Here is a 72089-nt window from a genome sequence, read left to right on the forward strand (position 1 = left end):
TTACAATCTATGAGGAAAAAAGGTAGACACGATGTCATGATCTGACAGTTTTAAATTGGACAAAGTGAATTTTTTTTACTTTGTCAAGTGCAATGTGTGACGTGATTGCCCCCGGTGGCCATTGGAATTATCACACGTGGTGTCTTTCCTTCTAAGTTGCCCGGTGGTGGGGAGTGGTATCGCACCTTAGTGGTAGGTTTAATTTGTAATTATAAATCAGGTGTGAGGCTCTATAAATGAGTCTCAGGGTATTCAATCATTGTTGGTGATAGTTGTTCATTTGCAACCAACCTTGGTGGTGGAAGGAGCTGGAGAGATTACTCAGCTCAATCCTGAGTCCTAATGTGGAAGGAGTCACCAAAGGGAGTTCTTTGCAGCGCTTACTGAACTTGGTGGCAGCTATTCAGGAGGAAGGCTGCAGTCGGTTGCTGGACTCTGTGCTGGAGCATTTGCACAGAGAGAGCTAAGTTTTCTATTTCCCCTGTTTTTGACTTTCCTTATGTGTGATCTAGTGCAGTGGTGGGATTAGTTTCCGCACCGGCCAATGCCCTAGCGAGAGACTAGGTTCAGGGCGATTCAGGGCATAAGGTTCGCGTGTGGCGACAGGTGCGGAGCCTGTATAGGGAACGTAAGGATTGCAGGGACGCTTCCTCAGGGGAGCTTAGGAGGTCTCCACATCCCTATTTCCTATTACATGGCCCACCACTGTAATTGTTCCTGTGTTTCCCCTTATTATTTAAATTCGCCAGCTGGAGGCGGAGTATCCAGTTTTACGTGTACTTTTTAAATTCGCCAGCTGGAGGCGGTGTATCCGGCTGCACGTCCCGGTATTATTTAAATTCGCCCCGCTGGAGGCGCTGTATCCAGGGTCACGTGTATCATAAATTCGCCCTGCTGGAGGCGCTGTGTCCAGTCATACGTTGACCATTACACACGAAAGGTGGGTGGTAACAGTTGCCTTCATTGTTTGGACCAGCCATAATGTTAAGTGTGTAACAGTACAGACACAGAGGGCTAATAGATGCATAAAGCATGTGGGAACATGATGTGGGGAACTTGGTTATGGTAAAACTTTTGACTGTGCCACACAGGGATAGTTAGGTTAATGCTTTGAGGCGGTAGGCTAGTTTGAATATGTGCGTTTTTAGGGCACGCTTAAATTGTAGGGATTGGCAACTAATCGTGTTGACCTGGGAAGTGCATTCCAAAGAATTGACGCAGCACGTGTATAGTCTTGGAGACGGAAGTGAGAGGTTCTGATTATTGAGGATGCTAACCTCATGTCATCAGCAGAACGGAGGGCACGGGTAGGGTGGTAGACTGAGATGAGGGAGGAGATGTAGGGTGGTGCTGAGCCTTGGAGTGCTTTGTGGATGAGGGTAATAATGTTGTACTGGATTCTGGAGTGGATGGGTAGCCAGTGTAATAACTGGCACAAGGTATAGGCATCGGTGTAACGAATGGCAAGGAATATGATCCTGGCTGCAGCATTCAATAAAGATTGGTGGGGGGAGAATTTGGTAAGAGTTACAATAGTCCAGACAAGAATGAATAAGAGAAACAGTAAGAGATTTTGCGGAGGCAAAAGTAAGAAAAGGTTAAATTCTAGAAATGTTTATGAGGTGCAGATAACGAGAGCGAGCCAGTGATCGGATGTGGGGGCGAATGAAAGCTCGGAGTCAAGTATGACCCCAAGGCAGCGGGCATGTTGCTGGGGAGTAATAGTGGAACCACACACAGAAATGGCAATGTCGGGCCATTTATGAGCAGCACCTTCACATTGAATTTCTAGGACTGGTAGTTCTGGCTAGTGAGGCTTGGCACTGAGAACTTGACAGGATTGCTGCTAGTGGACATCTTCTCTCTTGCTCTATGCTGCTTTTGCTCTGGGGTTCTGTGTCACTCTGGGAACATAACCTGTAGGCAGCAGATTATTCAGGATACTCTCCAAGTGTGTGACAACAGAGGTTCTTTATTCAGGGACAATATATGATAAGCTTAATAGATCGGGAATAAATCAATTGTGTGTCTCTATCTGTACAGCATCTACAGCAGGCTGCTTCTCTCATACACAGACACAGGAAAAACAGGAAATACATTCACATGCTCTCCCTGTGTGAGCCTCTGGGAGTTTTTTTTTAACTTTATAAACAGCATACAAATCTAGCAAGTAAATACTCATAGACAGGAATGGAGTTGTTGCACCAAACATATTCCAACACAGTGCTAGGCAGGCAGTGTATTTCACAGACTTCATTGCATATATCAAGAGGGTCCATTAAAGTATTGTCTGCTGCTGCCTACTACAGATATTTATATACATAGTCTAAGGTATCAGGGGCCAGGATTTTTTTTTATCTTAATCCAGATTACTTTCTTTAAAAGCAATCGAGCTCCATTTGCTTGTTGGCACTGCGTTGAAAATTCTGCCATTTCTGGCCTACTGTTAAGTTTTATTGAAGTGTCTTAAATAAGACACCAGTTTGCTGAAAATAAAAATTGTTACCTACAAGCCACCTATTTTAGACAGGGGTTTGACCGTCACACGGATCACATCTCAGTTCGCTGAAAATTCTGCCATTTGTGGCCTACTGTTAAATTTTGTTGTAGTGTCTTAGATAAGACACCAGTTTGCTAAAAAAAATAGTTACCTACGGGCCATATATTTTACACTGGGGTTTGTCCGCCATATGGATCACTTATCAGTGCGCACAAAATTGTACCATTTCAGGCCTCAATTTAAGTTTTGTTGCAGTGTCCCAGGCAAGTAATTGACACCAGTTTGCTTAAAAAAAAATTTACTTACAGGCCAGATATTTTACACTAGAGTTTGTCTGCCACATAGATGACATAACAGTGCGGTCAAAATTGTGCCATTTCAGGGCTCAATTTAAATTTTGTTGCAGTGTCTTAGGCAATTTATTGACACCAGTGTGCTTAAAAAAAAGTTACCTACAGGACACATATTTTACACTGGGGTTTGTCTGCCACACAGATCGCATATCAGTGCGGTCAAAATTGTGCCATTTCAGGCCTCAATTTAAATTTTGTTGCAGTTTCTTAGGCAAGTTATTGACACCAGTTTGCTGAAAAAAATAGTTACCTACAGGCTAACTGTTTTAAACAGAGGTTTGGCCGTCACATAAAAGATTGGTACGTAAGATGAGAAAGCTTGGGCTAGGGGAAAATGTGTGTAGATGGGTAGGTAGCTGGCTTAGTGATAGAAAACAAAGAGTTGTTATTAATGGTGCATACTCAGATTGGGCCAGGGTTACTAGTGGGGTACCACAGGGTTCTGTATTGGGCCCCTACTATTTAATATATTTATTAATGATCTAGTGGATGGCTTACACAGTAAAATATGAGTATTTGCAGATGATACAAAACTATGTAAGGTAGTTAAGACAAAGGAGGACAGTTTGCAACTACAGACAGATTTGAGTAAATTGGAGAATTGGGATGAAAAATGGCAAATGAGGTTTAGCACAGATAAGTGTAAGGTTATGCACATGGGAATGAGAAACAGATGCTACAATTGCTTACTAAATGGGAAACTGCTGGGGAAATCGGACATGGAAAAAGACTTAGGCATCTTAGTCATTTAGAAGCTAAATTGGAGTGCCCAGTGTCAGGCAGCTGCCTCCAAAGCAAATAGGGTCATGGGATGCATTAGAAGAGGTCTGGGGACATGAGATGAAAACATAATTCTCCCTCTGTACAAATCACTCGTCAGACCACACTTGGAGTATTGTGTGCAATTTTGGACGCCGGTGCTCAAGAAAGACATTACTGAACTTGAAAGGGTTCAAAGGCGGGCTACTAAAATGATAAATGGAGTTGGTTCACTACAATACCCAGAAAGGTTATCAAAATTAGGTCTATTTACTCTAGAAAAGAGAAGACATAGGGGAGACTTAATATATATGTACAAGTATATCAGAGGGAAATAAAGTGATCTCTCCAATGAACTGTTTGTACCAAGGACTGTGACAAGAACAAGGGGGCATTCTCTTCGTTTGGAGGAAAGACAATTTCTGCACCAGCATAGAAGAGGGTTCTTCACGGTAAGAGCAGTGAGGCTCTTGAATTCTCTTCCTGAGGAAGTGGTGATGGCCAACTCACTGAATGAATTTGAGAAAGGAATGGATGCTTTTCTTGTAACAGTATAGAAGGTTACGAATAACAGAATATTATAGGTAGATGGTTGACCCAGCTTAGGGGAAGGAATTTTTTTCCCTATGGAGAAAATTGGCTTCTACTCTGTGGGATTTTTGCCTTCCCCAGGATCAACAATGCAGAACAGCTGCACTAAAAGGCTGAACTAGATGGGCATAAGGTCTTCCTTCAGCCTTCAAAACTATGTTACTATGTTACTATGTTACATGGATCACATCTCAGTACATTGAAAATTCGTCCATTTCTGGCCTACTGTTAAATATTGTAGTGTCTTATATAAGACACCAGTTTGCTAAAAAAAAAATATTTACCTACAGGTCATATATTTTACACTGGGGTTTGTCCACTACATGGATTGCATATCATTGTGGTCAAAATTGTGCCATTTCAGGCCTCAATTTAAATTTTGTTGCAGTGTCTTAGGCAAGTTATTGACAGACACCAGTTTCCTGAAAAAAAATTTGTTACCTACAGGCGAGGTATTTTGAACTGGGGTTTTCCCTCACACGAGTCACATATAAGTTTGCTCCAACTTCAGCCACATGTAGTGAATGTTGAAAATATTGCACTCCATTTAAAATGGGCAAGGCACATGATAAGGGATAGGGAAGTGGATATGATGGTGATGGTGCATGCAGAGGCCGAGGCCAAGCTGAAATTGTGCCAAAACAAAGACACATCTTCTCGCCCGACCTTCCTGTTCTAATTACTAGGGGACCACAGCAGCACACCACTATTGAACTCAGAGCAGTGTCAGTGGTTGTTGGTTGGATAGCAGATAATGTTTCCATTCTCTTTGCTGCCACCACCACCACCACCCTGTCTTCCACACGGTCAAGTTTGGGTAGCCGTGAGTCTGGACTGCATATTCCTCACCCTGATCCTCGTTCCTCACATCATGTCACGTGCCCAGAGACAACTGATCCCAAACTTGGACACTCTAAAGAGCTGTTCACTTTTCCATTTATAGATTCAGGCCTCTCGCCCAGTCCACTTGAAGTGGGGCAAGAAGAGATCGCATGTAGCAATTGCCAGAAAGTCAGGAGGAGGACTAGGGTACGGAAGTGGAGGACGAGGTGGTGGATGATACAGTAACTGACCCAAGCCGGCAGGAGGACATGCAGAGCACCCGACTTTGTGGGCCAAACCCCAGGGTCAAGGAACAGTATCTGTGGGTGACACCACTGCTTCTTTTGCTGTTGTGCGTGCAAGCCAATCCCCTGTCCATGGTGCATGCAAAGATGCCTCCTGCCCTGCACCTGTCATTGCACACACTCAACTAGCACGATAAGCAAGCACGTCCACATCCTTGTCCCAACGCAGCTTCAGTTGTCCATACCCCAGTCCTTGGAATGCAAGTGCATATATGCCGACAACGCCCCACAGGCCACACTACAAAATTTGCACATATCTCTACTGTTTGCGCTCAAAATGTTGCCTTTTAGGCTCGTGGAGATGGAAGCTTTCTGCAACCTGATGGCGGCGGACATCCCTCGGTACTCGGTCCTCAGCTGCCACAATTTCTCCCGGAGTGTCGTCCCTGCAGTACACAAGCATATATCCCACAACATTAGCCGTGCCTTCAACAATACAGTTACTAGGAAAGTCCACCTAACCATGGACACGTGGACAAGTGCTTGTGGGCAAGGACGGTACATCTCGTTAATGGCACACTGGGTTAACATAGTGAAAGCCGGGACCCAGTCGGATCTTGGAACAACGCCGAGGATTACGAGACCTATGTTAATCAGGGTTGCCCCCACAGTCTAGAGCTCCTGCATCTCCTCCTCCTCTTCAGCCTCTATCTCCAAAATGACCACATCAGTCACAAGCTGGAAGCACTGCAGTACTGCCTCAGTCAACCGGCAACAAGCTGTGCTGAAGCTAATATGCTTACGTGACAAACCACACAATGCTGAAGAGTTTTGGACAGCTCTGAAAGTGCAGGCAGATCTGTGGCTGACACTGCTGAACCTACAGCCAGGCATAGTCATGTGTTACAATGGCCGGAACCTGGTGGCGGCTAAGAGGTGAGGAGACGTGACACACGTACCATGCCTGGCCCATGTGCTTAACCTCATGGTTCAGCGGTTTCTCAAAACCTACCCGGAGCTGCCGGAACTGCTTGTGAAAGTACGCCGCCTGTGTGCCCATTTTAGAAAGTCAGCTACAGCTTCCACCGCCCTTGCCGTGCTTCAGCAGCATTTGCAGTTTCCGGCTCACTGACTGTTGTGTGATGTCCCCACGTGTTGGAATTCTACACTGCAGATGTTGGAAAGGATTTGTGAGCAGAAGAGGGCATTTGTTGACTACCAGCATCAACAAGGCTGTTGTTCACTTCAGACTCCACACATAAGACCTCAGGAGTGGACATGGATGTCAGACATATGCACCATCCTCCAAAACTTTGAGGACTCCACCAAGATAGTGAGCGGTGATGACACCATAATTAGCCTCACCATCCCGCTTCTCTGTGTTCTGAAATGCTCTCTGCTTACAATCAAAGAAGATGCATTGCAGGCAGAGCATGATGAGATGGAGCAAGCAACCATACAGGGTGATTACACACAGCCCAACCTCATCTCATCCCAATGTGGTTTGGGTGACAATGAGGAAGAGGAGGAGGAGGAAGAACAGAAGCTACTTTCATGCACTCTAGATGGTGCTACAAGAACAACTGTCATACAGTCTGTTCAGTGTGGATGGCCTGAGGACAGGGAGGAGGAGGAGCAGAGCATGGTCAGTCGTCATCTTGGTGAGGACATGGAAGTCTTGCCTGTTAGCAGTCTGGCATGCATGGCTGAGTTTATGTTACGCTGCCTTTCCCGTGACCCTCGCGTTCTCAAAATTTTGGGTGACAGTCATTACTGGCTGGTAACACTTCTAGACCCACGCTACAAGGAGAACTTTCTATCTCTTATTCCAGAGGCAGACAGGTCTACTAAAATGGGGCAGTACCAGAGGGCCCTTGTTGCAGAATTATTAAAAAAATTCCCATCTGAAAATGCTGGCGGCAGAGGTCACAGTTCATTGGACAACCAAGGAGTACAGGCAAGAGAGAGACAATTCCAATCCAGCAGAGGCAGGGGAACACTGCCAAAGTTCTGGGACAGTTTTCTCAGACCCTCCCATCGCACTGGCATGAGGCGTGGGGTACTCTCACAAGGAGTGCAAAGTTTTAGAAGATACTGAGGGAGTACCTTGCTGACTGTACAAACGTACTCTGTGATTCCTCTGTGCCTTATAATTATTGGGTATCCAAGCTGGACACGTGGCATAAAATGGCTTTCTATGCCTTGGAGGTCCTGGCCTGCCCTGATGCTAGTATTTTGTCAGAGTGGGTTTTTAGTGCCGCTGGTGAAATTATAACTGATAAGCGCATCAGCCTGACAACTGAAAATGCAGACAAGCTGACTCTTATAAAAACGAACAAGGGCTGGATTGGGCCAGACTTCTCTACACCACTGAATGATAGCAGTGTAACATAAACTTGAATCCAGTGTCTTTTTTTGGGTGGTCTATTCCCATGCACCTCTTCATACCCACACATGGCTATGCACTTACTGATTTTGACTATTTGCTGTTGTTCTCCTCCTTCTCTTAATCCTCATCCTACACCACCAGACTACCAGGGTGACAGTGGTCTGTGATGCAACACCCACATAATTTTTTTAAAGGGTGTTTATAATGCCCATACCAAAAAAAGTGGTTATACAGTATGCTCATGTATACCCCCCATGCTTAAATGTTTGTCAGCTGTAATGTTCCACACTCTCTGTGGATGAGGATTACTCACTTTGCTCGTCTTGGAGGTAAACACTGGCATGCTTAGGGTTAAAACGAGTCCATTCTGTTTATTATTCACCAGTATGCAGCAACCATTACACTGTCTGTTACACATTCAGCTTTACCAAAATGAACACAGTCACTGACCCCGATCAGCATAACATGGACTCTGTTCCCTTACCTGTTGGCCACACAGGTTCTCGGATCCCTCTTATCTGCAGAGGTATCCCATAAATATCTCTCACTGACCCCAGTCAGCATAACTCACGGGTTTCAAGACCGTCTACTCCTCTGGCTCAGACTCGCCAGCACAGCTTCCCCAGGCTGACAGACTCCCAACACATTCTCTCACATGTGCAAAACACATTCCTTAGATAGCTGTAACCACTCCCAGTTACCTATCACATGGCTAGTCACATGATCATGACCTCATCACAGGTACTCAAAATTCACAACCACACACATACCTTCAGGCAAAATGGGGTACAGTGAGCCCCCCTTACCATGGAGCGAGGTAAATGGGTAGCATGGCCCTCACAACTCTTAGAGCTACCTGTAGCCTGGACCCAAATGTGAACAAAAACTACTTAGATCTTACGTACACTTAAGAAAAACACTCCGGGCTAAATCACAGGGAGCTGCCATCCCTGTGATACACACATCCCATTAACTATACAGTCATTAGTATCGCTACACAGCCCATATGTGGCGCCCCCAGGAGTATGGTCGCCACAGTGTCTTTGCCTTCCTCCAGGGGACGGTAATGCCAGGCTTGGAGGCAATGATGGGTCTCTCTCGCAGTCAATCTATGCATGCAACACAGTTCCACTCCAGGCCAGCAGGGGGAACTCTGAACTGGGATTAAGGGGAGGAGTGCTCTCTGAGGGCCAAGAGGAAGGGGTGGTTAGTTAGTTAGTCTGCAGAGGGTGAAGTGTGCAGATGTGTGGAAGGAGCGCTGAGATAGAGCTGAGAGGAAGAGCTCATCTCTGAAGAGAGCGCATGAACTGGAGCCTGGTCTCCACGGTTGTACGGATACTAACGGTCCTGCAACAGACACCAGAGGAATAGGAGGCTGTACTGTAAATGCCTACTCCCATCTAAGACTTGAGGGCACAACAGCAGCTTGGATAGTGAGCCGGGACTCAGGAGAGAGGAGTCCCCGAGAGAGGCTACAGCTGTCTGCCGTGCAAGTGAGGTTCTCGGAAACATCTGACAAGAGGAACTTCAGTGTAACTCGGTACTGGAGATCCCGCAAATAAGCGCTAGTAAGGAGACTGCACAACCCATCTGCTGAGAGAGAATCCCTGAATTGCTTCCAGACTAGCCTGCTCCAATACCATCTGTAATCAGGACCTGGACTGCAGTTATCAAGTAAAGGTACAGAAATTGCACCCCGCTGTGTCTTGTCTGCTTCCTACCTTTCCGGCACCACTACATCCCCGTGCCAACCACATCTACACTGCCCTGGGACTATAGCTTCACCTAGGGGGAGCTTTTACATCTTTGCTGCACCATACCATCAGTCCCAGCGGATCTGCATGCAGCGTCGGCTTAACACCTCCCTTGCCGAGCACCACAGGTGGCGTCACGAACTATTCATCTAACTTCATTCCACCATTCACATCTTCCTATTACTTGGGCGCCCAGGGTCACGGTCCGGGTCACCGCTGCTTTGACACATCCCACTGACACCGGCCCGGTACTGAGTACCCCACAGCCCTGGGAGGGCGACCCACATACACTTCCTAATAATGGGAAAATTGTTTTATGAGGCCCTCCTCCACGACTCTTCCAAGGGGTATTGGGGTGCGTCCAAGTTTGGGCCAGCTCAAGCAGTCACTGCATAGGCAAACAGTATGGGAGACCCACATCCTTTTGGGCCTCCGCCCCTTGCTGGGACCCCCAGGATAGAAATGGGCTGGTTTCCCATGGAACCTTCCATCTCCTGGTATCTCTCAACCCATCCGACCAGTTCATCAGCATTCCAGGAATTACCCTGGGCAACCCAAGTCTGTACGGGCCTCTGCAGGGACTACACAAACCGGTCCATCACCACCCGTTCTACCATATGCACAGGCATAGAGGAATCTGGCTGCAGCCACTTCTGGACCAGGTGAAACAGGTCAAACGTTTGGAAGCATGGTGGTTTGTTCCGGTTGTACACCCAACGGTGAACCCACTAGGCCCTGAGAGTCATTGTTACCCCTAAGCGTGCAAGAATCTCCATTTTTAGCTTGTCATACTCTTTAGTGTCATAGAAAGCTAAATCATTGAATGCTTTCTGAGGTTCCCCCCGTCAAGTATGGCGCCACTACCTGTGCCCACTTCTCTGACAGGATTTTCTCCTTCCCGGTGACCCTTTCAAGCACCGTCAGGAAAGCATCAACATTGCAATTCTCCATTATAGATTATTCAGCCTCAACAATGCTGTCCTCCACTGCATGTTATTCAGCTTCAAAAATGCAATTCTCCACTGTAATTTCTTCAGTTTCAACATTGAAATTTTCCACTGCAGGTTCTTCAGCCTCAACAGTGCAATTGACTGCAGGTTCTTCAGCTTCAATACTGCAATTCTCCACTGCCTGGTCTTCAGCCTCAACACTGCAATTGACTGCAGGTTCTTCAGCTTCAATTTGCAATTCTCCATTGCCGGGTCTTCAGCATCAACACTGCAATTGACTGCAGGTTCTTCAGCTTCAGTATTGCAATTCTCCACTGCTGGGTCTTGAGCCTTTACACTGCAATTGACTGCAGGTTCTTCAGCTTTAATATTGCAATTCTCCACTGCCGATTCTTCAGCCTCAACACTGCAATTGACTGCAGGTTCTTCAGCTTCAATATTTCAATTCTCCACTGCAGGTTATTCAGCTTCAACATTGAAATTGACTGCATAGGCACACATTATGTGAATACCAACTTCCTACTAATGGGAACATTGCTTTCAGGTGGCCCTTCTGTACTTCTCTTTAAAGGGTTATTGGGGTGCATCCAAATTTAGGGCAGGTAATAAGTTACAAAATAAAGTCAATACATTATTGCAGCAGGTTATCAAAAGCCTTGACAGGCTGCAACCCACATCATGACCACTGGGGCGTATATAGAGACATATAGCATACATGTCATGATCCGGACCGGGGTTGGAGTTCTGTTCCTGCAGGCTATGTTGGTTATAGTTTTGCCTAGGGCTGCTGTAGCTGACTGATTGCTCTGATTTGTCCTCCTGCATTTGCTGCCTGAACCCGTGTCTCTGTTTTCCCCCATTCCTGTTTTTTACTCAGTGTTCCCCTTTAGTGTATTGACCTCCTGGTTCTGACTTGGCTTGTATCCTGACCTGTTTCTGTCTTTGTCTTTTGGCTTATCCTCTCCTGACCACTACTGACCTTCCCGGCTTTCCTCTGACCCTGAGTTTATTTTGCTTTGTACTGTGCTTCAGTGTGTTTCTTGACTCGGCCTGTCTGACTAATCTGCTGCTACCTGTGGTGGCCTGGCTTCTGCATTGCAAGTCTGCTCTGTTTGGGTGCAGTTCTGCGACCACTCTACTGCCATCTAGTGGAGCCTGCACCTATATGTATTGCAGCAGCCCTGACAATACACATCTCCAGATTTAAAATCCTAAAATTGTGTTGTTGGTTTTTTGTGGGTATGTTGACCTGAGAGTAAAGGTAAGAAAGGACATATCTGTACTTTGTAAATGCAGTTCCTTTGCATCCAGTCTGCCCTTGTATTAAATGTATGGCCATTCATTCATAAGACCATGTAATTATACATTTGCAAGCCTTGGTTCTGCAGTCAAAATGTCTGTCCAGAAGTAGATATCGGATGGTTAGAAAATGATTGTCTTCATTAGCTGGCCCTTTTAACTGGTCTTTTGGCAACCGCATTGCCACATGCCACTTGTCCACTATTTATACTTCTCCATACATACTATAGTATATAGGCAGTATTAGTTAGGTATTACAAAACCAACTGTGGTTGGCCTATTGGAAAAACTCCTTCAACACTTTTACCTTCTAAGCTATATATGTAAGGCTTTACTCTGTCTGACACATCTCTGATAGACAGATATACATTTTTGCGCTTTTTCATGATCATGTCTTAGATTTAGCTCATAATAGGGCTTTCACAGACAGGTTTTGCACAAGCTGCTCCATCTAGGAGGTCACAGAGGACCTTATATAAGGATTTTTGGACTTATTCAGGGCCCACTGGTTTGTGTCCAAGGAGTGGCTCTGGGATCATTGAGTGAGTCGGCAGAGAATTGGAGGAATGTTGGATCTGAAACTGAAGGTCAAAGTCAGTAACAAAATCAAGAGACTGTCCGGTAGTCAAAAAACAAGTAGAGATCAGGGATGGGAATCAACAGACTGAATCGGAGGATAGAAGCAGGAAGGAGCCAATGTAAGTATAATCTATTACTGGCATTTAGAAACAAACCACTGGGGGGAATAAATAGGGAGGAGCTCTGACCATGGATCCCAGCAGATAGCTACAGTATTTATATTCATAACCAGCTCACTCACAACTGTAAAATGCAGATGAACTGGAAGAGGGACAACAAGTCTTAGCTATCTGAAAACTAATAGAAAACTTGCTATTGTTTCCCAATACTACTAGTAGTATTAGTGGCCGGAGCGTTTTCAGATATGGGTGTTACATAGTCAAGCTTGTCTTCACATAGTAGAAGGGTGGTGCTGATGTCTCCCATTTAGTAACTGTCAGGGAGAATGAAGAGAGAAGGGGTGGATCCTCTGTGTGACCTGGTGACCAACAGGAATAAGCCAGAGAAGAGTCAATGTGGCCGAAAATGGTGGAAGTTATATGGCGACAAGCCAGCATCCCAACTAGGAATGTGAATAAATAAAATCTATCTAAAGTAATGCTAATAACTCTCTATATATAGTGTGTATGATTGTAAGGCATTCAAATGTCTGACATTAATTTGCTAGCGTGTATAACTGGCCCAACAATCCGTCCTTCTTACTGATTTGCATGTGGATATTACATACTTTAACACCCCCTTGCAAACTGTTTTCTCTTCCTCCTCCACACCCACCTGCCACATTGTTCACTATATTGTCAACGAGCATCTAGAACATAATATCAAAGAAGTACGTAGGGAAAAATCTGTCCTCTTATTTGATCCAGGAACATTGATATCTGTATAAACAAGGGATTTATAGCCAGGCATCTTGTTATTGGGAGATTGGGAGGGGGACTTATGGCTAGGACTGGTAGAGAGCAAGACTGGGATGGAACGTGGTAAACAGGAGTGATGCTTTACTTACCGAGAGCAGAAATTCCCCCATAATTTCCGAGCCCTGTTAATAATTGCAAGTAAGAAGACGTCTTTTTCCTTCTGTCTGTGCTTTTTTATTACAATGACTGGACAGCTAATAACAGGATGTCATGCTAGAAGACAAGAACGCAGGAATGCAAACAACAGATTCTCAGAATGTTAACAGCTTTGCAGATTATATGTATGGGAATATAAATGTATTTAGGTCTGGGAGCCTACACCAATAATGTGTGCATAGAGTAAATGTCCTCATATTTACAACCTACACACTGCCACGCATCATCATCTCCTTCCAGACAGTCTGTGTTACATCTACCATAATATTCGATGAGTTCTTGCATTTTTTGAAACCCGACAGACTTAATCTAAAGGCCCCAGTTTGGACACCAAATTTTTATTATAATAACTTCAAAATCCTGAATTGTATTTTTCTTACAATATTTTCTTTCTAGCAATTGGAGTTCAAGTTTTCTCATACAAAGCTCTCAGTCTCCTACATAGGCATGGAGTAAAAGGAAAATACAGTCTAATCTGCAGGTAGCCTGTTATAGAGCAGGAGGAGCTGTGCAGATTGACATATAGTTTTAGAGGAAACTATTTGGTATAACTTGTAATTTATTCATTTAAACATTTTCTTCTTCTGGATCTAGGAGTCCAGTGGGCGGTCACTTATAGAGGGAAGGCTGTCCCTTACTGTGTAGGACTGCCCACTGGACTCTTTAGCTCAGAAAAGAAGACATTTACTACTTATACTGAAACTTTTCTCACAAACGTGCATATCAATCTGTTCACTTCTTTCTGCTCTGTATTTTGATCACATATTGGACTGCATTTTTCTACTCTTTCCCATAAACGCCATGCATATGCAGGGGATTGTGAGCTCCAAAGGGTTCTCTTTAAAATTCTAAATCCTAGGTGCCTCTCCTTACCACTAGAATGGCTTACTCTATACGTGGGATGCACAACCTGTGGCCCAGGGGTCAGGGTTTGGGCCACAAGGCCACTCTGTGCAGATCTCAACCATATGGACAGAAAAATGCTTGACTAACAGGTCTGAGCAGCCATACATAAGAGTAGTGTCAAACAACAGAGGAGCATGGATTAGAAAGTACTAATGGTGCACTATGTAGGCAACTCTGGATGCCCCATACTTCTGGAGAATGTGGTTACTTAACCTGTTTGGCACTCCAGAAACTAGTATGCGAATTTGACAGGTGGCCTTCTGTGTCTGTGGCTCGCTCCACTGTTTGTGGGACTTCTGAATTATTAGGAGGTAAGAAAAAAACCCATGACTTATTGATTGTAGTGAGCCAAATGCATGCCTGACCTCTTCCTTTATAAGGTCCATTGACACAGTTTTTTTTACAAGGAACTAGTGGATTGCACTGAAAATCTACACAAAAATGCGTATCTGATAATAGTTTTCCAAGGCAAATGACCTAAAATCAGAGGGTAATATGTTTCATCAGGCTGGTTGTAGCCTAACTAGAAATAAACAGATTATTTTGATACCAGACATCCAGAGTTCCTCTCTGGTCTGGACACAGGTTCCTGATCTGTTTACATGAGATCAGAGGAAATTTTCCCTTGAGTTATCTCCTGATTAATCCTAGAATGATATTCAGTACATTATCAAAATGAATAAACTCACAAAATAAATCCAAATATCTTACATCAGCAAGATGGTACCCACAATTACAAAGCATTTATATGTGAGCACTAGAGTTGAGCGATACCATCCGATACTTCAAAGTATCGGATCGGAATGGATCGGCCGATCTTAAAAAAAAGTATCGGTATCGCCGATTCCGATACCGGAAGTCCCATTCAAGTCTATGGGACTTCCGGTATCGGAATAAGAAAAATCCTGTTTTTCCCTTGTACAGCCTCTCTGGGGTCTGTACGGGCCTTTCGGGGGGCTGTGCCGGCCTGCCAGGGGGTCTGTGCAGGCTCCGGTGGTCTGTGCCGGCCTGCCGGGGGGCTGTGCAGGCTCCGGTGGGCTGTGCCGGCCTGCCGGGGGGCTGTGCCGGCCTGCCGGGGGGCTGTGCCGGCCTGCCGGGGGGCTGTGCAGGCTCCGGGGGGCTGTGCCGGCCTGCCGGGGGGCTGTGCCGGCCTGCCGGGGGGCTGTGCAGGCTTCGGGGGTCTGTGCAGGCATCGTCCGATGGGACTACAAGTCCCATCGGGCGATGCCTGCTACCATGACAGTGATTGACACATTAGCCAATGATGGGACAGTAGTAGTCCCATCATCCGGCTAATGTGTTGAATGTAAAAAAAAAAAAAAAATTACATGCTACATACATGCTACATACATACAACATGCATACTACATACATGCTACATTCATACTACATACTACATACATGCTACATTCATACTACATATATACTACATGCAACATACATACTACATATATACTACATGCATGCAACATGCATACTACATATATACTACATGCAACATACATACTACATATATACTACATGCATGCAACATGCATACTACATATATACTACATGCAACATACATACTACATATATACTACATGCATGCAACATGCATACTACATATATACTACATGCTACATACATACTACATATATACTACATACATACTGCATGCTACATACATACTACATGCTACATACATACCACATACATACTACATACATACTACATGCTACATATATACTACATATATACTACATGCTACATACATACTACATATATACTACATGCAACATACATACTACATATATACTACATGCATGCAACATGCATACTACATATATACTACATGCTACATACATACTACATATATGCTACATACATACTACATACATACTACATGCTACATACATACTACATATATACTACATACATACTACATACATACTACATGCATGCTACATACATACTACATGCTACATACATACCACATACATACTACATACATACTACATGCTACATACATACTACATATATACTACATGCATGCTACATACATACTGCATGCTACATGCATGCTACATGCATGCTACATACATACTACATGCTACATACATACCACATATATACTACATACATACTACATACAATACATTCATACAATACATACATAGACATACAGTACATATAACATAGAGTAACATACTTACCAATACTTGTCACATTGTTCCCCGAAGCCATTGTCTTTTACAGAATAAATATTAACATAACAAACCACAAAAATACTCACCCACGATCCGAAGCAGTCCACGCAGCAATGGCATAAAGTGAGACTAGGGACTTTTTTTTTTTAAGTGGCGGAGGAATACAGTGCGGAAGGATACCTACCTTCCGTCATTGGATTCCTGCAGCCCGTAGAGAACGGCAGCAACAGCTGATGCTGCAGTTCTCTACCCAAGATCGTCGTGGGACACACTCGTGGACTGCTTCGGATCGTGGGTGAGTATTTTTGTGGTTTGTTATGTTAATATTTATTCCGTAAAAGACAATGGCTTTGGGGAACAATGTGACAAGTATTGGTAAGTATGTTACTCTATGTTATATGTACTGTATGTCTATGTATGTATTGTATGAATGTATTGTATGTAGTATGTATGTAGTATATATGTGGTATGTATGTAGCATGTAGTATGTATGTAGTATGTATGTAGCATGTAGTATGTATGTAGTATGTATGTAGCATGCATGTAGCATGCAGTATGTATGTAGCATGCATGTAGTATATATGTAGTATGTATGTAGCATGTAGTATGTATGTAGTATGTATGTGGTATGTATGTAGCATGTAGTATGTATGTAGCATGCATGTAGTATGTATGTAGCATGCATGTAGTATGTATGTAGTATGTATGTAGTATATATGTAGTATGTATGTAGCATGTAGTATGTATGTAGCATGCATGTAGTATATATGTAGTATGTATGTAGCATGTAGTATGTATGTAGCATGCATGTAGTATATATGTAGTATGTATGTAGCATGTAGTATGTATGTAGCATGCATGTAGTATATATGTAGTATGTATGTAGCATGTAGTATGTATGTAGCATGCATGTAGTATGTATGTAGTATGTATGTAGTATGTATGTGGTATGTATGTAGCATGTAGTATGTATGTAGCATGCATGTAGTATGTATGTAGTATGTATGTAGTATATATGTAGTATGTATGTAGCATGTAGTATGTATGTAGCATGCATGTAGTATATATGTAGTATGTATGTATGTAGTATGTATGTAGTATATATGTAGCATGTAGTATGTATGTAGCATGCATGTAGTATATATGTGTTATGTATGTAGTATGTATGTATATATGTGGCATGTATGTAGTATGTATGTAGTATGTATGTAGTATGTATGTGGTATGTATGTAGTATGTATGTAGCATGTAGTATGTATGTAGCATGCATGTAGTATGTATGTAGTATTTTTTTTTTTTTTTTTTTTTTTTTAACATTTAACACATTAGCCGGATGATGGGACTACTACTGTCCCATCATTGGCTAATGTGTCAATCACTGTCATGGTAGCAGGCATCGCCAGATGGGACTTGCAGTCCCATCGGACGATGCTTGCACAGACCCCCGGACATCAGCACAGCCCCCCGGCAGGCCGGCACAGCCCCCCGGCAGGCCGGTACAGACCCCCACAGGGTGCACAGACCACCGGCAGGCCGGCACAGCCCCCCGGCAGGCCGGTACAGACCCCGGGCAGTCCACACAGCCCCCCGGCAGGCCGGCAGAGACCCCCGGAAGGCCCGAAATGACGGCGCATCATGATGCGCACACACCGCGCATCATGATGACGTCAGGCTGTCAATCAACTTTGAACTTCCGATTCCGATGCCGACTTCCGATATTGAAAAAATATCGGAAGTCGGTATCGGAATTCCGATACAGCAAGTATCGGCCGATACCCGATACTTGCGGTATCGGAATGCTCAACACTAGTGAGCACCAACTACAGATAATTGAGCATTTTTTGCTCTAGAACATTTATGTACCATTTGCTATATTTATTAATAGATGCTTAGTTTTGCCAGGGTTAGCTTTCCAGTTGGAAAACTTTTGAGGTGCAGTTTAAAAGCACAAAGCGTAATTACTGTACCTCCAAAACTAAGTGGAAAAAACGTAAACAAATGAACTAGAATATAAGTTGGTATGGCTACTAAACAGACAAAACCCAAAATAAAAACATAATAAGCAAATATCCTGCAGTAAATACTGTAAATAAACAGTAATAGTGCATAAAATAATATAGAGTACTTAGTTAACATAATTTTTATCAAAAAAATGCAAAAGCCATCCCACCACGTCACAGTGACCCTATGCAGGATAGTCCTAACCGCTAATATTAAAACTATACCATTTGTCAAATGACTTGCATGTGGCTAAGGGTCCCGTTACATTTAGCGATGCACCAGCGATCCCGACAATGATACAACCCAGTCAGGATCGCTGGTGCATCGCTAAATGGTCATTAGTGAGCTGCCAAACTGGCAGATCTCACCAGCGATGTAGCAGCGGTCAGCGGTCGTTACTTACCTGTCAGATGCGGTGATGAAGACGTCCTCCCGCCCGCGTCCACTCTTCGCTCGTCGGCACCAGCGGGAAGACCAGCAGGAAGCCGCCAACGAGAAACGGCCCAGGATGTTCTCGCGCGATCAGCAATAACCAGTGGGGGAGCGGTTGGAGGTACAGTAAGTATCACATTTAGCGATATCGCTAGCAATATCGCTGCTGTGTCACAAAATCGGTGACACTTTAGCGATATTGCTAGCGATATCGCTATGTGTGAAACTCCCTTATGGGAGCACTGAGACCTGGTTAGTGGACACACAGCTGTGGGGAACTACATGAGCTAAATGTCCAGCTCAAAGAAAAGAGAGGCAACTCCTTTATTTGCACTGGGTGAAACAAAGTGTACTTCATGTACATCACTTCACAAATGGTAAGGTTTTAATATTAGAGGTTAGTACCATCCCGAATAGATTCAGCGTGACCTGGTGGGATGGCTTTTTCATATTTTTTATCAAAATATTGTTAACTAAGCACCCTATATTACTTTCATGCACTATTGCTCTTTATTTACTACAGGATACTCTCTTATTATGTTTTATCTTGGGTGTTGTCCAAAACTTAGTGGCCAAGAGACACCACATAGGCACATTTGATTATAGCGCCTTGCCGTGTTATAGTCGTAACCAGGTGATATCGCCAGACTTATCAAACCAGGAGCTGCCTTAATTAACATGTGACATAAAACTTTGAATGGAACACTGAAAACAGTAGCAGAACCCACTGAAGCTCAGTCTTATGATAATATAAATTATCTTTTCTAAAGTAGTCTGTCCATTAACAACTCAGTGAAAGAACCAATTTTGTACTTAATGACCAAGCCAATTTTTACAATTCTGATCGCTGTCACTTTATGAAGTTATAGCTCTGGAACGCTTCAATGTATCCCACTGATTCTGAGATGTACCTAAACAGTGGAAACCCACCCAATTCCAACTAAAACCATAACACCACCCTAACCCTAATCCCAACCCTAATCACAACCATAACGCCAACACCAATCCTAACCCAACACAACCCTAACCCGAACACCACCCTAAACCAACACCACAACCGTAACCCTAACCGTAACCTCAACACAACCCTAACCCCAACACAACCCTAACTCTATCCCCAACCCTAACCCTAGCCCAGCCCTAGCTCAAACCCCAACCCTATCTCTACAGGCCCAACCCTTGCCCCAACTCTAATCATAGTTCAATCCTAACCCTAGCTCCAACCCTAACTCTAGCCCAACATTAACTCTAACCCCAACCCTAACCTTAACCCTAGATCTAACCCCAACCCGAACCCTAACTGCAAAGAATAGAAAAAAATGCCTTTTTTATTTTATTATTTTTATCTAACTAAGGGGGGGCAACAAAGGGGGGTTTTATTTACTATAATTTTTATTTTGATCACTGTGAAAGGATCTATCACAGTTATCAAAATGAACCAATTGGAAAAATCTCCTATTGTTGCCGGCCAACAGATCTCGGTGGACGCACTGTGCATGCGCCCGCCATTTTCTTCCAGGAATATTACACGGAGAACCAGGGGATGGAGCCAGAGGGTCCATGGATGCCAGAGGTACTGGAGGGCTTGGAGGACACCATTTCTCTCTCCTCTTGTATGCTAGATCATATCAAGGGAGAGAGAAATTAATGGGAATTTGGAATTTTTCTTTTGCGGTGAATAATGGTGAACACAAGACCTCAGACGGTGAAACCCAACCCAAATCATGTTCTCTGGGGTCTCAGCTACCCCCAGTAGCCAAGATCCCAGAGATTTTCTGATGCTGGGGAGCGCTATACACTTATTTCTCAGCGCCGTTAAAAAGCGGCGCTGAGGAATAAGTACCCTTTACTGCCGCCATTAAAAGGCGTAATGGCGATCATTAAGGGGTTAATTGAAATCCCACAATAACTTTCTGCAGGAAACAATAGCTGACAACTGGAGCTGCGGTTGGAGTTAGAACAAAATAAACCAATTTACAGTCTGTAAAGTTGATGCTTTACTATAGAAGTGTAGCTCCTTTAGAGACCACCAATATGTCTTTATACTGACCCGAGATGTAAGAGAACTGCATTCCCTGACAGGTGACAATCCAGCAGCTGTCAGCTATACACTATAACTGACAACCTTCTGCATCAGCCATGATCACTGTTGGCACTGACAATGGTCATTTAACCCCTTAAATGCTGCTTCCAATAATGACTTTGGCATCTAAATATTTCAGGGTACTTGCCCTTCATCAGCACAGACCAAAACAAAGGTCTGTCACCAGGTTTTTGCTATCTCATCTGAGAGCATCATAATGTAGAGAAAGAATACCATGATTCCAGCAATGTATCACTTTGTTTACTATGTGCAGAAATTGTGATATAATCAGCGATTTTAGCTGCAGCACGTAGCAAAGCTCAGAAACCTATCCCTGCCCACGCCCCTGATTAGCAGCTTCTTGTGCACATTCTATATTGACAGTAAGCTGCTAATCAGTGCTGGGGGTGTGATTGGACCAGGATGTTGGCATATGCAACAGCTGTGGGCTTCTTTGTTTATGTAAAGGAGGACTTTATGCTAATCTGACAATAGATGGCGATGTTGTGTAAAGTTTCCTTGCTTAATGTATTGCAAGAGAAAAGGTCTCTCTTGTTTAGTTTCACTTTTGTTTTCCTACTTCCTGATGATGCAGCTTTGCATGACTGTGCATTTTTCCCTTTACCTCATGCTCTGACAAGTAAAAGCTTGTTATCCCATGTAATCTGATCTGTGAAGGTTTCTACTGAACTGTGGATATCCAGGAGCTATACAACAAGCTGTGCAACAGGTTATGGGCCCAGGCACAGAGAATCCCAGAGACTCACCAAGGACCCCAGACACCCAGGACACCTGAACTCTCAGCAAAGACCCTGGTGACTGCAGAACAATTCTTCAGTACAATTCTCTACAAACAAGTAAGACAAATTAAAGATGATGAGTAGCACAGAGCTAAAACTCACAGTAGCTAAGCTGAATAATGAGAACTATCAGTTATGGAAGTTCAAAGTAGAGATGTTATTGTCTAAAGATGATTTATGGGAAGTAATTACTACAGATAGACCTGATGAAGATAACCAGACATGGGATAGAAAAAATAGGCAAGCAAAAGCTACTATCAGCCTATTACTGGATGATGCTCAATTAATTCACATAAGGAATTGGATACAGCAAAAGGAATTTGAGAGGCACTGAGAAACCTATATGAAAGATCCAGCTTAAATCAAAAGTTATTTCTGTTAAGAAAGCTATACAGTATGAGACTAAGTGCAGACAATGACATGCAGAAGCACATATTCTCTATTATGATGATATCACAGCTGAGATCAATTTTCTGAAGATATTAAGGAAAGCTATGTAGCAGCAATATTATTGTGCAGTTTACTAGATTCATGTACTGCTTTAATAAATGCACTAGAGACAAGACCTGAAATAGATATTACATTAGAATTTGTGAAGACCAGGCTCATAGATGAGTATCAAAGAAGAAGGAAAGAACAAACAAATGATTCTTCTACTGAAAAAGATAATGGAAATGCTCTTAAAGCTACAGAATAAAAAAAAACCTTATAATAAAGAGACAAGAGAATGTTTCAGATGTAAGAAAAAAAGACATTTAAAGAAAGACTGTACTATATGGAAAGCAGAACAACAGAAATTACACCATAAGAAGAATACACAGAAGGTGAAAAACACAATTTCTGATTCATGTGAAAATAATTGGAATGGCTCATTTAAAGTAACTGATAAGAAATCATCATTTGGTTGGTTTATTGACTCAGGAGCAACAAGTCATATGACAAGTAATAACAATTTTTTTACTGAACTTGATTTAAATAAGAAGGAAGCCATTTATCTTGTAGATGGAAGCAAAATAACTGCAGAAGGTGTTGGACAAGGAATGCTAAACTGTTCTAACAACTATGGATAAGATTCAAAAATACTTGTACAGGATGTGTTATACGTTCCAGGATTAGAAGGTGGATTGTTATCTGTAAAACGTCTAACAGCTAAAGGACTTACTGTAAAATTCAAAGATTATGAATGTACAATACTAGCAGGAAATAAGGTAATAATCAATGTCAAGGCAATGTCAAGGCAGATGAAAAATTATATCATCTAGACACATTAAAGGAACAGATGAAGTTGTGTACACATGATTACAAGAATTGTATTCACATGTGGCATAGACGTCTAGGACACAGACATCCTGAAAGTATAATGGAGCTACAAAGGAAAGAATTGACAAAGGATCTATTGATAACTGATTGCTCAATTACCATAAGATGTGAATGTTGTATAAAATCTAAAGCCACAAGGATATCTATTCCTAAAGAAGGTGAAATGAAAAGCACAAGACCACTTAATTTGGTGCATACTGACGTATGTGGACCCATGAAAGTGACTACATCAGGAGGCAATTGATATATGGTGACTTTTATAGATGACTACTCAAGATACACAGTCACATACTTGATCAAGAACAAAAGAGAAGTTTTCAATAAACTAGTAGACTTTTCAAAAGCTTTTGATGTGGTGCCACACAAAAGGTTGATACATAAAATGAGAACAATGGGGATAGGGGAAAATATGTGTAAGTGGGTTAAGAGCTGGCTCAGGGATAAGAAACAAAGGGTGGTTATTAATGAAGCACACTCGGATTGGATCACGGTTAGTAGTGGGGTACCACAGGGGTCAGTATTGGGCCTGCTTCATTTTAACATATTTAATAATTACCTTGTAGGTGGCATAGAGAGTACAATTTCAATATTTGCAGATGACACTAAACTCTGCAGGGTAATCAATACAGAGGAAGACAATTTTATATTACAGGAGGATTTATGTAAACTAGAAGCTTGGGCTGATAAATGGCAAATGAGCTTTATTGGGGATAAATGTAAGGTCATCACTTGGGTAGAACAAACAAGATGTATAATTATGTGCTTAATTGTAGAACACTGGGCAAAACTGTCACTGAAAAAGATCTGGGTGTATGGGTGGATGACAAACTCACATTTAGCGGCCAGTGTCAGGCAGCTGATGCAAAGGCAAATAAAATAATGGGATGCATTAAAAGAGGCATAGATGCTCATGAGGATAAAATAATTTTACCTCTATATAAGTCACTAGTGCGACCACACTTAGAATACTGTGTACAGTTCTGGTCTCCGGTGTATAAGAAAGACATAGCTGAACTGGAGCGGGTGCAGAGAAGAGCGACCAAGGTTATTAGAGAGCTGGGGTGTCTGCAATACCAGGACACGTTATTACACCTTGGGTTATTTAGTTTGGAAAATCGAAGGCTTAGGGGTGATCTTATTACAATGTATAAATATAAGCGGGGACAGTACAAAGACCCTTCTAATGATCTTTTTACTCTTAGACCTGTGACGAAGAAAAGGGGGCATCCTCTATGTCAGGAGGAAAGAAGGTTTAAGCATAATCACAGACGCGGATTTTTTAATGTAAGAGCAGTGAGACTATGAAACTCTCTGCCATATGATGCCTTTCTTGAAAAGTATAATATTACAGGGTATATACACTAGTTTCCTTGATATTGCGTTGATCCAGGGAGCTAGTCTGACTGCCATATGTGGAGTCGGGAAGGAATTTTTTTCCTCATTGCGAAGCTTACTGTTTGCCACATGGGTTTTTTTTGCCTTCCTCTGGATCAACATGTTAGGGTAAGTTAGGATAGGATATGGCTTGAACTAGATGGACTTAAAGTATTCCTTCAACCTTAATAACTATGTTACTATGTTACTATGTTACATGACAAAGTCGAATAACAAGTTTCAGAGGAAACCAATTGTCATAAGAAGTGTTAATGGAGGTTAATTTACAGGACACGAAATAGAAAACTGCTTAAGACAAAATGGTATAGAACATCAAAAGACTGTTCCATATACACCTGAACAAAATGGAGTGGCAGAAAGAAAAAAACAGAACTCTGACTAAAATGATAAGGTGCATGCTAACAGATTCCAAACTATCAGAGAAATATTGGGGTGAAGCAGCAATGACAGCTACATATCTACAAAACCGACTTTTTTCCAGAAAACATAAAAAACTCCATATGAACTGTGGCAAGGTATGAAACCAAGTGTGAATTATTTAAGAGTTTTTAGTTGTAAAGTTTTTGTATTCATCAGAGTTGAGCGAAACAGGTCGGTCAGATTCAAAAATCGCCGACTTTCGCCAAAGTCGGGTTTCGCCTAGCAAAACCCAACCATAGCATGAGGTCGGCCATGCGGTCATCGACCCAAGCGCCAAAGTTGCGTTTCCCATAATGCTTGTAGGTGCCTTTTCTCAGCTAATGAGCAAGAGAGTGTTAGGCAGGAAAGAAACGTGATTCTGTGCTTGTGCTGATAGAAATTGTGCTGTACAGTTCGTGTGCAGTGACAGGGGAGGATTTTTTTGTGTGCAGCAGTGCTGGTTATTAGGCTGCCTGATAGCTGCATTGCTGTGTGTACACTGCTGTGCAGACGGCTTTTTACACAGCACTCTATTTTTCTGCACAGTTACCGACCGTTCATTTTTTCCCACACCGTATAGAGCTGTACGCTCCTCACACACTATCGTGGACCGGCTGGTATCACGGACAAATACATGCTGACTATCTTTGTGTGAGTCCGGAATTAAATACAGAGATTTAAATTTTCCACTACACTGTATACAGCTGTACGTTTCTGATACAGTACCGTATATCTGCTGTTTGGATTACAGTCAAATCCATACTGGGAGAGCATCTGTGTGTGACTAAGGAAATATATACGGAGATTTAAATTTTCCCCTACACCGTAAACAGCTGTATGTTTCTGATACAGTACCGTATATCTGTTGTTTGGATTACGGTCAAATCCATAGTGGGAGAGTGTCTGTGTGTGACTAAGGAAATATATACGGAGATTAAAATTTTCCCCTACACCATATACAGCTGTACGTTTCTGATACAGTACCATATATCTGCTGTTTGGCTTACGGTCAAATCCATAGTGGGAGAGCGTCTGTGTGTGACTAAGAAAATATATACGGAGATTTAAATTTTCCCCTACACCTTATACAGCTGTACGCTCCTCATACAGTACCATATATCTGCTGGTATTTTTGGTACATTTTCCCACACATGAGGAAGTATGGTGGAAGAGGCCTCGTACGTGGGTGGGCGGAGGGGGCATCTGGTACTGAAGATGGTGGTGGTGCATCTGCTGGTAGTGCCAAAAGCACAATAGTACCTAAGGCAGGAGGTGTTGAGCCTGTGTCATCATCTGGCTCAAGAAGGCCTGGAAGGCTCCCTTTTCTGGGAGTAGGTAAACCGCTTTTAAAGCCGGAGAATCAGGAACAGGTTTGGGCTTACATTGCCGAAACAGCCTCCTGCTCTATCGCCTCCTCTTCTGAAGTTTCAAAAACTGCAAGTACTGAGTGGTCAGTGCAGGCTTCTGGTCAGGAACAACAACTTTCCTTGTGTCCTTCACCCCCACCAAAAGTGAAGGATGAGGTAGGCCACACTTCAGATTACTCCATGGAGCTCTTTTCACATACCATGCCTGGGTTATCAAGTCAAATCCTGAATTCCCCAGTCCAAGATGAATTTGACATGAAGTGCACTGATGCACAGCCACTGCTAGATGATTCTGCTGGTACATTGACCCAGAGCACTACTTTGCCCTCGCAGTCTACTGAGCCAGAATCTTACCCTGATGAAACTCAGGTGCCCCTTCCCTCATACTATACCACCTTACACGGTGACACAGAGGAAGGTGCAGATGAAATTTAAGAGGAGGTGATGAATGACCAAGTTGTTGACCCGGATTGGCATCCATTGGGGGAAGAGGGTGCCTCTGGCAATAGCTCAGAAGAGGAGAAGGATCCGCAGCAGGCATCGCCATCGCAGCAGCGGTTATCTGGCAGGCACATAGCTGTCCAAAAACATGTTAAAAAACCAAAAAGTGTTGCAGGACAGCTTGGCCAAACGGTCAAATTAGGACAGCGTGCAAGCCCAGAAAATTTATACCATTGTAGGAAGAGTGAAGTGTGGCACTTTTTTGACCAAAATCCTATTGATGAGGCAAAGGTTATCTGTAAGAAGTGCAGAAGGACCTTTAGCCGAGGGAAAAAATCTCTGAAATTTGAATACCAGTTGCATTCTTAGACATTTAATCACCATGCACTTGCAAGCGTGGACGGACTACAAAACCTCAGGTAGCACATGTGCACGTGCACCTACTCCGACTGAAGGTAGCCAGCAACGCTCCATCGCTTCCCCACTGTAAGCCCACCGGTAAGCACACCAACAGCAAGAAATGTTGAGGTCTCATCGCAAGGCCAAAGCAGTCAGGGAGTCAAAATGTTTTTGCAACGAAAGACTGAATATAGGCCATGACCACCACCATCACCATCACCAACCCCCTCTCAGTCCGTCAGATCCGCCACTAGTTCCCCCATATGCAGCTCTCAAGTCCAGCTCACCCTACCAGACACTCTGAGTAGGACAAGAAAGTACACTCATCCTCTCATCCGCATATACTGGCTTTGAATGCCTACATTGCCAAACTGATCTCATTAGAGATGATGCCCTTCCGTTTGGTTGAAAGTGAAGCGTTCCGAGAGCTCATGGCCTATGCTGTCCCACGCTATGACCTACCCAGTGAGCACTTCTTTTCTAGCAAAGCCATCCCTGCCCTCCACCTGCATGTGAAAGACTGCATTGTCCATGCACTCAAGCGTCAGCAGGATGTTTTAAAGATTATGTCTTTGGGCAACAACAGACACACCACGGAGGTACTGGCTGACTACTTGCAGCGAGAAACTGAGTCATGGCTGGGCAGTCTACATCTTGAGCCAGGCAAGGTAGTAACTTTGTGGCGGCCATAGCCCTTGCAAAACTCAGACACATACCTTGCCTGGCTCACACCTTGAACCTGGTGGTGCAGTGCTTCCTAAATAATTATCCGGAGTTAACAGCCCTGCTCCATAAGGTGTGAAGACTGTGCTCGCACATCCGTCGCTTGCCCGTAGACTCCTGTCGTATGCAGAGGCTGCAGCGATCGCTCCACCTCCCCAAGCACCACCTAATCATAGACGTTGCAACAAGGTGGAACTCCACCATGCACATAGCTGAGAGGCTGTGCAAACAGAGGCAGGCTGTAATGCATTTGTGGGAGGATAGACGGGCAGGCAGTTTGAGGGCAGACATGTTCAACATCTTTATCAACGATTTAGATGAAGGAATTGAGGGTAAACTGATTAAATTTGCTGATGACACAAAGATAGGAGGGATAGCTAATACTAGAGAAGAGAGAGGATTCAAAAAGATATAAATAAACTGGAGAAGTGGGCAGCAACTAACAGAATGGTTTTTAACAGGGAAAAATGCAAAGTACTGCATCTGGGCAATAAAAATGAAAAAAGCATATACAGAATGGGAGGAATAGGCCTAAGCAACAGCACATGTGAAAAAGACTTGGGTATACTAATAGATCACAGACTGAATATGAGTCAACAGTGTGATGCAGCAGCAAAAAAAGCAAATGCAATTCTAGGATGTATTAACAGAAGCATACAGTCTAGATCACGTGAAGTCATTATTTCCCTCTACTCCTCTTTGGTTAGACCTCATCTGGAATATTGTGTCCAGTTTTGGGCACCACATTTTAAAAAAGACATCAACAAACTGGAGCAAGTTCAGAAAAGAGCAACCAGAATGGTGACCGGTCTGCAAACCCTGTCTTATGAGGAAAGGTTGCAGGATTTGGGATTGTTTAGTTTGCAAAAGAGAAGACTGAGAGGAGACTTAATAGCTGTCTACAAATATCTAAAGGGCTGTCACATTGTAGAAGGATCAACTTTATTCTCATTTGCACAAGGAAAGACTAGAAGCAATGGGATGAAACTGAATGGGAGGAGACACAGATAAGATATTAGAAAAAACTTTTTGACAGTTAGAGTGATCAATGAGTGGAAAAATCTGCCACGAGAAGTGGTGAGTTCTCCTTCAATGGATGTCTTCAAACAGAGGCTGGACAGACATCTGACTGGGATGATTTAGCGAATCCTGCTTTGAGCAGGGGGTTGGACCAGATGGCCCAGGAGGTCCCTTCCAACTCTACAATTCTATGATTCTATGATTCTATGGAGTGGTCACGTGTGCAGTGGTCAAAGCTGAAAGACCTCTGTAAAGTCCTTCAGTGTTTTGAGGAATGCACATGTGTTGTGAGCTCATTTTCGGGTTTTCCTCTGGCTTCTGGTGAGGGTTATGGAGCTGGCTGTGCTGACAGAGGAGTAGTGAGTTCTCTATCTGGACTCCCTCTGTTGGTGAAGGGAGGTAATGAAGCTGATCTAAATGGCAGAGACCGGCCACCTGAGGAGGAGGACTGCGATTGGACATCAGGAGTTTCTGATTGGATTTAAGGCAGCCGACTCCCTAGTTTCTTGCTGGTGATTTTTCCTGACTGTGGCTCCTGGTTTCCAGTTTGGTTCCTGCCTTCCTAAAGCTAAGTTTTCTCTGCTATTGTTCATATGAGTTTTTGTCTGGTTTACTTAGTTTTTGTGTTCAGCCAGCCCTGGCTGGGACTGGGCTGAATCCCCATTTTGTCTCTGATCAGTTGATCTTTTTTGCCCTGTCTTCAGAATATACCTGAGTGCTGATAGAGTGATTTGAAGTCTAGCGACTTCAGGGCCTTTTTCTATCAGACGTGTTGGACATTCTTTTTGCCAGGGTTTTTTGCGTGAATGCAGACAGCAGCTTTTCTTTCCTGTACTTTCTAGTTAGCGAGGGCCCCATCGTTTGCTTAGCCTATCTTTCTACCTGCGTCTGTGTTTTCATCTTGTTTCACCGACAATACATGTTGGGGGCTGTCTATTGCTTTGGGGTCTGCTCTGGGGCAGTTTAGATTTTCCCTTTCTTTCTTTAGGCTTATTTAGTTTTCCGGCCGTGACGAGGCGTCTAGGACCACCGTAGGCACGCTCCACGGCTACTGCTAGTTGTTGTGGATAGGATCAGGGGTCTGCAATCTGCTAGTTACCAATCTCTCTGGTTTTCTGGGCTTAGCTTGCTTTTTGTTTTTTCCTCCTCGGTGACTCATTCATAACACACACGGCTGGTAAGTGCAGACGACGCCATCATAAGCATGAGCATACCACTTATGCATCTGCTCTTGCAAACTTTGATGCACATTAAGGATCAGGCATCTGCAGCAGAGGAGGAGGGAAGCCTTGATGACAGTCAGGCATTGTTTGCCCAGGGGAACTGTCCTGGACGAGGTGGAGGAAGAAGAGGAAGAGGAGGAGGAGGATGAACGGGATGATTATTTTGGGGAGGAGGATGCTTCTTGGGGGGCAAGAGAAAATGTTGACTTGCCAAGGTCAGGTACAGGGTTTGTGCGTGACTGGAGAGATGTGGATTTGGCAGAAAGTACTCCTCCACCCACCACTGTCAGTGCATCATTGACACCTGGAACATTGGCCCACATGTGTGATTATCTCTTGCGGCTCCTAAAAAGGGACCCCCGCATTGTCAAAATTATGAAGGATGACGACTACTGGTTGGCCAGCATCCTCGATCCACGCTATAAAGGCAAATTACAGAACATCATGCCACAGGAGAACCTAGAGCTAATATTGGCGAACAAACAAGCAACTCTGGTAAACCGTTTGTTTGAGGCATTCCCAGCACACAGCTGTAGTGCAGGTTCTACCACGAGCCGTAATGGGCCAAATGGAACAGGTGTTCGTGGTGCACACAGCCGAAGTAGCGTTAGAGACAGGGGTTTCATGACCATGCTGTGGACTGATTTCTCGAGGACCGCTCACACGACTGTTAATACTGAATCTATTGCAACAGACAGGAGACAGCAGTTGTCAATTATGGTTCAAAATTACCTCTCCTCCCCTATCGATGTTCTCCCTCACAGTTCATTCCCCTTTGACTACTGGGCCTCTAAACTGGACACCTGGCCTGAATTGGCACAATATCCCTTACAGGAGCTTGCTTGCCCTGCTGGTAGTGGGCTATCAGAAAGAGTCTTCAGTGCTGCTGGATCAATCCTGACAGAAAGAAGGACCCAGCTGTTGACCCAAAATGTTGGTGATCTCACCTTCATTAAAATGAACCATGCCTGGGTTTCAAAGGATTTTGTACCACCTTCCCCTGATGACACATAGGTTGCCAGCAAAATGGCTCGCTTTGTCCTCCTCTTCCTCAGACCTGCAATTCCTCCATTTACAGCTGCTGAACGTTCAGCCTACACCTCAACATATGGCAGTTTTTCCACCTCCCTAACTGGGCTGTACCCCCCCAGGGCCGGCGTCAGCACCTGGTGCACCCGGGCAAGTGCCGGGGCCCTGAGCAGGTGGGGGGGCCCACTCGTGGGTGACGGCACTGGCACAGGGCCCCTCACAGTGCACCAGTGTCTCTGACGATGGGGGGCCCACTCGCCATCACAGACACCGTCGTACTATGAGGGGCCCTGTCCCACTGCCGTCGCCCACGAGTGGGTCCCCCTGCTTGCTCAGGGCACCAGCACTTGCAATACTAACCTCTCCCTGCTCCACCGCTGTGACCTCTTCCGCTTTTCCTGACAGTGACATTCAGGTCAGAAAGCGCGATGACGTCACGTCTGTACGCCCTCTGCCTGAGCAGTCCAAGTGCAGAGAGCTTGAATATGGTGATGCTGAGGAGTCTAGAGTGGAGCAGTGCCCAGGAAGGAGAGGTATTTCATTTTTTTAATGTTTGGAGCAATATATGGGGATCATTATACACTGGAGAATTATATATGGGGCCCATCATACACTTGAGCATCATAGATAGGGCCCATTATTCACTGGAGCATCATATGGGGCCCATTATATATGGAGCATTATATGGGCCCATCATACACTGGAGCAATATAAATGGGGCCCATCATACACTGGAGCATCATCCATGGGGCCCATCATACACCTGTGCATTATAAATGGGACCCATCATACACTGGAGTATCATATACGAGGCCCATTATACACTCGAGCATTATAAATGGGGCCCATTATATATGGAGCATTACACACTGTTTGCATAATTATTATTAGACAGGTTGTATTTGAGAGGATTCTTCTAATTATTGAACAACAAATATGCTCTCAATCAACCGAAAAGACTCATAAATACCAAAGCTTACTATTTTTGGAAGTTGGAGTGTTTTTTTTTTCTCGATTTGGCTATCTTAGGAGGATATCTGTTTGTGTAGGTAACTATTACTGTGCAGAATTATTAGGCAACTTAATAAAAACCAAATATATACCCATCTCATTTGTTTATTTTCACGAGGTAAATCAATATAACAACACAAAATGTAGAAATAAACATTTCTGACATTCTGACATTCAAAACCCCCCAAAAAAGGGACCAACATAGCCACCTTTCTTTACAATGACACTCAAAAGCTTTCCATCCATACATTCTGTCAGTTGCATGATCTGTTTATGATCAACATTGCGTGCAGCAGCCACCACAGCCTCCCTGACACTGTTCCTAGAGGTGTAATGTTTTCACTCCCTGTAGATCTCACATTTTATGAGGGACCACAGGTTCTCTATGGGGCTCAGATCAGGTGAACAAGGGGGCCATGTCATTATTTTTTCTTCTTTTAGACCTTTACTGGGCAGCCACACTGTGGAGTATTTGGATGCATGTGATGGAACATTGGCCTGCATGAAAATCATGTTTTTCTTGAACGATACCAACTTCTTCCTGTACCACTGCTTGAAGAAGGTGTCTTCCAGAAACTGGCACTAGGTCTGGGAGTTGAGCTTCACTCCATCCTCAACCCGAAAAGGTCCCACTAGTTCATCTTTGATGATACCAGCCCATACCAGTACCCCACCTCCACCTTGCTGGCGTCTGAGTCAGAGTGGAGCTCTCTGGCCTTTACTGATTTAGCCTCGGGCCTATCCATCTGGCCCATCAAGAGTCACTTTCATTTCGTCAGTCCATAAAACCTTACAAAAATGTGTCTTAACATATTTCTTGGCCCAATCTTGACGTTTTATCTTATGTTTCTTGTTCAAAGGTGGTCATTTTCCAGCCTTCCTTACCTTGGCCATGTCCCTGAGTATGGCACTTGTGCATTTTGATACTCCAGTAATGTTGCCGCTCTGAAATATGGTGGCAAATGGCATCTTGACAGCTTCACGCTTGATTTTCCTCAATTCATGGGCAGTTATTTTTAGCCTTTTTTTTATCAACACGCTTCTTGCGACCCTGTTGGCTATTTGCCATGAAACACTTGATTGTTCAGTGATCACACTTCTAAAGTTTGGCAATTTCAAGACTGCTGCATCCCTCTGCAAGACGTCTCACAATTTTTGACTTTTCAGAGTCTGTCAAATCTCTCTTCTGACCCATTTTGCCAAAGGAAAGGAAGTTACCTAATAATTAAGAACACCTTATATAGGGTGTTGATGTCATTAGACCACACCCCTCCTCATTACAGAGATGCAAATCACCTGATTTACATAATTGGCAGTTGGCTTTCAAGCCTATACAGCTTGGAGTAGAACAACATGTGTAAAAAGGATGATGTGACCAAATACTCATTTGCCTTATAATTCTGCACACATGTATGGGCCCATCATACACTGGAGCATCATCCATGGGGCCCATCATATACTGCAGCATCATATGGGGCCCATTATATTTGGAGCATTATATAGGCCCATCATACAATGTAGCATCATCCATGGGGTCAATCATACACTGGAGCATCATATGGGGCCCATCATATACTAGAGCATCATATGGGGCCCATTATATATGGAGCATTATATAGGCCCATCATACAATGGAGCATCATCCATGGGGCCCATCATATACTGGAGCATCATATGGGGTTCATTATTTATGGGGCATCATATAGGGTATGGAGCATTATATGGAGCACATATGGAGCCTATTCTGCATGGAGCATTATATGGAGCCCATTCTGTATGGAGCAATATATGGGGCCCATCATATACTGTATGGAGCTTTATATGCGACTCATTATACTGTATGGAGCAATATGTGGGGCTCATTCTACTCCATGGGGACCATCCGACACTGTATAGCACATTATATGGGGACCATCATATACTTCAATAGATTTCCCTGTCTGAACAATTAAGCAAGAATTAGGGATCCAAAGAGTTTTAGCAAAATTAGTAAATTTTATTACACAAAAATTAAAAACAGAGCATCGTTGCTAATGCAGGCAGTGATAAGCATAATAGACACAAACTAACACCCAAATAAATAACTCAATGTATACAGTCAATATTGAGGAATTTTAGTCAAACATAGTGCTTAGTGATACTAAAAACTGTCCATGATATTTACGTTTTTTTGTATACTATATAACAGCTAGCTAGCACTTGATCTGATGGTAACAATAGCGGGCTTATCCCTGCAAGAAGTTGTTTGGATTTACCCTTAGATTTATATCAGCGGGCTAATACCTGCTGCTATGTATACTATCTACCTATGCAAATGTGACTAGGGGGCTGCAGACAGCGGCAGCATTCTGGGCACTTAAAGTAAGTAAGTCTCAGCACCTTCATGCAGTAAAAACTGTCCATGACATTTACTTTTTTTCTGTATACTATACAACAGCTAGCTAGCCCTTGCTCTGTTGGTAACAATAGCGGGATTATCCCTGCTGGTAGCTGTTTGGACAATCTTTACCCTTAGATCAATAGCAGCGGGCTAATACCTGCTACTATGTGCATTATCTACCTATGCAAATGTGACTAGCAGATCCTTTTGGATAGAGTATTTTATCTCAGGCTTACTGTGATCTGCTTGACCAGGATAAAATTACTACCACATGAGAAGTTTAACCATTTATTTTCCCAACGCGTTTCAAAGTGTGAACCACTTCTTCCTCAGGGGATGACAGGGGATGACATGTCATCAGGGGATGACATGTCATCCCCTGAGGAAGAAGTGGTTCACACTTTGAAACGCGTTGGGAAAATAAATGGTTAAACTTCTCATGTGGTAGTAATTTTATCCTGGTCAAGCAGCGCACAGTAAGCCTGAGACAAAATACTCTATCCAAAAGGATCTATATTGGTGGTCACGGAGTGGACCTTCGGGCGTGCAGCAAGCTGACATTGGTTTATATGCCTATATCTTTCCTGGAAAGGGTGAGTAGATTTCATCAGTCTTTATTCCATTTTCCACCCAGATAAGACCCTATTGCGCTTTTTCTTTTTCCTTAGTTTTTTTACCAATGTGACTAGCAGAGCACCCGGTAAATTAATCCAATTAACGGGGCGACAGGGAGCGGCAGCACTTTTGTCACTCCTTGTAAGAGAATCTCAGCACCTTTGGATTACTCAAGGTTGCTGGATTTCTTCATATAGTGAAAACTGTTTATGACATTTACGTCTTTATGTATACTATATAATAATGGGCTGACCCTTGCTCTGATGGTTGCAGTGGCGGGCTAATCACTGCTGGTAGCTGCTGATATAATTGTCACTTTTAGATTAATAGCAGTGGGTCAATTCCTGCTACTATTTGTACCATCTAAATTATGCAAATGCGATTAGCGCAGCACCTTGAAAATTAATTCAATTAACGGGTATGAAGTATTACTAAACACTATGTGTGACTAAAATTCCTCAATATTGACTGTATACATTGAGTTATTTATTTGGGTGTTAGTTTGTGTCTATTATGCTTATCACTACCTGCATTAGCAACGATGCTCTGTTTTTAATTTTTGTGTAATAAAATTTACTAATTTTGCTAAAACTCTTTGGATCCCTAATTCTTGCTTAATTGTTCAGACAGGGAAATCTATTGATATATATTGTGTTTTGAGTTGTGCTATTACGTGTTTCCCATTAGTAGGGGATATTCTTGCATTTACCATCATATACTGTAGCATTATGTGGAGCTCATCATATACTGTATGGAACATTATATGGGACCAATTATTCTGTATGGAGCAATATATGGGGCTCATTATTCTGTATTGCGCACTATGTGGTGGCCATAATACTGTATGGCGGAATATACTGTCCGGTTTTTGAACTATTGAAGAATTTAAAATAGATATCAGTCATGTAATGTAAGAAGTGAAGTATTTGTCATTGCACTGTACCAATATTTCTCTGCCGTATGGGAGCAGTCATGATCACGTGTGTCAGGTCGCAGATGATGCCGCAAGGCGAACCCATAACACACGTGACCCTGGATACACCGCCTCCAGTGGGGAGAATTTAAATAATAAAACGTGCAGGTGGATACGCCGCCTCCACCTGGCGAATTTAGGTATTACACGTTATAAATACATTTCTGGAAACACTGCCTCCAGTACGGCGAATTTAAATAATAAGGGGGAACCTGGGTAACTTTAACAATGGTGGGCCCTGTGGTAGGGAATGGGGACATGGAGACCTCCTGCACTCCCCTGAGCCAGTGTCCCTACACTCCTCACATTCCCTAAACAGGCTCCGCACCTGTCGCCGCACGCGTACCTTAACGCCCTTGCTCGCCCTGAGCCTAAACCCTCACTAGGGAATAGGTCGGTGCGGAGACTAATCCCACCACTGCACTAACAACACACATGAGGAAAGAGACAATACAGGGGAAACACCACTTAGCTTTGCTCTGTTGCGTACGCTCCTAGCAACAGAGCCCACCACCTGTGTGCATCTTCTCCTTCACCCTGATCCATCACCATAACTGGATCCATCACCATCGTGCAGCCTGGGAGCAGAGTCCATCACCACTTGCAGCAGTCCAGTACACAGAGTCCCAAGATGAGTCCAGCCTCTGCCAAGAATCCAAGCATGCTCGAGTCCAGTTCTCAGCAACCAAGTCGCGCATGCCGAGTGCAACTCTCTTCCTAGTCGCCACTCCTCCAAGCCATGCACGCACTTCCAGCCGACACCATAAACTGCGACTCCACCAGGCCATGCCAGTCCTTCCTGCAGACATCATTAGCTGGCACTCGTTCTCTCTGGCTGACTGCGCAGGACTCCTATCCAGCTCCATCCTTCCACCAGGCTCTCCAATAACTCAGCAAGAAGTATCACCAGCAGTGAGTGAACACCCTGAGACCCATTTATAGGGCCCCACACCTGAACCATAATTAAGTGCAACCTAACCTAAGGTGCAATACCACTAACCACCACCGGGGACAGTCAAAACACCTTTGAACTTAACCAAAGTAAAAAAAGTTCACTTTGTGCTTTTAATACCGCCAGATCCAACACTGGATCATGACAGGAGCATCATGAATTGTGGTATGTGTTAAAGGGGCTCACTGACACTTTTTCGCCCGGGGCACACGAAAACCCACCACAACTTTAGCCAAATAACCCCCAGTTTTCAATGTGTAACTATTATTATAAAGTAAATTAAGGTTGACAAGCTTAAGTAATAAGAATTGATGTTTTTGGCATTGAAATGGGCAATGTAGGTGTGTTTACTGTCCTCCACTCCCTGCCAACTTTGCTTCCCCATTGACTTGCATTGGGTTTCGTGCTTCAGTCAGACCTCCAACTTTTCCTGATAGTCGGCCGATTTCGTTCTTCTCAACTTTTGAGAAAGTCAGGTTTCATGAAACCCGACTCGACCCTAAAAAAGGCAAAGTCGCTCATCTCTAGTATTCATTCCAACAGAAGAAATGTTCCAAACTTTAAAACAGGTCCATAGAAGGAATATTTGTTGGATATAGTAAAAATTGCAAAGAATATAGAATCCTAGATCCCAAAACAGACAAAGTTACGGTGAATAACAGTGTGACATTCATTGAAGATCTAAATGAAGACACTATGATTTCACTGGAAACAAAAAAAGAGAAAAACAGCAGTGATATAGCTTAAGCAATTTCTGATGAAAAAGAAGTTGAAATTGATAAAAAACAGAATTCTGAAAGTGAAGAGATACAACTACAAACAGACACAGAACCAAGACGTTCAACAAGGGAAAACAAAGGAAAATCACCAAAACGTCTCTCATACAAGGCAAATACAAGTAAAATTTATGAACCTACCTCTTGGGAAGACATATCTCGACTTCCTGAAGAAGAAGCTAATAAATGGATAGAAGCAGAAATAGGAATAAAATTCATGCATGACTCAAAGACGTGGACACTAACAGAATTACCAGAAGGAATAAAAGCTATAGGATGTAAATGGGTTTTTAAAGTAAAGTACCAAACAGTTGGCACAACTGAACGATGCCAAGCAAGACTCATAGCTAAAGGCAATTCTCAAAAAAATGGAGAAGACTATGATGAAACATTTGCTCCAGTTGTCAAACATATAACAATAAGAACTTTGCAGTTGCAACAATGAAACAAATGGTACTGAAACATCTGGAAGTAAAGACAGCATTTTTGAATGGAAGTTTAACATAAGATATTTACATGGAACAACCACCAGGATTCAAAGATGAAAGTAACCCAAACATGGTTTGCAGATTGCAGAAAAGTATATATGGTTTAAAACAAGCAGCTAAAGCGTGGAATGATAGAATCACGGAAGGGCTCACAAATGAAAAATCTCAAAGAAGCAAAGCTGATCCTTGCCTGTACACAAAAAGACTAATGAACAGAAGGATTTATGTACTCATATACAATATGTTGATGACATTTTAGTTTGTTTTGAAAAAGAAAGGGATAGCAACATTTCGAGATCAAAGATTTGGGAAATGTGAAACAGTACCTAGGAATACAGATAGAAAGAGAAGAAGATGGAAGTTTCTTACTTAATCAAAATCACATGATTCAAGACATAACCGAAACATTTGGATTGAAAGATGCAAAAATAGCAAAGTCTCCATTGGAAACTAATTATCTTAAAGAGATAAATAGTGAGAAAAATGTGTTACCAAATAATGAAGAGTACAGAATGGCAATAGAAAAATGACTGTATCTAGCGACTGTTACAAGACCAGACATCGCAGCAGCAGTAGGATTTCTGAGTAGAAAAGTATCTAAGCCAAATAAAGCGAATTGGAATGCTGTGAAGAGAGTAATACGTTATTTCAAAGGAACTGGCAATGTTAAACTGAAACTTCCTACAACCGATCAATGCATTTTAACTGGATAAGTTGATGCAGATTGGGCTGGAGATCCAACTGACAGAAAATCTACCAGTGGCTATCTTTTCTTTCTCTCAGGCGGACCAATTAGTTGGGCTAGTAAAAAACAATCAAAAGTAACGCTGTCATCAACAGAAGCAGAATATATTGCAGCAGCACATGCAAGTCAAGAAATTCTATGGTTAAGACAATTGCTAACAGACCTAGGACAACCTCAGTTGGAACCGACAAAAATAAATGAGGACAATCAAGGCTGTCTTGTTCTTGCTCAGTTGAAAGGGTTAACCCAAGAACCAAGCACATTGATGTGAAGTATCATTTCTTGAGGGATCATCAGGAACAAGGAATCCTGAAATTAGAATATTGTCATACTGAAGATATGACAGCAGACATTTTCACAAAGGCATTGAATGCCGAAAAACATCAGATACTAATGAAGAAATTAGGTTTGACTGAATAAGTCCTTACTGTTGAGAAAGGATGTTGACTTATGCAACAGCTGTGGACTTCTTCGTTTATGTAAAGGAGGACTTTATGCTGATCTGACAATAGATGGAAATATTGTGTAAAGTTCCCATGCTTAATGTATTGTAAGAGAAAATATCTCTTGTTTAGTTTCACTTTTGTTTTCATATTTTCTGATAATGCAGCTTTGTATGACTGTGCATTTTTCCCTTTACCTCATGCTCTGACAAGTAAAAGCTTGTTATCCCGTGTAATCTTCTCTGTGAAGGTTTCTACTGAGCTGTGGATATCCAGGAGCTATACAACAAGCTTTGCAACACAGGATGCACTAAGGCAGCTAGTCCAGCAGTGATAATCTCCTGCTGATAAAACACTCATTGCATTGAATCAACAGCATATAGACCATGGGTCTCAAACTGCATTCCTCGAGGGTCACAAACCATGTGTGTTTTCAAAATTTCTTTAGCATTGCACAAGGTGCTGGAATCATTATCTGTGCAGGCGATTAAATTATCACCTGTGCAATACAAGGAAATCCTGAAAACATGACCTATTTGCGGCCCATGAGGAATGCAGTATGAGACTAATAAGTGACACATCACTGAAATCAGTGTGCCAGCCCCTACCTCATGCTGCTCTCAGCTTACATAGCAAAAACCTGCTGGCAGATTCCCATTAAGTAGATTTTTGTGAATGGAGTTTTATTAGCAATGCTCCATGGGAAAACTACATGCAAATTTGCTCTTTCCCAGAAGGAAGAAACTTTTCTCACTAGTGCAACGTACTAGAAGTCAAATACACTTTAAATTGTCACTGAAAGTATTACAATCAAATACAATAAATGCATCTTTATCAGAGAAATATCCTTTCTACACTTATGAGCCACTTCTCCTGCCCCTCCTTACAAAATTTGTTATTCACATAAACTGGCAACACATTAAGGGAGTAGATTTCTTCTGCCTATTAAAGTTGATAAAGAGGAACAGATTGAGAGAGGTAGAAAAAAACAGCAGCTTTCTAGCAAACGTTTATTTCATCCCAGTGCTTGATTCACAGATACCATGATTAGTACTCCTATATAGTGTTGAGCGACTTTTGTTTTTTTAGGGTCGAGTTTCGATTCATGAAACCCGACTTTTCCAAAAGTCGGGTCGAGCAAAATCGGCCGACTATAGGGAAAAGTCGCGGTCGTCCCGAAACACGAAACCCAATGTAAGTCAATGGAGAATTAAAGTCGGCAGTGAGAGGAGGACAGGAAACACACCAACAGTGCCCATTTGAATGCCAAAAGCATAAATTCTTGTTACTGAAGCTTGTCAACCTTAATTAACTTCAAAATACTAGCTACGCACTGAAAAATGGGGGTTATTTGGCTACAGTTGTGGGGGGGAGGGCTGGCTCCAGGTTTTCGTGGGCCCAGGGCCAAAGAGCGCCCCTTTAACACATACCACAACTCATGATGCTCCGATACGGCAGAGAAATAGCAGTATAGTACAATGAAAAATACTTCACTTCTTACATCTCATGACTGATATCCATTTTAAATTCTCTAATACCTCCAAAAACGGACAGTATATAACTCCATACAGTATTATGGCCAGCGCTTAGTGCGCTATACAGAGTAATGAGGCCCATATATTTCCCCATACGGAATCATTATTCCCATATAATGTTTCAAACCGTATATGATGAGCTCCACATAATGCTACAGCATATGTTGGTCACAATGGATGAAGTACACTGTCTTATGGGCCCAAATAATGCTCCATATATAATGGGCCCCATTTCTACTGCTCTAGTGTATAATGGGCCTGTAAATGCTGCTCCAGTGTCTGATGTCCACCTTTGGAATGCTCCAGTGTATGGTGGGCCCCATATATCATTCACCAGAGTATAGTGCTCCCCAAAAATTGCTGTCCCAACATTGAAAACAATTACATAAGTCTCCTTGCTAGGGAATCCCTGCACTACTCTAAAACTCCTTGTCGTCCCCATCTTCCATCTCACTGCACTTGGCTGTTTAGGCCCTCCCACCGGCAGAGACACTTTTGCGTACTATGCGGTGCCCTGTGCCAGTGCCATCGCCCATGAGTATGCCCCCCCACCTGCTCAAGGAACCTGCACTTTCATCTGCACCTTCTACTTGGTCTACGTTTAAGGTTGTTATAGTTTGCGGGAAGGGGAACCTGAGTTTCCTCTGGGTCAGATTCTGGCTGTGTAGAGTGCGAGGGGAATGTAGTGGTCTGGGTCAATGTACCAGCAGCATCATCCAGCAGTGGCTGGGCCTCAGTGCACTTGTGGCGTCCCCAAGAGTACGGTCGCCACTGTGGCATTGCCTTCTTCCTAGGGAGTGTGTTGTCAAGCTTGGGAGCAATGAAGGATCTCTCTAGCAGTGAAACCAACACACAACACATTTCCTACTCTAGGCCAGCAGGGAGACCTCTGAACCTGACTGCTGAGGAGCTGCTCTCTGTGGTCAGGAGGAGGTAAGTTAGGGCACTCTGTGCAGGGAAGGGGAAGTGTGTGGACGTGAGAAGGGAAGCGGGAGGATGAGCAGAGTTAAGGCTCACTCCTAGCTGGAGCGCATGGTCCGGATTCCGGTCTCCAAGTTTGTAGGGATACTGACGTTCCTGCAGCAGAAACCGGGGGAAGTAGCAGCTATAAATGCTCTGTACCCAACTAAGGCTCAGAGGCCCCAGCATCGACGTGTGCAAGGCAGAAGGAAAAGGCTACAGCTGTCTGCCATACAAGTAAAGTCTGAGGAACATCTGTTAGACAGGAGGCGTTTCAGTGAACCACGGTCCTGTGAGTGCTTCCCCCACAAGCGCTAGAAAGGAGACGTTCAGGAAGGTACATGTTGGCGGAGTGTTGGAAGGGAACTTTCCATTCTGGTCCCGGAGGTTGGCAGAGGTCCTGACCCGGAGGACACAGCACGGAGGCAGGCATCTGTGCAACCTGCAGACTGTGAATAAAGCTTTGGAACTGCACGCTCTGGTGTCCTACAGTTATTCCAGCACCGCTACTTCTGGGTACCAGCACCTACACCGCCTGTGCCTTTCCCCCATCACTACATCTACACTTCCCTGGGACTCCAGCTCCACCTGTGGGGAGCTTCACCATCTTTGCTGCATAACACCATCAGTCCCAGAGGATCTGCATGCAGCGTCGGCCTAACATCTATGTTGCCGAACACCACAGGTGGCATCAAACTATCTATATAAACTCTTCACCATTATACCACGCCATTTACATGGGCGCCCAGGGTCACCGTCTGGGTCACCGCTAGAGTTGAGCGACTTTTGTTTTTTTAGGGTCGCGTTTCGTTTCGTGAAACCCGACTTTTCCAAATGCCGGGTCGAGCAAGATCGTCCAATTATAGGGAAAAGTCGGGGTCGTCCCGAAACACGAAACCCAATGTAAGTCAATGGGGAATAAAAGTCGGCAGTGAGAGGAGGACAGGAAACACACCTACAGTGCCCATTTGAATGCCAAAAGCATCAATTCTTCTTACTTAAGCTTGTCAACCTTAATTAACTTCATAATACAAGTTACGCACTGAAAAATGGGGGTTATTTGGCTACAGTTGTGGGGGGGAGGGCTGGCTCCAGGTTTTCATGTGCCCTGGGCGAAAGAGCGCCCCTTTAACACATACCACAACTCATCATGCTCCGATACGGCAGAGAAATAGCGGTATAGTACAATGAAAAATACTTCACTTTTTACATCTCATGACGAGGCCCATCTATTTCTCCATACAGAATCATTGGTCCCATATAATGTTTGAAACAGTATATGATGAGCTCCACATAATGCTACAGTATATGTTGGTCCCCATGGATGAAGCTCCACTGTCTTACGGGCCCATATAATGCTCCAAACATAATGGGCCCCATTTCTAATGCTCTAGTCTATAATGGGCCCTGTAAATGCTGCTCCAGTGTCTGATGTCCACCTTTGGAATGTTCCAGTGTATGGTGGGCCCCATCTATCATTCTCCAGAGTATAGTGCTCCCCAAAAATTGCTGTCCCAACATTGAAAACAATCAAATAAGTCTCCTCGCTAGGGAATCCCTGTACTTGTCTGGACTCCTCGTCGTCCCCATCTTCCATCTCACTGCACAGTATTTCAACTTTGCAAGTGCTGTGATCCTGAGCACGCAGGGGGGGCCCACTCGTTGGCGACGGCACTGGCACAGGGCCCCTGATAGTACGGTGGTGTGTCTGATGGTGGGTGGGCCGAACCTGCACTTTCAACTGCAGCTTCCTCTTTGTCACCGTGTAAGATGGAACTGTATATGGGAAGGGTAACCTGAGTTTCATCAGGGTCAGATTCAGGCCGTGTAGCGTGCGAGGGGAATGTAGTGGTCTGGGTCAATGTACCAGCAGATTCATCGAGCAGTGGCTGGGCATCAGTGCTCTTGTGTCGCCCCCAGGAGTAGGTCGCCACAGTGGCATTACCTTCCTCCTAGGGAGTGTGAAGTCATGCTTGGGAGCAACGAACGATCTCTCTAGCAGGTTAACTGATTGGGCGGCGTTATTCCCACGAGTCATGACCCTCCAAACAGCGTTCATGAAGGCAAAGTGTTTGTTTTACGTGCGCAGTATGGTTGCAAAGCTGAACCTTAAAGGAATGTCCAGAAGGGCACCACCAGGAGTGGAGCCTATGGTTAAATTTGACTCCACTTGGGAAACCTCAAACATGCCAGCTACAGAACAGATGCACACATTGCAAGCTTAATTCCGTTAACGAACGAGACTCCGTCATGCCCCGCGGTCCGAGTCCGGCTTACTAGAGGGACATGTGAGGCTCTGGCACATGAGATTGGCCAATAACTGGTGTGTCATGCCCTTACATGTCCATGGCTGCATGTGCGCTACACTGAAAAGGCCAGCGTTTGTCGCTTACAGGTGCAGATAACCCGCTGAAGAACGTTAGTGATGGGGATCACTGATTACAATTATTACCCGCGAACAATGATTTCCCAGTAAGTGCAGGTCAACCGCAGTTCCGGAATTAGGCCTAACCGTCATTCCTGAAAAAATGAAAAACTTACGTGTGCAAACCACAGGTGCTGTAGCTTGCTTAACAGCTCGCCAGCCGTTCTCACGCCCAGTATGGATTACACGTGATTGCACAAAGGTGAGAAAGGGTACCGTATCCCCAGATAACATGTATGGATAGCGTACACATTCAAAATATATGTCTATACATCAGGAGGCAGGCTCAGATGGTGTTAGGCCCAGTATGGATTGCACGTGATTGCACAAAGGTTAGAAAGGGTACCGTATCCCCGGATAACATGTATGGATAGCGTACACATTCAAAATATATGTCTATACATCAGGAGGCAGGCTCAGACGGTGTTAGGCCCAGTATGGATTGCACGTGATTGCACAAAGGTTAGAAAGGGTACCGTATCCCCAGATAACATTTATGGATAGCGTACACATTCAAAATATATGTCTATACATCAGGAGGCAGGCTCAGATGGTGTTAGGCCCAGTATGGATTGCACGTGATTGCACAAAGGTTAGAAAGGGTACCGTATCCCCGGATAACATGTATGGATAGCGTACACATTCAAAATATATGTCTATACATCAGGAGGCAGGCTCAGACAGTGTTAGGCCCAGTATGGATTGCACATGATTGCACAAAGGTTATCAAGGGTACCGTATCCCCGGATAACATGTATGGATAGCATACACATTCAAAATATATGTCTATACATCAGGAGGCAGGCTCAGACAGTGTTAGGCCCAGTATGGATTGCACATGATTGCACAAAGGTTAGAAAGGGTACCGTATCCCCGGATAACATGTATGGATAGCGTACACATTCAAAATATATGTCTATACATCAGGAGGCAGGCTCAAACGGTGTCAGGCACAGCATGGATTTAACGGCCCAGACTACACAGCGGAGGAGCAGGGAGAGGTAAAGATTGCAAATGCTGGGGCCCTGCCCAAGCAAGGGGGGCCCACTCGTGGGCGTCGGTACTGGCACTGGGCCCCTCATAGTACGGTGGTGTGTCTGACGGCGGGTGTGCACCACCACCGTCAGAGACACTTGATTGCACTATGAGGGACCCTGTGCCAGTGCCCGTGCCCAAGAGTCGGCCTACCCACCTGTCCAGGGCCACGGCACTCGCACGGTGTCGTGCGCTAGGTGGTGACCCCGGCCGTGGGGGGGGGAGGCATCACAGTTAGGGAGTTTTAGAAAGTGGTATATGTTGATGTTGGACATTCAGCTGATGCAAAAGGTGAAATAGGTCAAGTCCCAGGAAGAGGTGGACCAAAGCAAGCCATTTTTCTGTCACCCTATGTGTCATCAGGGGAAGGTGGGACAAAATCCTTGGAAACCCATGCGTGGTTCATTTTAATGAAGGTTAGATCATCCACATTTTGGGTTGACAGACGGGTCCTTTTTTCTGTCAGGATTGATCCAGCTGCACTGAAGACTCTTTCCGATAGCACACTTGCAGCTGGGCAAGCGAGTTCCTGTAAGGCATATTGTGCCAATTCAGGCCAGGTGTCCAGTTTAGCGGCCCAATAGTCAAAGGAGAATGACCTGTGTGGGAGAACATCGATATGGGGGGAAAGTAGTTTGTAACCATAGTTGACAACTGCTGTCTCCTGTCACTTTCCATCGATGCAGTAATACCAGTTGTGTGAGCGGTACCTGAAAAATCAGTCCACAACATTGTCATGAAACCCCTGTCTCCAACGCCACTTCTGCTGTGTGCACCACGAACACCTCTGGCAAGCTGCCCCCGGCCCGTACGGCTCGTGTGAGAACCATCACCGCTGCTGTGTGCTGGGAATGCCTCAACCAACCGCTTAACCAGAGTTGCTTGTTTAGTAGCCAATATTAGGTCAAGGTTCTCCTGTGGCATGATGTTTTGTAATTTGCCTTTATAGCGTGGATCCAGGATGCTGGCCAACCAGTAGTCGTCATTGTTCATAATTTTGGCAATGCGGGGGTCCCTTTTTAGGATCAGCAAGGCATAATCTGACATGTGGGCCAATGTTCCCGGTGTCAATGATGCACTGCGAGTGCTGGTTGGAGGAGCACTTTCTGGCAAATCCACATCCCTCCAGTCACGCACAAACCCTGTACCAGACCTTGCCATGCCAACATTTTCACTTGCCCCACGAGATGCATCCTCCTCCCCTAAGTAATCATCCCCATCATCCTCCTCCTCCTCCTCCTCTTCTTCCTCCACCTCGTCCAGGAGAGGTCCCTGAGCAGACAATGGCTGAATGTCATCAAGGATTCCCTCCTCCTCTTCCTCCTCATCAACATTGGCTGCAGAAGCCTGCTCCTTAAGGTGCGTCAAAGTTTGCATGAGCAGACGCATAAGTGGGATGCTCATGCTTAGGATGGCGTCGTCTGTGCTTACCAGCCGTGTGCATTCCTCAAAACACTGAAGGACTTTACAAAGGTCTTTCAGCTTCGACCACTGCACACCTGTCAACTCCATGTCTGCTCTCAAAGTGCCTGGCCGTGTATCCTAACACAAATGCATTATGGCCTGCCTCTGCTCGCACAGCCGCTCCACCATGTGCAGGGTGGAGTTCCACCTTGTTGCAATGTCGATAATGAGGCGGTGGTTGGGAAGGTGGAGCAATCGCTGCAGCTTCTGCATACGAACGGAGTGTACAGGCGACCGGCGGATGTGCGCGCATAGTCTTCGCACCTTCTGGAGCAGGGCTGTTAACTCCGGATAATTTTTGAGGAAGCACTGCACCACCAGGTTCAAGGTGTGAGCCAAGCAAGGTATGTGGCTGAGTTTTGAAAGGGCTATGGCTGCCACAAAATTACGGCCGTTATCACTAACTACCTTGCCTGCCTCAAGATGTACACTGCCCAGCCATGACTCAGTTTGTCGCTTCAAGTATTCGGCCAGCACCTCGGCGGTGTGTCTGTCGCCCAAACACATCATCTGCAACACAGCCTGCTGACGCTTTCCACTAGCTGCTCGATAGGGGGACACCTCGTGTGCAACAGTGGCAGCTGCAGATGGAGTGCTCGTACGACTGCGCACTGTGGACGAGCTTTCGCTTCTGGAGGAGGAGGAGGGTCGAACGCCTACAGCCAACTGTTTCCTATACCGTGGGCTAGGCAGCACTGTCCCACCACCGCTGTCCCCTGTGGACCCTGCATCCACCACATTAACCCAGTGCTCAGTGATGGACACGTAACGGCCCTGGCCATGCCGACTGGACCATGCATCAGTTGTGAGGTGCACCTTTCCGCTCACAGACTGCTTGAGTGCATGGACAATGCGGTCTTTCACATGATGGTGGAGGGCTGGGATGGCTTTGCGAGAGAAGAAGTGGCGACTGGATAGGTCATAGCGTGGTACTGCATAGGCCATGAGTTCGCGGAAAGCTGCGCTTTCCACCAACCGAAAGGGCATCATCTCAAACGAGATTAGTTTGGCAATGTGGGCGTTCAAACCCAGTGTACGCGGATGAGAGACTGAGTACTTTCTTGACCTACTCATAGTGTCTGGGAGGGTGAGCTGGACTTGAGAGCTGCATATGGTGGAAGTAGCGGTGGACAGGGCGGACTGAGAGAGGGTTGATGATGGTGATGGAGTTGGTGTTCTTTCTGATGGCCTAGAATCAGTCTTTCGTTGATATAACAGTGGGATTCCCTGACTGCTGTGGCTTTGCAACGACACCTCAACATTTGCTGCTGTGCTAACCGGTGGGCTTACAGTGGGGGAAACAATGTAGCGTTGCTGACGACCTTCGTTGTGATCAGTTGCACATGTGGCACTTGAGGTTTGGTGTTGTGTCCACGCTTGCAAGTGCATGGTGTTTAAATGTCTAAGCATGCAACTGGTATTCAAATTTTTCTGATTTTTCCCTCGGCTAAAGGTCTTTGCGCACTTCTTACAGATAACCTTGGCCTGATTATGAGGATTTTGTTCAAAAAAGTGCCACACTGCACTCTTCCTACTTTGGCAGACATTTTGCGGCCTAGCACGCTGTGATCTTTTGACCCTCTGGACAAGCTGTCCAGCAACTCTTTTGATTTTTGGAACCTGTCTTTGGAGTGCTCCGGGCCTGCCAGATAACAGCTGTTGCAATGTCGATGTCTGCTGTGGATGCTCCTCATCTGAGCTATTGTAAGCAGCACCCTCTTCCCCCAATGGATGCCAATCTGGGTCAACAACTGGGTCATCCATCACCTCCTCTTCAATGTCATGTGCTCCTTCCTCTGTGTCACCGTGTATGGTGGTATAGTGTGCGGGAAGGGGCACCTGAGTCTTATCAGGGTCAGAATCTGGCTCTGTACACTACGAGGACAATGTAGTGCTCTGAGTGAATGTACCAGCAGAATCATCCATCAGCGGTTGTGCATCAGTGCACTCCATGTCAGATTCATCTTGGCCTGGGTAATTCACCATTTGACTTGATAATCCAGGCATGGTATGTGAAAACAGCTCCATGGAGTAATCAGTAGTATGGCCTGCGTCATCCTTCAATCTTGGTTGGGGTGAAGGACACAAGGAAAGGTGTGGTTCATGAACATGAGCCCCCAATGACGACTCAGTGCTTTTACTTTTTACAACTGAAGAAGAGGAGGCGATAGAGCTGGAGGCTGAGTCAGCAATGTAAGACAAAACTTTTTCCTGATGCTCTGGCTTTAAAAGCGGTTTGCAAACTCCTAGAAAACTAAGCCTTCGAAGCCTTATGGAGCCAGACGATGACGCAGGCTCAACACCTCCTGCATTCGGTCCTATTTTGCTCTTGCCACTACCATCAGATCCACCACCAACACCATCATTACCAGCTGCCAACCCCCGCCCAATTCCACGGCCTCTTCCACCAGCCTTCCTCATTTTTGGTAGAAATGTAGACAAAATCCAACAAACTATATAGTAATGTAAAACAAGGTACAAGGTGTTTATAGGACAGGGGAGATTTTGAATTTCTGCTCACACTAGTGGACACTGGACACTTTTGGATTGTGTGAGGCCCACTGAATATCTGAGCGCTATGTCACAGGCTCGATGGCACAGCTGTGACCAAAGTGACTAGAGGATAAGTGAGATTTTGAATTTCTGCAGACACTGGACACTTTTGGATTGTGTGAGGCCCACTGAATATATGAGCGCTATGTCACAGGCTCGATGGCACAGCTGTGACCAAAGTGACTAGAGGATAAGGGAGATTTTGAATTTCTGCAGACACTGGACACTTTTGGATTGTGTGAGGCCCACTGAATATCTGAGCGCTATGTCACAGGCTCGATGGCACAGCTGTGACCAAAGTGACTAGAGGATAAGGGAGATTTTGAATTTCTGCAGACACTGGACACTTTTGGATTGTGTGAGGCCCACTGAATGTCTGAGCGCTATGTCCCAGGCTCGATGGCACAGCTGTGACCAAAGTGACTAGAGGATAAGGGAGATTTTGAATTTCTGCAGACACTGGACACTTTTGGATTGTGTGAGGCCCACTGAATATCTGAGCGCTATGTCACAGGCTCGATGGCACAGCTGTGACCAAAGTGACTAGAGGATAAGGGAGATTTTGAATTTCTGCAGACACTGGACACTTTTGGATTGTGTGAGGCCCACTGAATATCTGAGCGCTATGTCACAGGCTCGATGGCACAGCTGTGACCAAAGTGACTAGAGGATAAGGGAGATTTTGAATTTCTGCAGACACTTGTGGACACTGGACACTTTTGGATTGTGTGAGGCCCACTGAATATCTGAGCGCTATGTCACAGGCTCGATGGCACAGCTGTGACCAAAGTGACTAGAGGATAAGTGAGATTTTGAATTTCTGCAGACACTGGACACTTTTGGATTGTGTGAGGCCCACTGAATATCTGAGCGCTATGTCACAGGCTCGATGGCACAGCTGTGACCAAAGTGACTAGAGGATAAGTGAGATTTTGAATTTCTGCAGACACTGGACACTTTTGGATTGTGTGAGGCCCACTGAATATCTGAGCGCTATGTCACAGGCTCGATGGCACAGCTGTGACCAAAGTGACTAGAGGATAAGGGAGATTTTGAATTTCTGCAGACACTTGTGGACACTGGACACTTTTGGATTGTGTGAGGCCCACTGAATATCTGAGCGCAATGTCACAGGCTCGATGGCACAGCTGTGACCATATTGACTAGAGGATAAGTGAGATTTTGAATTTCTGCAGACACTGGACACTTTTGGATTGTGTGAGGCCCACTGAATATCTGAGCGCTATGTCACAGGCTCGATGGCACAGCTGTGACCAAAGTGACTAGAGGATAAGTGAGATTTTGAATTTCTGCAGACACTGGACACTTTTGGATTGTGTGAGGCCCACTTAATATCTGAGCGCTATGTCACAGGCTCGATGGCACAGCTGTGACCAAAGTGACTAGAGGATAAGGGAGATTTTGAATTTCTGCAGACACTTGTGGACACTGGACACTTTTGGATTGTGTGAGGCCCACTGAATATCTGAGCGCTATGTCACAGGCTCGATGGCACAGCTGTGACCAAAGTGACTAGAGGATAAGGGATATTTTGAATTTCTGCAGACACTGGACACTTTTGGATTGTGTGAGGCCCACTGAATATCTGAGCGCTATTGTCACAGACTCGATGGCACAGCTGTGACCAAAGTGACTAGAGGATAAGGGAGATTTTGAATTTTTGCAGACACTTGTAGACACTGGACACTTTTGGATTGTGTGAGGCCCACTGAATATCTGAGCGCTATGTCACAGGCTCGATGGCACAGCTGTGACCAAAGTGACTAGAGGATAAGGGAGATTTTGAATTTCTGCAGACACTTGTGGACACTGGACACTTTTGGATTGTGTGAGGCCCACTGAATATCTGAGCGCTATGTCACAGGCTCGATGGCACAGCTGTGACCAAAGTGACTAGAGGATAAGGGATATTTTGAATTTCTGCAGACACTGGACACTTTTGGATTGTGTGAGGCCCACTGAATACCTGAGCGCTATGTCACAGGCTCGATGGCACAGCTGTGACCAAAGTGACTAGAGGATAAGGGAGATTTTGAATTTCTGCAGACACTTGTGGACACTGGACACTTTTGGATTGTGTGAGGCCCACTGAATATCTGAGTGCTATGTCACAGGCTCGATGGCACAGCTGTGACCAAAGTGACTAGAGGATAAGGGAGATTTTGAATTTCTGCAGACACTTGTGGACACTGGACACTTTTGGATTGTGTGAGGCCCACTGAATATCTGAGCGCTATGTCACAGGCTCGATGGCACAGCTGTGACCAAAGTGACTAGAGGATAAGGGAGATTTTGAATATCTGCAGACACTGGACACTTTTGGATTGTGTGAGGCCCACTGAATATCTGAGCGCTATGTCACAGGCTCGATGGCACAGCTGTGACCAAAGTGACTAGAGGATAAGGGAGATTTTGAATTTCTGCAGACACTTGTGGACACTGGACACTTTTGGATTGTGTGAGGCCCACTGAATATCTGAGCGCTATGTCACAGGCTCGATGGCACAGCTGTGGCCAAAGTGACTAGAGGATAAGGGAGATTTTGAATTTCTGCAGACACTGGACACTTTTGGATTGTGTGAGGCCCACTGAATATCTGAGCGCTATGTCACAGGCTCGATGGCACAGCTGTGACCAAAGTGACTAGAGGATAAGGGAGATTTTGAATTTCTGCAGACACTGGACACTTTTGGATTGTGTGAGGCCCACTGAATATCTGAGCGCTATGTCACAGGCTCGATGGCACAGCTGTGACCAAAGTGACTAGAGGATAAGGGAGATTTTGAATTTCTGCAGACACTTGTGGACACTGGACACTTTTGGATTGTGTGAGGCCCACTGAATATCTGAGCGCTATGTCACAGGCTCGATGGCACAGCAGTGACCAAAGTGACTAGAGGATAAGTGAGATTTTGAATATCTGCAGACACTGGACACTTTTGGATTGTGTGAGGCCCACTGAATATCTGAGCGCTATGTCACAGGCTCGATGGCACAGCTGTGACCAAAGTGACTAGAGGATAAGGGAGATTTTGAATTTCTGCAGACACTTGTGGACACTGGACACTTTTGGATTGTGTGAGGCCCACTGAATATCTGAGCGCTATGTCACAGGCTCGATGGCACAGTTGTGACCAAAGTGACTAGAGGATAAGTGAGATTTTGAATTTCTGCAGACACTGGACACTTTTGGATTGTGTGAGGCCCACTGAATATCTGAGCGCTATGTCACAGGCTCGATGGCACAGCTGTGACCAAAGTGACTAGAGGATAAGGGAGATTTTGAATTTCTGCAGACACTTGTGGACACTGGACACTTTTGGATTGTGTGAGGCCCACTGAATATCACAGCGCTATGTCACAGGCAGAAATTGGCTAGTGTATCACAAACTTCAAGGTGTATGTAGAATTGGGCAGAGTAGGAATCTCCCTAGAGTGCAGGTCTGTAAGAACGGAACATGTCCTCGACTTATTCTCACAGAGTGACACAGATATCTTCACTGTGGCTGTGATAACAGCCGTTACACGGTACTGTGTGAGGAGCGTACACCGCTGTATGGTGTGAAAAAATGCACGCTCAGTACCTCAGCAGGACAAAAAAAAAATTGGGATTGCTTTTAAAAAAGCAGTTTGCAGCTCAGTACCTCAGCAGGACAAAAAAAAAAATTGGGATTGCTTTTAAAAAAGCAGTTTGCAGAGCAGTGGGTAAACAGTAATGCAGCTGTCAGGAAGCCTTAGAAGGCAGCCCAACAACCAACACCACTGATACACCACAATATAGCCTCCCCTTGCACTGCACACACAGTGACTGGTGTGTTGTACAGGCACAATCGCTAGCAGCAGAAGCAGTTTTTTTTTCTTCTTCCCTGCCTAACGCTCTCCCTACAGAATTAGCAGCAACCTCTCCCTATGCTAAGATCGGCAGAAGTAAGATGGCGGTCGGCGTGCACGCCCTTTTATACCCCCTGTGACGCCCACCAAAGCAAGCCAATCACTTGCATGCCCTTCTGAAAGATGGTGGTGACCCGTGCCTATGTCATCACGTTGCCCACATTGTCCGTGGATCCTGATTGGCTGAAAAAGAGCGCAAAACAAACTTTTGAAACACGACTTTGGCGCGTAAGTCGCCGACCTCGTGGCCGACCTCATCCTAGGGTCGGGTTTCGTTTCATGAAACCTGACTTTGCCAAAAGTCGGCGACTGTTGAAATTTTTCGACCCGTTTCGCTCAACTCTAGTCACCGCTGCTGTGACACATCCCACTGACACCGGCCCGGTACCGAGTACCCCACAGCCCTGGGAGGGCGACCCATATGCCGACTGCTGATCGGGCGGCGTTATTCCCACGAACCTCCAAACAGCGTCCCTGAAGGCAAAGTTTTTGGTTTCCGGGGGCAGTATGATTGCAAAGCTGAACCTTACAGGAATGTCCAAAAGGGCACCACCAGGAGTGGTGCCTGTGGCTTAATTGGACTGCACCCGGGAAACCACTACCATACAAGCTACAGAAAAGATGGACAGATTGCAAGATTTGTCGATTCTGTGTGTGGTGTGGTATGTCCGTTTTTAGTTGTGCTAGCGATTTCTCAGCTTCATTCCGTTAACGACTGAGACTCCGGCATGGCTCCCCGGTACGCGTCAAGCTTACTAGAGGGATACGCAAGGCTGTGGCACGTCAGATCGAGCAATAACAGGTCTAGCATTCCAGTACATGTCCGGGGCTGCATGCACGCTAAACTGAAAGGACCAGCTTTTGTCGCTTACAGGTGCAGATAACCTGCTGAACTCCGTTAGTGATGGGGATCTGGGATTCAGATTATTCCCCGCGAACGATGATTTCCCAGTAAGTTCAGGTCAACCGCAATTCCAGAGTTAGGCCTAACCGTCATTCCTGAAAAAATTACGTGTCCAAACCACAGGTGCTGTAGCTTGCTTAACAGCTCGGCAGCCGTTCTCAGGCCCAGTATGGATTCAACAACATTGTAGAAAGTTGATAAAGGGTACAGTTTCACCGGATAACTAGTATATATGTAGCCTAGTTTACACATTAAAAATATATGTCTATAGATCAGGAGGCAGACTCAGATGTTCTCAGGCCCAGTATGGATTTGACCAGATTGTACAAAGTTGAGAAAGGGTACTTTATCACTGGATAGCAGGTATATATAGCATAGTTTAAACATGTAAAATCTCCGTGTTCTCAGTATGGATTACACAGCAATCTAAAAAGTGGAAAAAAGGAAATGCATTTGAGGCGCACACAACTATATACTTTTGGTGTTATTTTTAAATCTTCATATATATTTCTGTCTCAGTAATACAGTCCAGCCTCTCCGCAATAGGAAATGAGATGCATACAATTAGTGACATAAAGGCTATTGATTGCAGAAATCTAGGAATTATTATTCACGGGAAAAACTTCCGTCACAATTCTCATAGGCGATGCTAACCCTCAATTAATTTGTGTGTTGAGACAGTGAAAACATTTTTTTGTGAATAAAGTCAAGCTGTATCGCACTTCCGTTGATTCCATCACTGTTACTCATCTCAATCCAATTTTTGTCACAGGGAGCGATGTAAACATGGTGCTCACTGGCTATCATGATCTGTCACGTAACTTTGGAGTGCAAAAGACAGAAGCCACAGGCCGTAGGCGATTCTATTTCATTGGCATGAAAGGGCACATTTTGAAATGTACGCCGGAATGTCACACGTTTGTGAGTAGGAAAACTGTGAAAACTGATGATAAACCACCACTGCATGTAATTGTGAGTCGACGTCCATAAGAAATGGAAGCCACTGATCTTCTGGAGCTAGAGCCCGGCCAGCAGGACAGGGCATAGCTACATCTTAACCATCATCTTTCGGTTCAATCAATTTGTAGTGGCAGTCCCAGTGAAGGATTTGACTGCCCAGACTACACAGAGGAGGAGCAGGGAGAGGTAAACATTGCAAATGCTGGGGCCCTACCCCAGCAAGGGGGGCACACTCGTGGGCGTCTGTACTGGCACTGGGCCCCTCATAGTACGGCGGTGTGTCTGACGGCGGGTGTGCACCACCACTGTCAGAGACACTTGATTGCACTATGAGGGACCTTATGCCAGTGTCCGCGCCCAAGAGTCGGCCTACCCACCTGTCCAGGGCAACGGCACTCGCACGGTTTTGTGCGCTAGGTGGTGACCCCGGCCATGGGTGGGGGCCGCCCACTTAGGGAGGTTTACAAAGTGGCATATGTAGATGTGGGTCATTCAGCTGCTGCAAAAGGCGAAATAGGTCAAGTTCGCGGAATAGGAGGAGGACCAAAGCAAACCATTTTTCTGGCAACCTATGTGTCATCAAGGGAAGGTGGGACAAAATCCTTGGAAACCCATGCATGGTTCATTTTAATGAAGGTTAGATCATCCACATTTTGGGTTGACAGACGGGTCTTTTTTTCTGTCAGGATTGATCCAGCTGCACTGAAGACTCTTTCCGATAGCACACTTGCAGCTGGGCAAGCGAGCTCCTGTAAGGCATATTGTGCCAATTCAGGCCAGGTGTCCAGTTTAGCGGCCCAATAGTCAAAGGGGAATGACCTGTGCGGGAGAACATCGATATGGGAGGAAAAGTAGTTGTTAACGATAGTTGACAACTGCTGTCTCCTGTCACTTTCCATCGATGCAGTATTACCAGTTGTGTGAGCGGTCCATGAAAAATCAGTCCACAACATTGTCATGAAACCCCTGTCTCCAACGCCACTTCTGCTGTGTGCACCACGAACACCTTTGCCAAGCTGTCCCCGGCCCGTACGGCTCGTGTGAGAACCATCACCGCTGCTGTGTGCTGGGAATGCCTCAACCAACCGCTTAACCAGAGTTGCTTGTTTAGTAGCCAATATTAGGTCAAGGTTCTCCTGTGGCATGATGTTTTGTAATTTGCCTTTATAGCGTGGATCCAGGATGCTGGCCAACCAGTAGTCGTCATCGTTCATCATTTTGGCAATGCGTGGATCCCTTTTTAGGATCTGCAAGGCATAATCAGACATGTGGGAAAATGTTCCCGGTGTCGAAGATGCACTGCGAGTGCTGGGTGCAGGAGCACTTTCTGGCAAATCCACATCCCTCCAGTCATCCACAAACCCTGTACCAGACCTTGCCACGCCAACATTTTCACTTGCCCCACGAGATGCATCCTCCTTCCCTAAGTAATCATCCCCATCATCATCCTCCTCTTCATCCTCCACCTCGTCCAGGAGAGGTCCCTGAGCAGACAATGGCTGAATGTCATCAAGGATTCCCTCCACCTCTTCCTCCTCGTCAACATTGGCTGCAGACGCCTGCTCCTTAAGGTGCATCAAAGTTTGCATGAGCAGACGCATAAGTGGGATGCTCATGCTTAGGATGGCGTCGTCTGCGCTTACCAGCCGTGTGCATTCTTCAAAACACTGAAGGACTTTACAGAGGTCTTTCAGCTTCGACCACTGCACACCTGTCAACTCCATGTCTGCTCTCAAAGTGCCTGGCCGTGTATCCTCCCACAAATGCATTATGGCCTGCCTCTGCTCGCACAGCCGCTCAACCATGTGCAGGGTGGAGTTCCACCTTATTGCAATGTCGATAATGAGGCGGTGGTTGGGAAGTTGGAGCAATCGCTGCAGCTTCTGCATATGAATGGAGTGTACAGGCGACCGGCGGATGTGCATGCACAGTCTTCGCACCTTCTGGAGCAGGGCTGTTAACTCTGGATAATTATTGAGGAAGCACTGCACCACCAGGTTCAAGGTGTGAGCCAAGCAAGGTATGTGGCTGAGTTTTGAAAGGGCTATCGCTGCCACAAATTTACGACCGCTATCACTAACTACCTTGCCTGCCTCAAGATGTACACTGCCCAGCCATGACTCAGTTTGTCGCTGAAAGTACTCGGCCAGCACCTCGGCAGTGTGTCTGTCGCCCAAACACATCATCTGCAACACAGCCTGCTGATGCTTTCCACTAGCTGCTCAATAGGGGGACACCTCGTGTGCAACAGTGGCAGCTGCAGATGGAGTGCTCGTACGACTGCACTCTGTGGACGAGCTTTCGCTTCTGGAGGAGGAGGAGGGTCGAACGCCTACAGCCAACTGTTTCCTATACCATGGGCTAGGCAGCACTGTCCCACCACCGCTGTCCCCTGTGGACCCTGCATCCACCACATTAACCCAGTGCACAGTGATGGACACGTAACGGCCCTGGCCATGCCGACTGGACCATGCATCAGTTGTGAGGTGCACCTTTCCGCTCACTGACTGCTTAAGTGCATGGACAATGCGGTCTTTCACATGATTGTGGAGGGCTGGGATGGCTTTGTCAGAGAAGAAGTGGCGACTGGGTAGGTCATAGCGTGGTACTGCCTAGGCCATGAGTTCGCGGAAAGCTGCGCTTTCCACCAACCGATAGGGCATCATCTCTAACGAGATTAGTTTGGCAATGTGGGCGTTCAAACCCAGTGTACGCGGATGAGAGACTGAGTACTTTCTTGACCTACTCATAGTGTCTGGGAGGGTGAGCTGGACTTGAGAGCTGCATATGGTGGAAGTAGCGGTGGACAGGGCGGACTGAGAGAGGGTTGATGATGGTGATGGAGTTGGTGTTCTTTCTGATGGTCTAGATTCAGTCTTTCGTTGATATAACAGTGGGATTCCCTGACTGCTGTGGCCTTGCAACGACACCTCAACATTTGCTGCTGTGCTAACCGGTGGGCTTACAGTGGGGGAAACAATGTAGCATTGCTGACTACCTGTTTTGTGATCAGTTGCACATGTGGTACTTGAGGTTTGGTGTTGTGTCCACGCTTGCAAGTGCATGCTGGTTAAATATCTAAGCATGCAACTGGTATTCAAATTTTTCAGATTTTTCCCTCGGCTAAAGGTCTTTGCGCACTTCTTACAGATAACCTTGGCCTGATCATGAGGATTTTGTTCAAAAAAGTGCCACACTGCACTCTTCCTACTTTGGCAGACATTTTGCGGCCTAGCACGCTGTGATATTTTGACCCTCTGGACAAGCTGTCCAGCAACTCTTTTGATTTTTGGAACCTGTCTTTGGAGTGCTCCGGGCCTGCCTGATAACAGCTGTTGCGATGTCGATGTCTGCTGTGGATGCTCCTCCTCCTCATCTGAGCTATTGGAAGCAGCACCCTCTTCCCCCAATGGATGCCAATCTGGGTCAACAACTGGGTCATCCATCACCTCCTCTTCAATGTCATGTGCACCTTCCTCTGTGTCACCGTGTATGGTGGTATAGTGTGCGGGAAGGGGCACCTGAGTCTCATCAGGGTCAGAATCTGGCTCTGTACACTGCAAGGACAATGTAGTGCTCTGAGTGAATGTACCAGCAGAATCATCTATCAGTGGCTGTGCATCAGTGCACTCCATGTCAGATTCATCTTGGCCTGGGTAATTCACCATTTCACTTGATAATCCAGGCATGGTATGTGAAAACAGCTCCATGGAGTAATCAGTTGTATGGCCTGCATCATCCTTCAATCTTGGTTGGGGTGAAGGACACAAGGAAAGGTGTGGTTCATGAACGTGAGCCTCCAATGAGGACTCAGTGCTTTTATTTTTTACAACTTCAGAAGAGGAGGCGATAGAGCTGGAGGCTGAGTCAGCAATGTAAGACAAAACTTTTTCCTGATGCTCTGGCTTTAAAAGCGGTTTGCCAACTCCTAGAAAACTAAGCCTTCGAGGCCTTGGGGAGCCAGATGATGACGCAGGCTCAACACCTCCTGCATTCGGTCCTATTTTGCTTTTGCCACTACCATCAGATCCACCACCAACACCATCATTACCAGCTGCCAACCCCCCCGCCCAATTCCACGGCCTCTTCCACCAGCCTTCCTCATTTTTGGTAGAAATGTAGACAAAATCCAACAAACTATATAGTAATGTAAAACAAGGTACAAGGTGTCTATAGGACAGGGGAGATTTTGAATTTCTGCACACACTTGTGGACACTGGACACTTTTGGATTGTGTGAGGCCCACTGAATATCACAGCGCTATGTCACAGGCTCGATGTCGCAGGTGTGAAAAATGTCACTAGAGGATAACGGAGATTTTTAATTTGTGCACACACTTGTGGACACTGGACACTTTTGGATTGTGTGAGGCCCACTGAATATCACAGCGCTATGTCACAGGCTCGATGTCGCAGGTGTGAAAAATGTCACTAGAGGATAACGGAGATTTTGAATTTGTGCACACACTTGTGGACACTTTTGGATTGTGTGAGGCCCACTGAATATCACAGCGCTATGTCACAGGCTCGATGGCACAGCTGTGACCAAAGTGACTAGAGGATAAGGGATATTTTGAATTTCTGCAGACACTGGACACTTTTGGATTGTGTGAGGCCCACTGAATACCTGAGCGCTATGTCACAGGCTCGATGGCACAGCTGTGACCAAAGTGACTAGAGGATAAGGGAGATTTTGAATTTCTGCAGACACTTGTGGACACTGGACACTTTTGGATTGTGTGAGGCCCACTGAATATCTGAGTGCTATGTCACAGGCTCGATGGCACAGCTGTGACCAAAGTGACTAGAGGATAAGGGAGATTTTGAATTTCTGCAGACACTTGTGGACACTGGACACTTTTGGATTGTGTGAGGCCCACTGAATATCTGAGCGCTATGTCACAGGCTCGATGGCACAGCTGTGACCAAAGTGACTAGAGGATAAGGGAGATTTTGAATATCTGCAGACACTGGACACTTTTGGATTGTGTGAGGCCCACTGAATATCTGAGCGCTATGTCACAGGCTCGATGGCACAGCTGTGACCAAAGTGACTAGAGGATAAGGGAGATTTTGAATTTCTGCAGACACTGGACACTTTTGGATTGTGTGAGGCCCACTGAATATCTGAGCGCTATTGTCACAGACTCGATGGCACAGCTGTGACCAAAGTGACTAGAGGATAAGGGAGATTTTGAATTTTTGCAGACACTTGTAGACACTGGACACTTTTGGATTTTGTGAGGCCCACTGAATATCTGAGCGCTATGTCACAGGCTCGATGGCACAGCTGTGACCAAAGTGACTAGAGGATAAGAGAGATTTTGAATTTCTGCAGACACTTGTGGACACTGGACACTTTTGGATTGTGTGAGGCCCACTGAATATCTGAGCGCTATGTCACAGGCTCGATGGCACAGCTGTGACCAAAGTGACTAGAGGATAAGGGATATTTTGAATTTCTGCAGACACTGGACACTTTTGGATTGTGTGAGGCCCACTGAATATCTGAGCGCTATTGTCACAGACTCGATGGCACAGCTGTGACCAAAGTGACTAGAGGATAAGGGAGATTTTGAATTTTTGCAGACACTTGTAGACACTGGACACTTTTGGATTGTGTGAGGCCCACTGAATATCTGAGCGCTATGTCACAGGCTCGATGGCACAGCTGTGACCAAAGTGACTAGAGGATAAGGGAGATTTTGAATTTCTGCAGACACTTGTGGACACTGGACACTTTTGGATTGTGTGAGGCCCACTGAATATCTGAGTGCTATGTCACAGGCTCGATGGCACAGCTGTGACCAAAGTGACTAGAGGATAAGGGAGATTTTGAATTTCTGCAGACACTTGTGGACACTGGACACTTTTGGATTGTGTGAGGCCCACTGAATATCTGAGCGCTATGTCACAGGCTCGATGGCACAGCTGTGACCAAAGTGACTAGAGGATAAGGGAGATTTTGAATATCTGCAGACACTGGACACTTTTGGATTGTGTGAGGCCCACTGAATATCTGAGCGCTATGTCACAGGCTCGATGGCACAGCTGTGACCAAAGTGACTAGAGGATAAGGGAGATTTTGAATTTCTGCAGACACTTGTGAACACTGGACACTTTTGGATTGTGTGAGGCCCACTGAATATCTGAGCGCTATGTCACAGGCTCGATGGCACAGCTGTGGCCAAAGTGACTAGAGGATAAGGGAGATTTTGAATTTCTGCAGACACTGGACACTTTTGGATTGTGTGAGGCCCACTGAATATCTGAGCGCTATGTCACAGGCTCGATGGCACAGCTGTGACCAAAGTGACTAAAGGATAAGGGAGATTTTGAATTTCTGCAGACACTGGACACTTTTGGATTGTGTGAGGCCCACTGAATATCTGAGCGCTATGTCACAGGCTCGATGGCACAGCTGTGACCAAAGTGACTAGAGGATAAGGGAGATTTTGAATTTCTGCAGACACTTGTGGACACTGGACACTTTTGGATTGTGTGAGGCCCACTGAATATCTGAGCGCTATGTCACAGGCTCGATGGCACAGCAGTGACCAAAGTGACTAGAGGATAAGTGAGATTTTGAATATCTGCAGACACTGGACACTTTTGGATTGTGTGAGGCCCACTGAATATCTGAGCGCTATGTCACAGGCTCGATGGCACAGCTGTGACCAAAGTGACTAGAGGATAAGGGAGATTTTGAATTTCTGCAGACACTTGTGGACACTGGACACTTTTGGATTGTGTGAGGCCCACTGAATATCTGAGCGCTATGCCACAGGCTCGATGGCACAGTTGTGACCAAAGTGACTAGAGGATAAGTGAGATTTTGAATTTCTGCAGACACTGGACACTTTTGGATTGTGTGAGGCCCACTGAATATCTGAGCGCTATGTCACAGGCTCGATGGCACAGCTGTGACCAAAGTGACTAGAGGATAAGGGAGATTTTGAATTTCTGCAGACACTTGTGGACACTGGACACTTTTGGATTGTGTGAGGCCCACTGAATATCACAGCGCTATGTCACAGGCAGAAATTGGCTAGTGTATCACAAACTTCAAGGTGTATGTAGAATTGGGCAGAGTAGGAATCTCCCTAGAGTGCAGGTCTGTAAGAACGGAACATGTCCTCGACTTATTCTCACAGAGTGACACAGATATCTTCACTGTGGCTGTGATAACAGCCGTTACACGGTACTGTGTGAGGAGCGTACACCGCTGTATGGTGTGAAAAAATGCACGCTCAGTACCTCAGCAGGACAAAAAAAAAATTGGGATTGCTTTTAAAAAAGCAGTTTGCAGCTCAGTACCTCAGCAGGACAAAAAAAAAAATTGGGATTGCTTTTAAAAAAGCAGTTTGCAGAGCAGTGGGTAAACAGTAATGCAGCTGTCAGGAAGCCTTAGAAGGCAGCCCAACAACCAACACCACTGATACACCACAATATAGCCTCCCCTTGCACTGCACACACAGTGACTGGTGTGTTGTACAGGCACAATCGCTAGCAGCAGAAGCAGTTTTTTTTTCTTCTTCCCTGCCTAACGCTCTCCCTACAGAATTAGCAGCAACCTCTCCCTATGCTAAGATCGGCAGAAGTAAGATGGCGGTCGGCGTGCACGCCCTTTTATACCCCCTGTGACGCCCACCAAAGCAAGCCAATCACTTGCATGCCCTTCTGAAAGATGGTGGTGACCCGTGCCTATGTCATCACGTTGCCCACATTGTCCGTGGATCCTGATTGGCTGAAAAAGAGCGCAAAACAAACTTTTGAAACACGACTTTGGCGCGTAAGTCGCCGACCTCGTGGCCGACCTCATCCTAGGGTCGGGTTTCGTTTCATGAAACCTGACTTTGCCAAAAGTCGGCGACTGTTGAAATTTTTCGACCCGTTTCGCTCAACTCTAGTCACCGCTGCTGTGACACATCCCACTGACACCGGCCCGGTACCGAGTACCCCACAGCCCTGGGAGGGCGACCCATATGCCGACTGCTGATCGGGCGGCGTTATTCCCACGAACCTCCAAACAGCGTCCCTGAAGGCAAAGTTTTTGGTTTCCGGGGGCAGTATGATTGCAAAGCTGAACCTTAAAGGAATGTCCAAAAGGGCACCACCAGGAGTGGTGCCTGTGGCTTAATTGGACTGCACCCGGGAAACCACTACCATACAAGCTACAGAAAAGATGGACAGATTGCAAGATTTGTCGATTCTGTGTGTGGTGTGGTATGTCTATTTTTAGTTGTGCTAGCGATTTCTCAGCTTCATTCCGTTAACGACTGAGACTCCGGCATGGCTCCCCGGTACGCGTCAAGCTTACTAGAGGGATACGCAAGGCTGTGGCACGTCAGATCGAGCAATAACAGGTATAGCATTCCAGTACATGTCCGGGGCTGCATGCACGCTAAACTGAAAGGACCAGCTTTTGTCGCTTACAGGTGCAGATAACCTGCTGAACTCCGTTAGTGATGGGGATCTGGGATTCAGATTATTCCCCGCGAACGATGATTTCCCAGTAAGTTCAGGTCAACCGCAATTCCAGAGTTAGGCCTAACCGTCATTCCTGAAAAAATTACGTGTCCAAACCACAGGTGCTGTAGCTTGCTTAACAGCTCGGCAGCCGTTCTCAGGCCCAGTATGGATTCAACAACATTGTAGAAAGTTGATAAAGGGTACAGTTTCACCGGATAACTAGTATATATGTAGCCTAGTTTACACATTAAAAATATATGTCTATAGATCAGGAGGCAGACTCAGATGTTCTCAGGCCCAGTATGGATTTGACCAGATTGTACAAAGTTGAGAAAGGGTACTTTATCACTGGATAGCAGGTATATATAGCATAGTTTAAACATGTAAAATCTCCGTGTTCTCAGTATGGATTACACAGCAATCTAAAAAGTGGAAAAAAGGAAATGCATTTGAGGCGCACACAACTATATACTTTTGGTGTTATTTTTAAATCTTCATATATATTTCTGTCTCAGTAATACAGTCCAGCCTCTCCGCAATAGGAAATGAGATGCATACAATTAGTGACATAAAGGCTATTGATTGCAGAAATCTAGGAATTATTATTCACGGGAAAAACTTCCGTCACAATTCTCATAGGCGATGCTAACCCTCAATTAATTTGTGTGTTGAGACAGTGAAAACATTTTTTTGTGAATAAAGTCAAGCTGTATCGCACTTCCGTTGATTCCATCACTGTTACTCATCTCAATCCAATTTTTGTCACAGGGAGCGATGTAAACATGGTGCTCACTGGCTATCATGATCTGTCACGTAACTTTGGAGTGCAAAAGACAGAAGCCACAGGCCGTAGGCGATTCTATTTCATTGGCATGAAAGGGCACATTTTGAAATGTACGCCGGAATGTCACACGTTTGTGAGTAGGAAAACTGTGAAAACTGATGATAAACCACCACTGCATGTAATTGTGAGTCGACGTCCATAAGAAATGGAAGCCACTGATCTTCTGGAGCTAGAGCCCGGCCAGCAGGACAGGGCATAGCTACATCTTAACCATCATCTTTCGGTTCAATCAATTTGTAGTGGCAGTCCCAGTGAAGGATTTGACTGCCCAGACTACACAGAGGAGGAGCAGGGAGAGGTAAACATTGCAAATGCTGGGGCCCTACCCCAGCAAGGGGGGCACACTCGTGGGCGTCTGTACTGGCACTGGGCCCCTCATAGTACGGCGGTGTGTCTGACGGCGGGTGTGCACCACCACTGTCAGAGACACTTGATTGCACTATGAGGGACCTTATGCCAGTGTCCGCGCCCAAGAGTCGGCCTACCCACCTGTCCAGGGCAACGGCACTCGCACGGTTTTGTGCGCTAGGTGGTGACCCCGGCCATGGGTGGGGGCCGCCCACTTAGGGAGGTTTACAAAGTGGCATATGTAGATGTGGGTCATTCAGCTGCTGCAAAAGGCGAAATAGGTCAAGTTCGCGGAATAGGAGGAGGACCAAAGCAAACCATTTTTCTGGCAACCTATGTGTCATCAAGGGAAGGTGGGACAAAATCCTTGGAAACCCATGCATGGTTCATTTTAATGAAGGTTAGATCATCCACATTTTGGGTTGACAGACGGGTCTTTTTTTCTGTCAGGATTGATCCAGCTGCACTGAAGACTCTTTCCGATAGCACACTTGCAGCTGGGCAAGCGAGCTCCTGTAAGGCATATTGTGCCAATTCAGGCCAGGTGTCCAGTTTAGCGGCCCAATAGTCAAAGGGGAATGACCTGTGCGGGAGAACATCGATATGGGAGGAAAAGTAGTTGTTAACGATAGTTGACAACTGCTGTCTCCTGTCACTTTCCATCGATGCAGTATTACCAGTTGTGTGAGCGGTCCATGAAAAATCAGTCCACAACATTGTCATGAAACCCCTGTCTCCAACGCCACTTCTGCTGTGTGCACCACGAACACCTTTGCCAAGCTGTCCCCGGCCCGTACGGCTCGTGTGAGAACCATCACCGCTGCTGTGTGCTGGGAATGCCTCAACCAACCGCTTAACCAGAGTTGCTTGTTTAGTAGCCAATATTAGGTCAAGGTTCTCCTGTGGCATGATGTTTTGTAATTTGCCTTTATAGCGTGGATCCAGGATGCTGGCCAACCAGTAGTCGTCATCGTTCATCATTTTGGCAATGCGTGGATCCCTTTTTAGGATCTGCAAGGCATAATCAGACATGTGGGAAAATGTTCCCGGTGTCGAAGATGCACTGCGAGTGCTGGGTGCAGGAGCACTTTCTGGCAAATCCACATCCCTCCAGTCATCCACAAACCCTGTACCAGACCTTGCCACGCCAACATTTTCACTTGCCCCACGAGATGCATCCTCCTCCCCTAAGTAATCATCCCCATCATCATCCTCCTCTTCATCCTCCACCTCGTCCAGGAGAGGTCCCTGAGCAGACAATGGCTGAATGTCATCAAGGATTCCCTCCACCTCTTCCTCCTCGTCAACATTGGCTGCAGACGCCTGCTCCTTAAGGTGCATCAAAGTTTGCATGAGCAGACGCATAAGTGGGATGCTCATGCTTAGGATGGCGTCGTCTGCGCTTACCAGCCGTGTGCATTCTTCAAAACACTGAAGGACTTTACAGAGGTCTTTCAGCTTCGACCACTGCACACCTGTCAACTCCATGTCTGCTCTCAAAGTGCCTGGCCGTGTATCCTCCCACAAATGCATTATGGCCTGCCTCTGCTCGCACAGCCGCTCAACCATGTGCAGGGTGGAGTTCCACCTTATTGCAATGTCGATAATGAGGCGGTGGTTGGGAAGGTGGAGCAATCGCTGCAGCTTCTGCATATGAATGGAGTGTACAGGCGACCGGCGGATGTGCATGCACAGTCTTCGCACCTTCTGGAGCAGGGCTGTTAACTCTGGATAATTATTGAGGAAGCACTGCACCACCAGGTTCAAGGTGTGAGCCAAGCAAGGTATGTGGCTGAGTTTTGAAAGGGCTATCGCTGCCACAAATTTACGACCGCTATCACTAACTACCTTGCCTGCCTCAAGATGTACACTGCCCAGCCATGACTCAGTTTGTCGCTGAAAGTACTCGGCCAGCACCTCGGCAGTGTGTCTGTCGCCCAAACACATCATCTGCAACACAGCCTGCTGATGCTTTCCACTAGCTGCTCAATAGGGGGACACCTCGTGTGCAACAGTGGCAGCTGCAGATGGAGTGCTCGTACGACTGCACTCTGTGGACGAGCTTTCGCTTCTGGAGGAGGAGGAGGGTCGAACGCCTACAGCCAACTGTTTCCTATACCATGGGCTAGGCAGCACTGTCCCACCACCGCTGTCCCCTGTGGACCCTGCATCCACCACATTAACCCAGTGCACAGTGATGGACACGTAACGGCCCTGGCCATGCCGACTGGACCATGCATCAGTTGTGAGGTGCACCTTTCCGCTCACTGACTGCTTAAGTGCATGGACAATGCGGTCTTTCACATGATTGTGGAGGGCTGGGATGGCTTTGTCAGAGAAGAAGTGGCGACTGGGTAGGTCATAGCGTGGTACTGCCTAGGCCATGAGTTCGCGGAAAGCTGCGCTTTCCACCAACCGATAGGGCATCATCTCTAACGAGATTAGTTTGGCAATGTGGGCGTTCAAACCCAGTGTACGCGGATGAGAGACTGAGTACTTTCTTGACCTACTCATAGTGTCTGGGAGGGTGAGCTGGACTTGAGAGCTGCATATGGTGGAAGTAGCGGTGGACAGGGCGGACTGAGAGAGGGTTGATGATGGTGATGGAGTTGGTGTTCTTTCTGATGGTCTAGATTCAGTCTTTCGTTGATATAACAGTGGGATTCCCTGACTGCTGTGGCCTTGCAACGACACCTCAACATTTGCTGCTGTGCTAACCGGTGGGCTTACAGTGGGGGAAACAATGTAGCATTGCTGACTACCTGTTTTGTGATCAGTTGCACATGTGGTACTTGAGGTTTGGTGTTGTGTCCACGCTTGCAAGTGCATGCTGGTTAAATATCTAAGCATGCAACTGGTATTCAAATTTTTCAGATTTTTCCCTCGGCTAAAGGTCTTTGCGCACTTCTTACAGATAACCTTGGCCTGATCATGAGGATTTTGTTCAAAAAAGTGCCACACTGCACTCTTCCTACTTTGGCAGACATTTTGCGGCCTAGCACGCTGTGATATTTTGACCCTCTGGACAAGCTGTCCAGCAACTCTTTTGATTTTTGGAACCTGTCTTTGGAGTGCTCCGGGCCTGCCTGATAACAGCTGTTGCGATGTCGATGTCTGCTGTGGATGCTCCTCCTCCTCATCTGAGCTATTGGAAGCAGCACCCTCTTCCCCCAATGGATGCCAATCTGGGTCAACAACTGGGTCATCCATCACCTCCTCTTCAATGTCATGTGCACCTTCCTCTGTGTCACCGTGTATGGTGGTATAGTGTGCGGGAAGGGGCACCTGAGTCTCATCAGGGTCAGAATCTGGCTCTGTACACTGCAAGGACAATGTAGTGCTCTGAGTGAATGTACCAGCAGAATCATCTATCAGTGGCTGTGCATCAGTGCACTCCATGTCAGATTCATCTTGGCCTGGGTAATTCACCATTTCACTTGATAATCCAGGCATGGTATGTGAAAACAGCTCCATGGAGTAATCAGTTGTATGGCCTGCATCATCCTTCAATCTTGGTTGGGGTGAAGGACACAAGGAAAGGTGTGGTTCATGAACGTGAGCCTCCAATGAGGACTCAGTGCTTTTATTTTTTACAACTTCAGAAGAGGAGGCGATAGAGCTGGAGGCTGAGTCAGCAATGTAAGACAAAACTTTTTCCTGATGCTCTGGCTTTAAAAGCGGTTTGCCAACTCCTAGAAAACTAAGCCTTCGAGGCCTTGGGGAGCCAGATGATGACGCAGGCTCAACACCTCCTGCATTCGGTCCTATTTTGCTTTTGCCACTACCATCAGATCCACCACCAACACCATCATTACCAGCTGCCAACCCCCCCGCCCAATTCCACGGCCTCTTCCACCAGCCTTCCTCATTTTTGGTAGAAATGTAGACAAAATCCAACAAACTATATAGTAATGTAAAACAAGGTACAAGGTGTCTATAGGACAGGGGAGATTTTGAATTTCTGCACACACTTGTGGACACTGGACACTTTTGGATTGTGTGAGGCCCACTGAATATCACAGCGCTATGTCACAGGCTCGATGTCGCAGGTGTGAAAAATGTCACTAGAGGATAACGGAGATTTTTAATTTGTGCACACACTTGTGGACACTGGACACTTTTGGATTGTGTGAGGCCCACTGAATATCACAGCGCTATGTCACAGGCTCGATGTCGCAGGTGTGAAAAATGTCACTAGAGGATAACGGAGATTTTGAATTTGTGCACACACTTGTGGACACTTTTGGATTGTGTGAGGCCCACTGAATATCACAGCGCTATGTCACAGGCTCGATGTCGCAGGTGTGAAAAATGTCACTAGAGGATAACGGAGATTTTGAATTTGGGCACACACTTGTGGACACTGGACACTTTTGGATTGTGTGAGGCCCACTGAATATCACAGCGCTATGTCACAGGCTCGATTTTGCAGGTGTGAAAAATGTCACTAGAGGATAACGGAGATTTTGAATTTATGCACACACTTGTGGACACTGGACACTTTTGGATTGTGTGAGGCCCACTGAATATCACAGCGCTATGTCACAGGCTCGATGTCGCAGGTGTGAAAAATGTCACTAGAGGATAACCGAGATTTTGAATTTCTGCACAAACTTGTGGACACTGGACACTTTTGGATTGTGTGAGGCCGACTGAATATCACAGCGCTATGTCACAGGTTCGATGTCGCAGGTGTGAAAAATGTCACTAGAGGATAACGGAGATTTTGAATTTCTGCACACACTGGGACACTGAACACTTTTGGATTGTGTGAGGCCCACTGAATATCACAGTGCTATGTCACAGGCTCGATGTCGCAGGTGTGAAAAATGTCACTAGAGGATAACGGAGATTTTGAATTTCTGCACACACTTGTGGACACTGGACACTTTTGGATTGTGTGAGGCCCACTGAATATCACAGCGCAATGTCACAGGCTGGATGTCGCAGGTGTGAGAAATGTCACTAGAGGATAACAGAGATTTTGAATTTCTGCACACACTTGTGGACACTGGACACTTTTGGATTGTGTGAGGCCCACTGAATATCACAGCGCTATGTCACAGGCTAGATGTCGCAGGTGTGAAAAATATCACTAAAGGATAACAGAGATTTTGAATTTGTGCACACACTTGTGGACACTGGACACTTTTGGATTGTGTGAGGCCCACTGAATATCACAGCGCTATGTCACAGGCTCGATGTCGCAGGTGTGAAAAATGTCACTAGAGGATAATGTAGAATTTGAATTTCTGCACACACTTGTGGACACTGGACACTTTTTTGATTGTGTGAGGCCCACTGAATATCACAGCGCTATGTCACAGGCTCGATGTCGCAGGTGTGAAAAATGTCACTAGAGGATAACAGAGATTTTGAATTTCTGCACACACTTGTGGACATTGGACACTTTTGGATTGTGTGAGGCCCACTGAATATCACAGCACTATGTTACAGGCTGGATGTCGCAGGTGTGAAAAATGTCACTAGAGGATAACAGAGATTTTGAATTTCTGCACACACTTGTGGACACTGGACACTTTTGGATTTGTGTGAGGCCCACTGAATATCACAGCACTATGTCACAGGCTGGATGTCGCAGGTGTGAAAAATGTCACTAGAGGATAACAGAGATTTTGAATTTCTGCACACACTTGTGGACACTGGACACTTTTGGATTGTGTGAGGCCCACTGAATATCACAGCGCTATGTCACAGGCTCGATGTCGCAGGTGTGAAAAATGTCACTAGAGGATAACAGAGATTTTGAATTTGTGCACACACTTGTGGACACTGGACACTTTTGGATTGTGTGAGGCCCACTGAATATCACAGCGCTATGTCACAGGCTCGATGTCGCAGGTGTGAAAAATGTCACTAGAGGATAATGTAGATTTTGAATTTCTGCACACACTTGTGGACATTGGACACTTTTGGATTGTGTGAGGCCCACTGAATATCATAGCGCTATGTGACAGGCTCCATGTCGCAGGTGTGAAAAATGTCACTAGAGGATAACGGAGATTTTGAATTTCTGCACACACTTGTGGACACTGGACACTTTTGGATTGTGTGAGGCCCACTGAATATCACAGCGCTATGTCACAGGCTTGATGTCGCAGGTGTGAAAAATGTGACTAGAGGATAACGGAGATTTTGAATTTGTGCACACACTTGTGGACACTGGACACTTTTGGATTGTGTGAGGCCCAGTGAATATCACAGCGCTATGTCACAGGCAGAAATTGGCTAGTGTATGACAAACTACAAGGTGTATATAGAATTGGGCAGAATAGGAATCTCCCTAGAGTGTAGGTCTGTAAGAACGGAACAAGTCCTCGACTTATCCTTACAGAGCGACACACAGATAGCTTCACTGTGGCCGTGATAACAGCCGTTACATGGTACTGAGAGAGGAGCGTGCACTTACATGGCTGTCCAGTGTACGTAAAATTGTCAAGCTCCGTGTTTTTTAAGAATACGGACTGACACACGCTGTCTCTCTATAGTTTTGAATGTGATCAAACAGCAAATATATTTAACTGTTTGAAAACTAGACAAAACTAGAAGGTACAGGTCTGTAAGAACGGAACATGTCCTCGACTTATCCTTACAGAGCGACACACAGATAGCTTCACTGTGGCCGTGATAACAGCCGTTACACGCTACTGAGAGAGGAGCGTGCACGTACACGGCTGTCCGGTGCACGTAAAATTGTCAAGCTCCGTGTTTTTTAAGTATACGGACTGACACACGCTGTCTCTCTATAGTTTTGAATGTGATCAAACAGCAAATATATTTAACTGTTTGAAAGCTAGACAAAACTAGAAGGTGCAGGTCTGTAAGAGCGGAACATGTCCTCGACTTATCCTTACATTGTGACACACAGATAGCTTCACTGTGGCTGTGATAACAGCCGTTACACAGTATTGTGTGAGGAGTGTGCACCGCTGTATGGTGTGAAAAAATGCACGCTCAGTACCTCACCAGGACAAAAAAAAAAATTGGGATTGCTTTTAAAAAAGCAGTTTGCAGAGCAGTGGGTAAACAGCAATGCAGCCGTCAGGAAGCCTTAGAAGGCAGCCTAACAACCAACACCGCTGATCCAGCAAAATATAGCCTCCACTTGCACTGCACACACAGTGACTGGTGTGTTGTACAGGCAAAATCGCTAGCAGCAGAAGCAGTTTTTGGTGTCTTCTTCCCTGCCTAACGCTCTCCCTACAAAATCAGCAGCAGCAGCAGCTCTCCCTA

The sequence above is a fragment of the Dendrobates tinctorius genome, unplaced genomic scaffold (genome assembly GCF_039654945.1).
Source record: "Dendrobates tinctorius isolate UK_male_01 unplaced genomic scaffold, ASM3965494v1 ptg000086l, whole genome shotgun sequence".
Lineage (NCBI taxonomy): Eukaryota > Metazoa > Chordata > Amphibia > Anura > Dendrobatidae > Dendrobates > Dendrobates tinctorius.